At 46.0% G+C, this 70,012-nt stretch overlaps 3 protein-coding genes across 4 annotated transcripts; all 3 read left to right on the top strand.

Moving 5' to 3' along the window:
- Nucleotides 1-4,159: 4,159 nt before the first annotated feature.
- Nucleotides 4,160-14,098, top strand: LOC122754410 (keratin, type I cytoskeletal 42). Of its 2 annotated transcripts, none has more exons than XM_044002803.1 (8): nt 4,160-4,630; nt 6,665-6,747; nt 7,134-7,290; nt 8,317-8,478; nt 9,819-9,944; nt 10,264-10,484; nt 11,752-11,763; nt 13,990-14,098. In XM_044002803.1, exons 1-8 carry the CDS (start codon nt 4,160-4,162, stop codon nt 14,096-14,098), a joined length of 1,341 nt encoding a protein of 446 aa, XP_043858738.1. The 2 variants fall into 2 exon arrangements, with proteins under 2 accessions (XP_043858738.1, XP_043858737.1); XM_044002802.1 differs by lacking the exon at nt 11,752-11,763 and adding an exon at nt 13,609-13,658 and having other exon boundaries at nt 14,001-14,098.
- Nucleotides 14,099-16,969: 2,871 nt separating this feature from the next.
- KRT17 (keratin 17) lies at nt 16,970-25,310 on the top strand. Its single transcript, XM_044002782.1, has 8 exons — nt 16,970-17,481; nt 19,415-19,497; nt 20,213-20,369; nt 21,518-21,679; nt 21,953-22,078; nt 22,452-22,672; nt 23,276-23,301; nt 25,044-25,310. The coding sequence occupies exons 1-8, from the start codon at nt 17,038-17,040 to the stop codon at nt 25,136-25,138; spliced, it is 1,314 nt and encodes a 437-aa protein (XP_043858717.1). The 5' UTR covers nt 16,970-17,037; the 3' UTR covers nt 25,139-25,310.
- A 25,204-nt stretch (nt 25,311-50,514) lies between these two features.
- Nucleotides 50,515-55,081, top strand: LOC122754392 (keratin, type I cytoskeletal 16-like). Its single transcript, XM_044002783.1, has 8 exons — nt 50,515-51,066; nt 52,054-52,136; nt 52,304-52,460; nt 52,656-52,817; nt 52,926-53,051; nt 53,856-54,076; nt 54,195-54,244; nt 54,900-55,081. The coding sequence occupies exons 1-8, from the start codon at nt 50,515-50,517 to the stop codon at nt 54,959-54,961; spliced, it is 1,413 nt and encodes a 470-aa protein (XP_043858718.1). The 3' UTR covers nt 54,962-55,081.
- Nucleotides 55,082-70,012: the final 14,931 nt, after the last annotated feature.

The following is a 70,012-nucleotide window of genomic DNA, read 5'->3' on the forward strand; positions in this document are numbered from 1 at the left end:
CCATTCATTTAGTCATTTATTTATTTATTATTCTTTTTTTTTTTTTGGTGGGGCATTGAAGATTAAGTGACTTGCCCAGGGTCACACAGCTAGTAAATGTCAAGTGTCTGAGGCCAGATTTGAGCTCAGGTCCTCCTGAATCCAGGGCTGGTGCTTTATCTGCTGCCACTTAGCTGCCCGTGGGCAACTCATTTATTTGCTATCTGCCTCGGTTTCCCCAACTGTTAAAATGAGAATCATATTAGTATATCACATATAATAGCACTCACCTCCCAGAGTTATTGTAAAGATCAAATGAAGTAATATTTGTAAAGTATTTAACATAGTGCCCGACACATAGAAGGTACTTAATAAATGCTTGTTTCCTTCCTGTCTTCCTGCGGTCTCAACTGGTTTCCTCTAATTCTGTCCTCAGTGGAGTATGAGATGCTCTTCTAAGTGTGAGAAACCCAAAGACCACTGGGCAAATTTCAGATCTGGGGATCTTTGAGATATGATTATAGAGCCAGTGAATCCCAGCGTTGGAAGGGACTTGAGAGACTTTGTACAGATGAAGAAACAGGGTGAGAGAGGCTGCGATCTTAGCCAGCTCAGGTTGGGCTAGGGGTCACCTACCAGATAAGAAGAAAGAGGAGGGATAGCCACTGTGTTTTGAGGGAAGCAGCTCCCCCAGGGCAGAGCCCTGAATCACCATTCCTCTTCCCCTTGTCTGCTCCAACTCTGAGGTTTCTACTCCTGCCCAGTTGGGGTCCTGGGTTCACTGAACTATGTGATCTTCTATCTGGAGGACTTAGGGTGAGACAGTCCCAAGGAGGAGGGCAAGGGAAGCCATGTCGTACAGGGGAAGGAATGCTAAATTTGGAAACAGAGAGCTCAAGTTAGAATCCCAGCACTGAGACCTTTGGGAAGTATTTTCATCAACACAGTTTGTCTCCCCTTGAAAGAATGTGAGCTCTTTGAGGGCAGGCATTACTTTTGTTTTTTTCTTGTGTGTGTGTGTGTGTGTGTGTGTGTGTGTGTGAGGCAATTGGGGTTAAGTGACTTTCCCAGGGTCACACAGCTAGTAAGTGTTAAGTGCCTGAGGCCGGATTTGAACTCAGGTCCTCCTGAATCCAGGGCCTGTGCTCTGTCCACTGGGCCACCTAGCTGCCCTGTTTTTGTCTTTATGTCCTGAGTGCTTAGCACAGTGCTTGGCACACAGTAAGCATTTAGTGCTTACTTGAAGCAGCTAGGTGGTGCAGTGGATAGAGCGCCAGGCCCCACTCAAGAAGACTTGAGTTCAAATCCAGACTCAGACACTTACTATCAATGTGACCCTGGGCAAGTCACTTAACTCTGTCTGCCTCAGTTTCCTAACCTGTAAAATGAGCTGGAGAGAGAAATGGCAAACCCAACTCTGGTATCTCTTTGCTAAGAAAACCCCAAATGGGGTCATGAAGAGTCGGCCACAACTAAACAACAACAAAAGCACTTGGTAAATGCTTATTCATTCATTCTCTCTCTTGGGTCTTCAGTTTCTTTGGACTAGATGCCTTCCCTTTCAGCTCACAATCCTCTGGGCCTATATCTCCTTGGACTGGGCCGGGGTTGGGGGGAGGAAGAGAGGAGCACAGTGTGAGCAAAGTTTGCAAGCTGGAGGAATAGGAGAGTGAAGGCAGAGACACAAAGGTCTCTGTTTCCACTCAGCTCCCTAACCTCTGGGTCTTCCCTAAATGGTAGAGAGCTTCCTGCTGCTCACAGCAGCTGTGCTGGGGCCTGCCTGGGGATGGAAGGAGAGGAGCTTTCCCCTACCTCTACCCTGGGGGGAGGCCTTTCTCCTACACAGTGGAGGGCCCAGAGGGAGGTCAGGGCAGAGCCTATTGGGAGAGGTAGCAGGGCTGAGTCCACCGCCTGGGGGTGGATTTGTGTGTGGTGATAGGAAAACATCTGTCCTTTTTTTTCTCTTTGGGTAGGGGACAGAACAAAATATTCTGAACCTCTAGATATTTTGTCCCATGTCCAGCTGCCTCTGTAGTGACTATCCAACCTCATTTGGGGTTTGAGGAGACTAAAGAATAGGGAGAGAGGATAGTTCGGGCTTGGTCAGGGTCAAGGACACCGGCTCTAGCTCGGGCTTTATCCAGGATTTCAGCTTTTTTTTGGTGGGAGAGAGCCGGAGGTCATTTCATCCATTCTCCTGCCTCTGAGTAGGCAGACAGGCACACAGACTCTTTCCTTTTCTCAGAAGTTCCCAGGGAATGAATGGGATGTCCCGTCCTCTTCCATGGTCACCCTCCTTCCTGTTGTCAGTGCACTCTTTCTCCAGCCACATTATTGGAGAGGGATAGGTTCTGGCCTGGAATGATGATCGCAGGTGTTTTGGGGCGCCAAGAAAGAATGAAGTAGGGTCATGCTTGAGCAGGGAGCAAAGAGCCTGGCGGGGGGCCCCAACGCTAGCATGGAAAATCCGGCCTGTGACACCTGGCCTCCTTTTACCACCAAGCAAAGGGCTGGCCAGTGGAAACAAGCCGAAGGCCTGAGAGCGGGGTGTCCTGTGCCACCCTACAACCCCACCCTGAAGCTCCTGGCAGCTTCTGGCACCTCTGAGCTCTGCCACCTAGGGCTGTGCCAGACAGGACAGCCATGGGCAAGCTGCACCCCGCCCTGGAGGGGGCGGACAGGCCACCCTGATGCTTCTATGCCTGGGAACTTTCAGCCCCAAACAAGCCAGGGAAGCCACCCAGGCCTGCTTGCTTCTCCTGGCAGCTGATAAATCATTAGCACCAGGGAGATTAAGCTCTAAATCCTTCCCTGTATCCTGTTCTTTCCTAGAGCAACGATAGTCTGATTTCACCCTGTAGCCTGCATTATCCTTCCTGCTGCTCAGATCAGGGCAGGGAGCTGTGGGGATCTTGGCTAAGGATGAGAAAACTGTCTTTGAATCCAGATGGTCTTTGGCACTTTTCTTTTTTCTTTTTTTTTGTGTGGGGCAATTGGGGTTAAGTGACTTGCCCAGGGTCACACAGCTAGTTAGTGTTAAGTGTCTGAGGCCGGATTTGAACTCAGGTCCTCCTGAATCCAGGGTCAGTGCTCTATCCACTGCACCATCTAGCTGCCCCTCTTTGGCACTTTTCAACCTTGGCCCCAGACTCCCCTGGGAAGCCTTCCCTGATGAGCTTCCATTCAAATTTTGTTTTTCATTTCCCAGAGGCTGGGGGATGATCTGATCCCTGCCCAGGGGCCTTGTCTTTGGGAACCTGTTCTCTATGGACTCAGCTTCCACCATATTTGCAGGACAAGAGATTTAGACCTGGAAGGGCGTTGAGTCCAGTTCCCCTCCTCTTACAGATGAGGCAAGCAAGGTTTAGAGAAATTAAGAGATGGCCCAGGGTCATACATTTATCAAAGGCAGTATTCGAACTCCAGTCCTCTGGACTCCAAGTCTAGCATTTCATCCATTACACCTTGGTTTATCATATGCAGTTGTCTAAATGTTCTTAAATGTTTCCTGTCTCGCCATCCAACTGGGCAGGGGCAGGCTCCTTTAGGGGGAGCCTGTGGGGCCCTGGTCTGAAGTCTTGAGGAGAAATCTTGCACTTTGGGGAGAACAGGAGTGAAGGGAGTGACCAATGGTTTAGCAACAAGGGGCAGAGTGTCCGGCTGGTTCTGGGAGGAAGGTGCCTATGTCATGGTTGGAGTTGAGGGGAGGTGGTGATGCCTCCTCCCTCCACCATTATCAGGGCTGTTTTCCCCTTCAAATCACACGGGCTCCCTGAGCTCATCCCTTGCTTAATTGAAGGCTGTGAGTTCCAGGAAACTTCTTAGTCCCCCTTGTTTTCCTGCTGCCCAGGGCTAGTCAGCCAAGATGATTATGACCTCCTTTGTCTCTGGAGGAGACAATAAAAAAATAAAATCTCTGCTATGTCCCTGGCCTGGGGCAGCTGGGGAGGGAGAGAGGGCCGAGCCCTTCCAGGGGGGACAGAAATTGCTTGTCCTTCTGGGAGCCCTAAGGCTCCACACAGGAATGAGTGAGGAGACAAATTATACTGTTGAGATTTTGGCTCTGACTTCAAGAGTGAGGGAGAGCCTGGTCCCACCCCTGGCCTGAGTATAAAGAGGGTGCCCTGGGGTCCTACTGTCCAGAGAAAGACTGAACTGAACTGGACGCTGAATTGTCAACATGGCTACCACTACCACCGTCAGACAATACTCTACTTCTGGGTCCATGAAAGGCGTCTGTGGATTGGGTGGTGGTTCGTCCCGGGTGTCTTCGGTCCGGGTTGGGGGTGCCTGCCTTGCCCCGAGCCTCCTGGGGGCCGGCAGCTGTGGGAACATGTCGGTCACCTCATCCCGCTTCACCTCCAGCTTGGGGAGCAGCTATGGCGGTGGCTATGGTGGCTATAGCTGCGGCCTGGGAGGGGGTTTTGGTACCAGCTATGGTATGGGGGATGCGCTGCTGGGAGGGAGCGAGAAGGAGACCATGCAGAACCTCAACGACCGCCTGGCCAACTACCTGGACAAGGTGCGCGCCCTAGAGGAGGCCAACACTGACCTGGAGCTGAAGATCCGGGACTGGTACAAGAAGCAGGGCCCGGGGCCGGCCAGGGACTACAGTCCTTACTTCAAGACCATTGAGGACCTGAGGAACAAGGTAGGGACTGGAGGAACAAGGGGGAATCACATGCCACTGGATGATGTGGGCGGGGGGGGGGGGGGCCCAACTACTCTTTGTCCCCCTTCATTGACCTCAGCTTCCTTTTCCCAATGGGTCTTTCTCATTCCTATCTTTTTGAAATGCCCACCTGCCTGCCTTAGAAGCTTCCCTCCTCCCCTCTCCAGGGAGCCCGCTTGGCTTAACCGCACCCTGAATTGATCCCTCCTTTATTCTGTTTTTTTTTTTTTTTAAGCACCTACATGCCCAGGTATTATTCCATTCTTTTGCTCTTGTTTGTACCTGGTTTTTAAAAAGTGTTTCTTCTGTCTCTGTCTGGGGTGTGGATGAGCTGTCTGTCCCAACAACAGGAGATCTCCCAGAGGAAGAGACCCCTCTGCTTCTGGGTCTGATGGGGAGGCCCTATCCCCGCCCTCGAGGCTGCTGGTCTAGGGGAGCCTCGTTACTTCCCTCAGGGAGCTCTCGGTCTGATGAGCAGAAAGGATACAGGCGCCGGTCCCTTCTCCTGTGTCCCAGGAGCACAGACATATGAGATAACATAGGAGGGTAGCAAAGGAGCTGGTAAATCACACTGAAAGCCCCACTGGAGCTAGGCTTTGAGTGAGGGGAGAGGACGGAATGGTAACCTCTGGCTGCACTCACCCTGTTTCTTGTGCCAGGGAAGGCCCAGCCTGGCTCTCCTGTTCACCCTGCTGAGGGTCCTGGCTCTGCTCTTGCTTCCCACTCACAAGCAGGGCTGAGAATCTCCCTTCTGGAAATGGAGCGGGCCCAAGACGCCAGATCAGATAACTTAATTAGTCTATTCAAGGGGGAAAACCTCAAGGGGATCCCCGGCTGTCTAGAATCTAAGTCGGAGCAAAAGGGGCCCCTGTTTAAGGTGTGTGTAGATGGGGGGAAGCTGGTAGATCCTTGGACTCACTCCACCAAATAACAGACATGTAACAACAACAACACTAAAAAAAAAAAAATTCCTTCTTTGTGTAGGGCTGGATTCTCCCAGGGGCTCTTGTATTTGTTAACTCTTTACCCAGCATTTCTAGGAAGGAGCTTGGGCCAGGGCAAGATCCTCAGATTATAGATGGGGACCCCGAAATGCAGAGTAGTTCATCCTCATAGTATTGCCATAGCCCTGTGGCAATGAAAGGGGCCTCAGATGTTATCTAAGCCAATGATTAAAATTGAACAATGGAGGGGCAGCTAGGTGGTGCAGTGTATAAAGCCCTGGCCCTGGATTCAGGAGTACCTGAGTTCAAATCCAGCCTCAGACACTTGACACTTACTAGCTGTGTGACCCTCGGCAAGTCACTTAACACTCATTGCCCCACAAACAAAAAATTGAACAATGATGGTAATAATAATAGTTAGCATTTATATAGCACTTGAAGGTTTGTGAAACACTTTCCGTATGTTCTCATGCCACCCTCACAACAGCCCTGGAAGGTAGGTGCTATTATTTTCTCCATTTTATAGATGAAGAAACCGAGGCTGAGCAAGGTTGAAGTGACTTGTCTGGGATCCCACATAGTGAGTGGCTGAGGTAGGAGTTTAACTGAGGTGTTGCTGACTCCAGGCCTAGCACTCTATTCACTATGCCATTTTCCTGCCAACCCTCTTATGTTACGGATGAGGAAACTGAGGCTGAGAGAAGGGGGTCTGACTCTAGAGTCAATGCTCTTTCCATCGTATTGTGCCAGTTCAGTGGCTTAGAACTGAAGGAACCCAATGTCCTCATTTCATAGATAAGTCTGTGAAAGGTAAAGCGATTTGATTCTAGAAAAGCCCAGGCTAGAATCTAGAACTTTGTTCTTTCTTCCTTTGGTACTTCCTATAAAAAGTCAGGTGGCCAGAAAGCCACAGGTGGGGTACTGTGAACTGAGACTTCTCTCTCCAGGAAGGGATTTGGGAGATGGCGAGGGGTGGTGGGAAGGGTCTCTCCACTGGACTGAGAAGCTGCAGAGAGGCCGCCCAGGTCTGCCTGCTCATCCTACGGCCCCATTCCTGTCTCCTCCCCAGATCCTGGCTGCCACCATTGACAATGCCAGCTTGGTCCTGCAGATCGACAATGCCCGTCTGGCCGCGGATGACTTCCGTACCAAGTGAGTCAGGATCCTTTCGACAGGGAGAGGATGAAATGAAAGAGAAGTCTTCTTGCTAGAGGACAGTTTACAGGGATCTATCAACCTGATGGGGTCTTCAGTGACCTTCTCTAAAAAATGAAGGGACTAGGGGCAGCTAGGTGGCGCAATGGATAGAGCACTGGCCCTGGAGTCAGGAGTACCTGAGTTCAAATCCGACCTCAGACACTTAACACACACTTACTAGCTGTGTGACCCTGGGCAAGTCACTTAACCCCAATTGCCTCACTTAAAAAAAAAAAAAAAAAGAAGGGACTAGAGTAGACTCTCTGTAAGCCCCTTTCTTTAGATTCTGTAATGCCACAAGCCCATAGTGTTGCATGGCTCACCTTCTCTAACCCTCCCAGGTATGAGACTGAACTGAACCTGCGTCTGAGTGTGGAGGCCGACATCAATGGCCTACGCAGGGTGCTGGATGAGTTGACCCTGGCCAGGGCTGACCTGGAGATGCAGATTGAGAACCTGAAGGAGGAGCTGGCCTATCTGAAGAAGAACCATGAGGAGGTGATATGGGGAGGGACAAGGAGAAACTATAGGGGAGGGGAAGGGGACTGCCCAATGGAAGGTGGGAGTATCTTGGCAGAACTGGAGAATCTGAGTGGGATGGTTTCTTGGTGGGCTGGAGGGTGGTCCTCCAGGGCCTTCTTAGTCTTGCCATCCTGTGTTCCTTATGCATAATTCAGTCAGAGAAAGAACTCCAGAGAATTACTGTGAATAGGCCTGGATTCTTCATCCTATGCCCTTACCTCTCCAGGTGTTCTAGCTTGGGTCCCAGCCCCATTACCTACTACCTACTCACTGGTGATAGCAGTGGATCCTCAGCAGTAAGGGAGATGCCTCTGTTCTTCCCCTAAGTCCATCCCTTAGAGTCCCAGGGCATAGATTTCTTGGGCATAATTAGGAAGGTTAGCTTGAAAAATGGGCAAGGTTGGACCTCAGACAAATTGTGACATTTATACCTGTACTTGCTATGCTTGTGTCCTTCCCTCACTGTGCCAAGAACCCCAAAGCAGGCTTTTCTTCACTGGGCAGCAGATCAACCTCCAGTTTTTCCTAATCCTCTACCATCTCTGTTTCCCACTTTCCTCATTAAAAGTCACCACCTCCACTCCAGGTGATACCTGGTGTCTGGTGTCCAGTTCCCTTAAGGCCTTGCTCTCTGCCAGGCAACATCTAAGTTGATACATTGAGGCATCTGGTAATGGTTAAACATTAATAGCAGATAATCCCCAAAGCATTTACACTTTGGCTTTGAAGCTCATTGTGTATCTCCCCCAGCACCCCTGCCCCCGGGGAGATTAACCTTCCTGTTGGTGCTCGGCTCAAACTAATATGGAAGTGAGACGGTTTTTCTTGAGCATATGACTGAAATAGGATGGAGAAGGGATGAGTCTTGAAACTAAGGGACTAGGGATGGGCTATGGGAGTATTGCCAGTGAATGTCTCTGCCCCAGATAGTGCTGAGCTAGCAATGGTCCTTCCACGTGTCTCTAGTGAGGTGATTGATGCTTCCATTCTTCTCTCTGCCAGGAGATGAATGCTCTTCGTGGTCAGGTTGGTGGGGATGTCAGCGTGGAGATGGATGCAGCCCCTGGGGTGGACCTGAGCCGCATCTTATCTGAGATGCGAGACCAGTATGAGAAGATGGCGGAGAAGAACCGCAAGGATGCTGAAGACTGGTTTTTCACCAAGGTGTGTCATTCATTCATTCATTCATCCATCCATCCCTCTATCCATCCATCCATCCATCCATCTATCCATCCATCCATCTATCCATCCATCCATCCATCCATCCATCCATCCCTTCATTCATTCATTCATTCATTCATTCATTCATTCATTCATTCATCCATCCATCCATCCATCTATCCATCCATCCATCCATCCATCCATCCCTTCATCCATCCATCCCTTCATCCATCCATCCCTTCATCCATCCATCCATTCATTCATCCATCCATCCATCCATCTATCCATCCATCCATCCATCCATCCATCCATCCCTCCATCCATCCATCCATTCATTCATTCATTCTTCATTCTTCATTCACTCCTTCATTCACTCCTTCATTCATTCTTTCATTTGACAAATACTGACTACCATTTGCAAAAGTCTGAAAGAGATGCAGAGATGAACAAGACACCTTCCCTGCCCTAAAACAGTTTACTTTCTAATAAAGGATGATGTACACACGCTAACAATACAAGTCAGAATTTTCAGGAATATAAGGTAACTAAGCAAAGTGTCATGAATGTTTAATATCCACCCATCCTCAAAAGCCCAGTTCAAATACCTCTTCCAGGAAGTCTTCCCTGATCCTTTCTGTTGGTAAAGGTCCTCCCCCTCAGACCTCATGCAGTACTTTGTTCTGCACATTTCTAGTATGCATATGTATTTTTGTTTACATATTATGGTTATGTCTAGGTGGTGGCGTGGATAGATTGCTGGGCCTGGAGTCAGGAAGATTCATCTTCCTGGGTTCAAATTTGTCCTCAGACTTTTACTAGCGGTGTGACCCTGGGCAAGTCACTTAACCCTGTTTGCCTCAGTTTCCTCATCTGTAAAATGAACCAGAGAATTAAAGGGCAAACCACTCTAGTACCTGCCAAGAAAACCCCAAATGGGGTCACGGAGAGTCAGACATGACAGAAAAATGACAACCACGACAGAACCCACTACAGTAGTAAGGAGGCTTGTTGTGAATGCACGGTACTCTCTCTCTCTCTTTTTTTGTGTGTGAGGCAATTGGGGTTAAGTGACTTGCTCAGGGTCACACAGCTAGTAATTGTTAAATGTCTGAGGCTGAATTTGAACTCAGGTCCTCCTGACTCCAGGGCCAGTGTTCTATCCACTGCGCCACCTAGCTGCCCCGCATGGTATTTTCTAAAAGGGATAGGAGAACCTGGAGATGGGAAGTTTTCTAGGGTGGCCAGTGGCTGGGGAGAGGTCGAAGTTTTGTCCCATCTCCCTCCCCCTCCAGCCTGTCCCCCACGGGGGATGACCTCTTAAATAAAGGGGACATTCATTTCAGACAGAGGAGCTGAACCGCGAAGTGGCCACCAACACCGAAGCCCTGCAGAGCAGCAAGACAGAGATCACAGAGCTGAGGCGCACTGTCCAGAACCTGGAGATTGAGCTGCAGTCTCAGCTCAGCATGGTGGGTATTTCCTCTTGGCTCCTTGGTCCCCACTTCTTCTCCTTCCAAGGCCGGCTTGGGGTTGTGGCAAAAGCATCATTGTCAGAGGACTTGGATAGAAACCCTAGTTCTGCTTTTGCTAACTGCATAGCCTGGGGGGAATCACTTCTCTTTTCTGGGCCTCAGTTTCATTACCTGTAAAATGGGTTGGCCGGATGCTCGATTGACCTTTGAGGCCCCTTCCCGCTCTCAGTCTATGTTCTTGTGATCGTGTGACCCATGAGCTGTTTGAGCCCATGCCGGGTGCTGGACCAGTGGACTTCCACTCTCCCCCTTGCAGAAAGCTTCCCTGGAGGGCACCCTGGCAGAGACTGAGGCTCGCTATGGGGCCCAGCTGTCCCAGCTTCAAGGGTTGATTAGCAGCATCGAGCAGCAGCTGTGTGAGCTACGCTGTGATATGGAGCGTCAGAACCAGGAGTATAAGATCCTCCTGGACGTGAAGACCCGGCTGGAGCAGGAGATCGCCACCTACCGCCGCCTGCTGGAAGGAGAGGATGCCCAGTGAGTGGCTGCTCTGCCCTCAGTGGGGAGGGCAGATGGCTCTGGGGGAGAGTGGGAGAGCTGGGCCGGATTCCGGGACAGGCCAGAGTGTAGGTGAGGGCAGGGTGGGGCTTTCCGATCATTCATGGTGGATAGACAGATGGATGGAAATATGGGTTCCTGACTCTGTGTGACTGGAGAAGTGGTTCCAAATGGAAGAAGACCACTGGTTTACACTGACCCCTGGGCTGTTCTTCAACTGACCTAGCAAATTCTTACTTCAGAAACCCTGGCTCCCAATGATAAGAATGGTAGAATTGGGTATAAGTTCTTAATATGTGTGTGTGTTTAAATTGCATATTATTTAGATATAATTTACTTGTCCCTATATATATTTTTTACTTTTTTTTTACTTGTCTCTATATATTAACCCCATTTGCCTCAGTTTCCTCATCTGTAAAATGAACTGGAGAAGGAAATTGCAAACCACTTCAATATCTTTGCCTAGAAATCCCCCCATGGGGTCATGAAGAGTCATGGACATGACTGAAATAACTTGAACAGTGTAAACTAAAATACCTTAGCCCACCAGAAATGTATAGAACAAAGTATGTGAGGTCTGAGGTGGAGGAACATATTTACCAACTTGGTGGGGGCAGGGACTAGGAAAGGCTAAATGAAGGAGGCATTTCACCCCTCCATCTCCATGGCAGGAATTCCTGCCAGCATCTTAGTTACCTATGTTGGCTTTCTACTGCTCCATTCCCCTGGGACCCCAATGGGTTCATTCTCTAGTAAAGTTTCTCTGCAGTTTGGTCATTATCTGGTTGGGCCATCTGCAAGTTAAAAGGTGGTAGGATGGGCAGCTAGGTGGCACAGTGGATAGAGCACCATCCCTGGAGTCAGGAGGACCTGAGTTCAAATCTGGCCTCAGACACTTAAAACTTACTAGCTGTGTGACCTTGGGCAAGTCACTTAACCCCAATTGCCTCACTAAAAAAACCAAAAAAAAGTATGCTGTGTTCGTTATTTCTTGGGGGCAGCTAGATGGCGCAGTGGTTAAAGCACCGGCCCTGGATTCAGGAGTACCTGAGTTCAAATCCGGCCTCAGACACTTGACACTTACTAGCTGTGTGACTCTGGGCAAGTCACTTAACCCCCATTGCCTAAAAAAAAAAAAAAAAAAAAAAAGGTGGTAGGATCATTGGTAGGTCTCAGCCTGTGTGAAGAAATCCTGGTGTGGAAACTCTCTCTGCCAGTGCAAACTGGTGACATGTCTAATGAATAGTCTTCAGGAGTTATGGGGGGGGGCACTGGAAAGTTAAATAATTTGCCTATGGCCACACAGCTAGTATCGGGGCATGACTTGAATCCAGGTCTCCTTGACCGCAAGGCTGGCCCTATACCCACTATGACATGCTGCCCATAGGCCAAGGACCATAGGGTATTAAAATATAAAGGGCCCTTAATGGATCACCTGTTCCCTCATTTTAAAGATGAAGAAAATAAGTGCCAGGTTAGTTAAGTGTATTGTCCAAGGTCATACAGGTATCATATATTACTCTGTTATAGGATCACAGGCTAGATAGGAAGGTTAGAAGGTTAGACTCAATGACCCTTGAGGTCCCTTGTACCTCTAATCTATGGTGCTTTAATCTTTAGTTTTGGAGGAACTTTGAGAGGTCTTCTGGGTCAAGCCCCAGGGCCCAAGCAGGTGTCATTTTTTTGGGGGGGGGCAGGCAATGGGGGTTAAGTGACTTGCCTAGGGTCACACAGCTAGTAGGTGAGCATTAAATGAGATCATTTTTGTGGAGTGTCTGAGGCCAGATTTGAACTCAGGTACTCCTGAATCCAGGGCTGGTGCTTTAACCACTTTGCCATCTAGCTGCTCCCCCAAGCAGGTGTCATTTTAAACATGTAGGTCTGGTGGCCCATTGTTCTGTTCCTGACAATATCTAGGAACGGAGGCTCTAGGATCCATTTTGATCACCTATTCCTGGGCTTTTCCCCCCTCGTGTTAGGGAAGTACTTCCTGCTATCCAGCCACAATCTCTCGTGCTTTGAAACAGCCCATTTAATTGTGTTTGGTCTCTCCCAGGGCACAGAGAATAACTTACTTAGCTCTTTCCTCATAAAACCCTTTATGGACTTGGGGCCTGCCCTCCCCTGTCCTAATTTGTCCTTTCTGCTCTCTCTCTTTCTCTCTCTCTCTCTCTCTCTCTCTCTCTCTCTCTCTGTCACTATCTCCTCTCCTCTCCTCTCCTCTCCTCTCCTCTCCTCTCCTCTCCTCTCCTCTCCTCTCCTCTCCTCTCCTCTCCTCTCCTCTCCTCTCCTCTCCTCTCCTCTCCTCTCCTCTCCTCTCCTCTCCTCTCCTCTCCTCTCCTCTCCTCTCCTCTCCTCTCCTCTCCTCTCCTCTCCTCTCCTCTCCTCTCCTCTCCTCTCCTCTCCTCTCCTCTCCTCTCTCCTTTCCTTTCTCCTCCTCCTCCTCCTCTTCCTTCTCCCTCCTTCTTCTCACATTCTGGCTCTGATCCTTTTCCTCCCTCCTGTCCCCTACCTTCCCCAGTTTTATTTTTCTCCTTTAATGTAACAAACCTCAACTACACTGAGTACTTCCATATAGATTATGAATCAGAAAGAGGGCAGCAGGTGAAGCCATGAGTTTCTAATAATAGAGTAATTAACATTTCCATAGCACTTTAAGGCTTACAAAATGCTCCACAAAAATGATCTCATTTAATGCTCACAACAACCCTGTGAGGTAGAGGTATTATTATCCCTATTTAACAGATGAGAAAACTGAGGTTTAGCGATACGTAGCTGTTAATATCTGAGGCCAGATTTGGTTTTAGGGGTTTTGGACTCTATACCTGGTGCTCTACCCATTGCACCACTCAGCTGCTGTTATATAGTGCTTGATACTGGGTCGCCTTCATTTTCTCACCTTGGGAACTGTTCTCCCCTCCTCCCCCCCCCCATTAATTCTTCTCTTCACAGAATCCCTCTATACATCAGGGAGGTGGGAGGGCCAGAAGGGAAGGACCTTGGAGCCTGAGAAGGACATCAGGGTATGGTACCCAAGAAGACTTTTCTGGGCCCCCAAAATGGAGTCACTGTTTTAACTGGTCCCCTCTTCTCACCCTTGCAGCTTGGCTTCTCAATACTCCTCTTCTCTGAGCTCCCAGTCCAGCCGAGATGGTAAGTGAACACCCTGACCCGTTGTACATTTGGACAGCTGGTTGGCATTGCAGTTAGAAAAGAGGGGGTGCTTCCCTCGGTGACGGGGTGGGGAATGGTTTTGATTGGGAAGATGTAGAGGGTGGGGTGGTATGAAGCCTAGAGGCCCCTCTGCTGGGGTGGTCTGGAGATCTTTGGGGGGCAGATGGGGTGAGAGTGATTACAAGTGAAAAGGGGGTGGGGCTGCCTGCTGGGGCAGGTTTGGGCAGAGACAGGGATTCCCTGCCAGGGCTTTCCTCATTTTGTTTCCTTCCTTTCCTTACCCTGTACCCCCACCCTCTCGATCCCCTACTTTGCCTGCAGCTGTGATAACCAGCCGCCAAGTGCGCACCATCATGGAGGAGGTGCAGGATGGGAAAGTAGTCTCTTCAAGGGAGCAGGTCCACCGTTCCACTCACTAAGCCTGCAGCAGGCACCTTGCTGGGCAACATGGAGGAAAGGGGGCATTTCCTCTATCCCTGGGGCAGGGAGGCCCTGCCGGGGTCTTGGTATCTGAGCTAACATTTTCTTGGGTTGACTTCCCGTTGTCCCATTCTCCTGGCACCCTCCTGGGTTCATACTCTATTAAAGCTTTTCTGCAGCTCAATCCTTGTCATTGTCTGGTTTAGTTATCAGCGGAGGACCCCCCGGCCTCTCCTGCCTCCTATTTGAAGGCAGAGGGAGATGAGATCAGAAGTGTGGGGGGTGAGGCTTCTTGTCATAGGTGTCTGGCTTGGGTATCGACTTGTCACCCACACAACCCACTAAGCCTGTGTCTATTGTTACCTGCCAGCCTGAATCCCCATCAGAGACTGAGGTGGGAGGAGCCCCACCTCCCTGCCTGGGAACTGTGACCTCTCTCTCTGGTGCCCAGGCACCCCTGGAAAACACAGGCCACCATGGAAAGGCTCCTGCTACAGACAGGGGGTGGTCCTTGGGGATACCACCCCCCATTACAGCTCCACTTTCTAAACTGTGCCTGACTCAGCTGAGGGAAGGAGCCGAAGGGCATTGCCACCTAAGACCAACCGGCTCTTCCCCTCCTCACCGGCTGTATGTGTGTGTGTGTGTGTGTGTGTGTGTGTGTGTGTGTGTGTGTGTGTGTGCCCGCACGCGTGTGCGCCTGCGTGGGGTGGGGGGCGGCTTGTTTGTTCTTCCTCTCTGGCAGTCCCTGGGCCACTGAGGAATCTCGTCTGGCTGAGAAAAGGGGACTGTCTGGGCCTGCCTGGAGAGATGGGAAAGCAGCTGGCAGCCCCAGACACGACCACATTCCGCCCAGCCTGCCTGCCCAGGACCCTGGGACCCAGGGCTGGGCCTGGGAACCTAAAGAAGGGGGTGGGGGAGGACTCGAGGGAGCCCCACTCCTCTCCCTTCTTAGGTCTGGAATGGAGGTCTTGATGTATGGACCCCCTCGGCGGGTTGGTGAATCCTATGGACCCCTTCTCAGACTAATGCTTTCAAATGAACAAAATAGACTATATAATCTTACAAAGGAATTCCATTCTATTGAAACACAACTATCAAAATACCAAAAGTTCCAAGCACACAGACTTCAGGTGAAGAAACCCTGATTTATAGGAAACAGTGTCTGATCTCTTGGCATTGGTATGATGTTTGATGGCGAAACTAGGGGGAGATGAGCTCAGAAGGGAGGGTGGGGCCTAGCTGAAATGTTCCTTTGGATTCAAGCTGATTCATCGTCTTTAGGGTCAAGGGCAGACCCCACCCCCTGGTCCTTTGAGGCATTCCCAAGAACACAGTTGAGGGGGGAGAACTTTGGTGCTAAGGAACTTCATCACTCAGATCGGGGATCCTAGGATCTAGCCGGCCCTTGTGTGATCTGGGCAGAGGAAGGAGCAACTTCTTGCCCATCAGAACTTTCCTTTTTTCCCCTTCCTTTGGTTCTGGCCTCATCTCTCTCCCTCCTCCCCAGTATGGATAATAAACTGTCTTGTTAGCACCCAGGTGGGCTTGGCCCATCCTTGTTGGGAATGGGCCTGTTGTAAGGACTGGTACTCTGGCCCGGGACTGTTTAATTTTGACCTTTGGGTGCCCAGTGCCTGGCATAGTGTTTGGTAGAGAGTAGGTGCTTAATGGGTGTTAGTTGGTTGATGCCAAGCGATGATGAGGGATGGATTTGGTACCTTCTCTGAAAAGTCAAGAATTAGACTTGAATGGGTATGGGTGATGGAGGGACTTGGGACCAGGGGTGGAATACTGGCAGAAGGGGACATGGCCACCAGAGATTTGCCCTAGGAGATGCTGGCATCTGGCTCATAGCCTGGTATGATGAATAGAGTAGTGCCCCAGGGTGCTGATGGGAAGGGGGTGCTTCCTCTGTGCAGGTACCACTGCCCAGGAACTTTGTTCTGTGGTCCCTAGCTCTGACCTGCCTTTCCTTCCTGCTCCCTGGTCTCTATGGGGGTGTTGTGTCATCTTCTGTGCCCTCTTCCCTGCCCCTGGCAAGCCTGGTCCTAGCTATGGCTCTGAAGGGGTAGGGGTGGGCAAGGCTGGATGGGGGGATTGTTTAAGGTAAGCCTTCTTCAGGCTGTCACCTGGTGGTTGGGGGCAGTCAGGGCTGCCTGACTGAAGCACAGGAAGAGGATGGGGCTGGAGAGATCCCTGCTGTAGGCTCAGGGATCCCTACCCACAGCTGGGCTCCTGAGATATTTGGGAAGAGACTGGGCCAGCTCAGAGGTGAGCCTTCCCGGCTCTTGGCTCACGCTGTGGGGCTGCTTCTTTCGGTAGCTGAATGCTCCCTCTTCCTTCCCTATAAGGCAAACCCATCCCAGGGCAGCTCACCGGCAGATCTAGGTCACCTGAGATCCAGGGCCTGGAGTGACACAGCCGGGCCTTCCTGCCCCCTCTCCTTCTTCCTCCTGGGCCACTGCTGCTGCCTGGGAGAGCACTCACTACTCATGACTCCTGTGGATCTCCTCTCGCTTCCTCATTAGGTCATGGGAAAGCGTAGCCCCAGGGCCCGGTCCAGCCTGAATCACAGGTGACGACGTCTGAGCACACACACGCTTACGATCACCGCTCACACACACATGCACACACGCGCACACACGAACGAACGCCCAGTTGGAGGATCTGAAGGAGTGAAGCAAACCCCCCGGATACTCATGGGGGGAACGCAAGCCACCTGGGCGTTGGCAGGAGGCCAAGCGGTGATGAAAGCCAAGGAGAATGGAAACAAAAAAAGCAAGGGCTTTGGTAATCACTACGCCCACTGGCCTGGGTATAAAGGCTGGGGGAGAGCAGAGCAGAGCAGCCACAGCTCCGCACACCTCTCAGTCCAGTCCAGCTCCTCCTCCTCGTGTGACTGAAAACTCAGCGGGCTTGCTCTCTGCCCCTTACCATGGCCACTACTACCATCCGCCAGTACACCACCTCCAGCTCCATCAAGGGCTCCTCGGGCCTGGGAGGGAGCTCCTCCAGGGCTTCCTGCCGGGCCCCGGGCAGCACCTTTGGTTCTGTCTCCTCCTCCAGGCTGGTCTCAGGAGGCTACGGAGGCGGCTACGGAGGAAGCTGCTACTCGGGCAATTACAACTATAGCAGTGGGATTGGGGGCAGCTATGGGGGTGGCTTCGGGACTGTGGACAGTCTCCTGGCTGGGGGGGAAAAGGCCACCATGCAGAACCTCAATGACCGCCTGGCCTCCTACCTGGACAAGGTGCGTGCCCTGGAAGAGGCCAACACTGATCTGGAGCTGAAGATCCGGGACTGGTACCAGAAGCAGGCACCTGGGCCTGCCAAGGACTATAGTGGCTACCATCAGACCATTGAGGACCTGAAGAACAAGGTACCACCCCCAGAACACACACATACACAGACACACACACACATCTATGTCTCATAAAATCCTAGGAACTAGAAGGACCATCTATTCTCATCCTTTTTTTTTTTTTTTTTGGTGGGGCAATGAGGGTTAAGTGACTTGCCCAGGGTCACACAGCTAGTAAGTGTCAAATGTCTGAGGCCGGATTTGAACTCAGGTCCTCCTGAATCCAGGGCCGGTGCTTTATCCACTGCATCACCTAGCTGCCCCCATCCTCTTCTTTTTTTAAAGGGAGAAACTGAGACCCACAGAGGTGGTCAGTAACCTGTCCAAAGTTACACAGTTTAGTTAATGGCAAATACCCAGGTCTCTGAGTTTGATATTCTTTCTATTATATATTATCAGAACTCAGAGAATGGTCATAGGGAGATATCAAGGGTTTCCTAGATGAGAGAGCAAAGAGAAGCAGTGTTCGGTAGAAAGAGAACTGGATAAGGAGCTAGAATTCCTGGGTTTGGATCCTGCTGTGGGCCACTTAACTATCTATGTGACCTTGGTCTTAATGTTGCTGTGCCTTTGTTTCATCATCTGGAAAATGATGGGGTTGGATGGATAATCTCTAAGGGCTCCCTTCAAGGTCTAAATCTATAACCCTCTTGAAGCATCATGATTGGTCTTTTGGGAGGGATGGGAAAGCTTACCACCTGTGCCATAGAGGTGTCCTCAACTCAGGTGTCTTCTTGAGGCTGGATGCAGTGGGAGACCAATGGCCTCCTCTCCTTGTCAAGGGTAAAGGCAACACCCAGGCTTGCCCCATACCCTGGTCCTCTTCTGACCCTCCCAATCTCTTGGGACTAGGGGAGAGAGTTGGCAAAGTTGGGCTAATGCAACTCGGTTGAGGGCCAAGAGCACAAGGCACCTGCTGTGCTAGGAGGAGGTGGATGCTTCCATCTAAGGAAATATCCAGGCCAAGGAGGACTCCAAGGGTGGTGGTGAAGGTTTCACTGAGTGCTCTGCAGGCATCTCTAGTACGGAGAACTCAGGGGTTCTCTCCTCCAGAGGCTGGGGCTTTTTTTTTTTTTTTTTGAGCATTCCTGAAAAGGGGAAAACCCCAAGGGAGGATGTTCAGGTTGAGGCAGCCCTGGGAAGCTGGATGCTTATTCACCAAGCTCCTCTGAGTTTGAATTTGATGTCTTCCTCAGTGGTTTCTTTGGGCCTTAGTTTCCCTACCCCTGAGGGGGTTGGGCCAGTGTGGCAGAAAGAGGTTGTGGAAAGCACACTTTGTGTTTGAGTTTGAAGACCTGAGTTCAAATTCTAGCTTCAACAGTTTACTCTCTGTGTGCCCTTGGGCAAGTCACTTATCTTTTCCAAGCCTCGGTTTCCTCCTCTGTAAAACCAGGGGCTTGGATTGGATGACCTTCAAGGTCTTTTCCAGTTCTAAATCTATGCTCCTATGATTTCTAAGGGACCCGGTCTCTAAGCTCTTCTCTGACATTGCTAATCCATCCTATGCCCAAGACCAAGTTTGGGGGTGTGCTGTCCCTGGTTCAGGCCCCTCAGATTTCCTTCCCCCCTAGCCTGCAGCCTCCTCTCCACATAGGTCAGGGAATAGGTGGGTGGGGGTCTGCATTGGGAGAAGGGGGACAAGTTTCAGCTCATTCGACTCCTACTCAGCTCCTGTCTGCTCCCTGAAGCAGCTTCAGAGCAATTATCTTGGTGGGATGGAGGAGGAGCACTTAAGGAGGGAGGAGGCCCCCATATCCGGTGCCCCCAGGCAGGAAAACCTGTCTCATAAACCTGGCATCAGGTATGGCAGTTAAGGCCAGAGGGGGTGGTCTATTTCTCTAGGGCCCATGAGGGATGGTCTGTGAGGGGAGGATAGTCTAGTCATCTGGGATCCAGTCTGTCTCTGCCACCTTCCCCCAACTCAGTTTGGCCCTCTGTCTGCCTCCCTCAGATCCTCGCAGCCACTGTGGACAACGCCAACATCCTTCTGCAGATTGACAATGCCCGCCTGGCTGCTGATGACTTCCGAACCAAGTGAGTTGTGGGCTGGGTTGGGGAACCCTCTGTCATTTGTATCTCTTACTTCTATATGTGCATGTTGAAGTGGGGCCTCCCTAGGCCCTCACCATCAGGCAAATTCATTGGGAGGGGCTGGGGCAGCTGAACTGTTCTAGTGGCCCGGTATTGGTCATTTTTCTGAGTTTTTGGCAGGGTCTTTGGGACAGGGAGAGGCACCCTAGAGGACTTAATGGGGTCTTCAGAACTGCCTGGAAGGCCTCAGGCAGAGGAAAAGGGAGGGAAAAGGGAGAGAGAGAAAAGAAAGGTGGAATGAGGAGAAGGTGGCATTGTAGAGGGAAAAGACCATTGGATGTGGAATCAGAAAATCTGCTTTGTTACTTCATATTTGTGTAGCCCTAGGCAAGTTGTTAACTACTCTGAGTCTCAGTTTTCCCATCTGTAAAATGACTCAATAATCTCTAATAGTCCTTCCACTTCTAAATCCTATTATCTCATAAGAGGAGAGAGAAGACAGAAGGGTGGGTAAGGGAATAGTGCTTTGACCCCCCCCCCCCCAATTGCCTCAGTTACCTCGAGTCCATTGGTGACATCACTTCTGCTTCAGTTCCTATAGTCATCCTCCAGGACTAACCATTCCTGCTGGGGCCCTTGTTTCCTGGAAAGGACCAGGCAGGGTCTCTTCCTAGAGATACTGTGCCTTTCTTCCTGACCTCTCTGGTTCCTGTTGCAGGTATGAGACTGAGCTGGCCCTGCGCACCAGCGTGGAGGCTGATATCAATGGCCTGCGCAGGGTGCTGGATGAGTTGACCCTGTCCAGGGCTGACCTGGAGATGCAGATTGAAAACCTGAAGGAGGAGCTGGCCTACCTCAGGAAGAACCATGAGGAGGTGAGTCTAAAGAAGGGGCAAGGGCAAACAGAAAGAATGTGAATTACACATCCTGCAGGCTTAGGGATGAGAGAGAGGGGGCTGAGCGGAAAGCTGAGAAAGGCACAGTCAGGGTTCAATGTCAGTCACACTGTCAGTCAAGTTGAAGGATCCAAGGTCTGGTGAGGGCCAAATCCTGTAAAGACCAGGGAGGGAGATCTGGTCCTTGGAGAGTTTCTGCCCTGAGGGGTGGAGACACAGTCCCTGTCCTCAGAAGGTGCCCAGTCTGATGGGGGGAGACTGGACACAGCTTAGAGGAGACTGAGGAGAAAGAACAAAAAATGAAGTACAAGCTGAGGTCCAAAGGACTAAAGGGAAAGAAAGAGAAGGAATCTCCCAAGGAAAGTGGAAGAAACTCAACCTTGGGAGGCCCCCTCCTGTGGAGGGAGCTGAGCTGAGATTTAAAGACCATACATCCTCTGCCAAGCAGCCAGTAGGGGCCCGCTTTAGGGAGCCATGGGTCAGAGATACCCCCAAGCCGAGAGTCCTAGCATGAGGCAGTGTGGGATAATGGAAAGTGAGGGCCTTGGAGGCTAGAGGACCCGAGTTCAAAGCAGACTTCAGATTTTACTAGCTGTGTGACCCTGGGCAAGTCACTTACCCTCTTTGGGACTCCAGTTTCTTATTTGTAAAATGAGAGGGTTGGACCCAGTGTGACCCTTGAACTCCCAATGTAAGGCAGCTAAGCGGTATGTATAGTGGGTAGAATGATGGGCTTGGATCCAGCAAGACCTGAGTTCATTTCCAGCTCTTCAGAAACTTAGTAGCTTTTAAAGTCACTTAACCTTAATTTCCTTAGCTATTAAATGAGGATAATGATAGAATCAATCTCACAGGGTTATTGTGAAGGTCAACTGAGATAACATATAAAGTGCTTTTCAAACCTTAGAGAGCTATATAAATGCTGTTATTATTATTATTATCATTATCCCTGGAATAATGTTGGAATTGAAATCCAAGGATCTAGGTTCAAATCTTTAATCTACTTAGTACTTGTGTGACATTGGCCAAATAACTTAGGCCTCAGTTTCCTAATTTGTAAAATGAGGGGATTGGATCATATAGTCTTTGAAGAGTCCCTTCCATGTGTTCCCTATGATTGTCCACAGGAAATGAATGCCCTGAAAGGCCAGGTGGGTGGAGAGATCAATGTGGAGATGGATGCAGCACCTGGGGTGGACCTGAGCAGAACCCTGGCTGAGATGCGTGACCAATACGAGAAGATGGCAGAGAAGAACCGCAAGGATGCAGAGGACTGGTTCTTTAGCAAGGTGGGTACCAAACTGGGGCTCTTTCCAGGGGCCTATATGGGTTAAGGAAGGGGAATTGATCTTGATTGTTTTTCTTTAGGGAGGGAGAGGAGCTCAGAGCCCTGACATGCTCTGCTGGTAGCCTGGCTTTGTGGGATTTGAGTCTGGCCTGTTTTATGGAGGGTTGCCAACCTTGTTGGGTATGGCTAGGTGGATCAGGGGCCTTGAACTCAGACTACAGTGAGTGGGCTCATGCTGACTCCCCCCAAATCTGTTTCTCTTATTCCTCTCTAGACTGAAGAGCTGAACCGAGAAGTAGCCACCAACACTGAACTCCTACAGAGTGGCAAGAGCGAGATCTCTGAGCTCCGCCGCAGCGTCCAGGCTCTGGAGATTGAACTGCAGTCCCAGCTCAGCATGGTAGGTATCCTGTACTTGGTGCCCCATGGTAGGTGCCCCCACCCCCGGCTTGTAGACTAGACCTAGATGGTGCAGAGGATGGAGGGATTGGCTTGGAGCCAGGAAGATCTGAATTCAAATCCCCTCTCAGACACTTACTAGCTGTGATATAGTGGGAAAAAAAAAAGGATATAGACCTGGGTTCCAATCCCATCTTAGATACTAGCTGTGTGACCTCTCTGGGACTCAGTTTCCTTATCTGTAAAATGAGTAGGCTGGACTTGATGCCCACTAAGATCCCTTCCAGCTCTAAGTCTATGATCCTATGAGTTCTGAGCTACATGGAAGGATGGGGAACAAGTCGATGATTCCCTGTTCCTCTCTCCTCCTACAGAAAGCCTCCCTGGAGGGCAGCCTGGCTGAGACAGAGAGCCGCTATTGCGTCCAGCTGTCCCAGATCCAGGGGCTCATCAGCAGCGTCGAGGAGCAGCTGGCTCAGCTCCGCTGTGAGATGGAACAGCAGAACCAAGAATACAAGATCCTCCTGGACGTGAAGACCCGCCTGGAGCAGGAGATTGCAACCTACCGCCGCCTGCTGGAGGGAGAGGATGCCCAGTGAGTGACCAGGCAGTGAGGTGGCCTGAGGGATTGGGGGGGGGCGGTGAAAGGCTGATGGTGAGAGCCATGACTAGGGATGAGGGCAGGGCCCTGGGCATCACCATCCATCAGAGACTCTGAGCCTTGACATAAAGAAAAATAAATACCTCTGTGACAGGGAGAGTAGAATTTTCTGGTGTTAAAAACATGTGTATTTGGGGCAGTTAGATGGTGTAGTGGTAAAGCACTGGCTCTGGATTCAGGAGTACCTGAGTTCAAATCTGGTCTCAGACACTTGACACTTACTAGCTGTGTGACCCTGGGCAAGTCACTTAACCCTCATTGCCCTATAAAAAAACAAAACAAAACAACCCCCCCAAACCCCCCACGTGTATTTGTCAAAAACAGTGTAAAAAAAAAAGTCAAATGTACCTCACTGGGCCCTATCTTGTCAGCTTGTCTCCATGATGGCTGTCCATTTTGTCTCCCTGCCTGTGACCCCTGTGGAAATGGTGACATATGTATTGTGGAGGGGGGGACAGGTTCCTCTGATTTTAAGGCATCTCAAAAGCCTAAATCCCAGGTAGCTATGTCTAATATATTCTTTCTCTTCTCCCACAGCCTGTCTCAGTACAAACCCAAAGAATGTAAGTACAGTAGCAGTTGGAGAGGAGGGGAGGGAAGCCCTTTGGGCAACAGGGCCCATCTCTAGAGGTTCAGTGGGGTATCTGTACAGTTATATCCAGGCAGCATTAGGAACCATGACAAGACCACGGTGGCGGGGTGAGAAAGCAGGGGGTGATTAGTCATTCATCACTTACTGCCACTGAGGCAGCCGTCAGAGGCCTGTGACACATGCTGTGCAGGGATTAAAGGAAGGACAACAGGGAGATCTGAGGCTGGTCCTTTGGGACTTGTCAGTCCAATATGTCAGACAAAATCCTCATTCTTAAGGGGCTCCCAGACTATTTGGTGGGTGGGTATGGGCAATGTGGCAGCCCCTGTCTTGGAGAAGCTTGAGTTTTAGTTGGAAAGACAGGGGGAACACACAAGAGGATAATTTAAGAGCATCAATTCAGCAATGAGAGGCAATGTGGAAGTCAGGCAGACCTGAGTTCAAGTCTCTCCTCTGACATTTACTGGCTGTCTATCTTGGGCAAGTTACTTAATTTCTCAATGATCTAGCCAAGTCTTTAAGACAGTGATATGTGTTGGTAGAGCTTCCACTTTTGGGAGTTCCCTATAGTAATGAAAACAGGTCCAGGAGCAGTTAGGTGACTCAGGGGATAGAGCACTGGCCCTGGAGTCAGGAGGACCTGAGTTCAAATCCAGCCTCAGACTAGCTGTGTGGCCTTGGGCAAGTCACTTAACTTTGCCTCCAAAAAAAGAAAAGGAAGGAAGGAAGGAAGGAAGGAAGGAAGGAAGGAAGGAAGGAAGGAAGGAAGGAAGGAAGGAAGGAAGGAAGGAAGGAAGGAAGGAAGGAAGGAAGGAAGGAAGGAAAGAAAGGAAGGAAAGGAAGAATGAAAAAAGCAAACAGGTCTAGCTCCCATCTATCTCTATCCCTTAACCTAATGTGACAGTATCTTAAGTGGTATTACTGTCTGTTGAATCAGCTCAGGGCATGCAGAATAAAGGTGAGGGTGTGGAAGGCTTAATCAGTCATTCCCTATGGGGAAATGACCACAAGAAGGGTATACAGGCAACAAGGGAAGTGATCTGGGTTGGAGATGGAGGAGCCAACTTAGTCTTGTTAAGAGGAGCAGGGAGGAGGGAAGGACTGATGAGCCCGGTAGCAGCTGGTAGAAGAATCTTGAATGTCAAGCTGAGGTGTTAATTTTACAGGCTGGGAAACTGGGTGGGAAGGGTCAGACAGTAACAGTCAACAAACATCTATTAAGTGCTGACTGTGTGCCAGGACCTAAGCTTGGGATACAGACACAGGCAAAGAAAAGCTCCCATTTTAGTGCGAGGGACCACACACCCCCCCCACCCCCCCCCACACAGACACACCCCCCCCCCACACACCCCCACCCCCCCACACACACCCACACACCCACACCCACACACCCACACACCCACACACAGACACCCACACACCCACACACCCACCCACACACCCACACCCACACACACAGACACACCCACACCCACACACCCACCCCCCACACCCACACCCACACACACACACACAGACACACACACACACAGACATACACACACAACTATGTATATACGTTAGAACAGCCTACGAGAGCCGTCCAAGGTCTCCCAGCCCACGTGGGAATGGGCATGCTTTGGCCACCTGCTCTCTACCACAGCTAAGAAGGTAGGTTCTGACCTGGTTTTGACTGAGTCACTGAATGTCATCATCTCTTGGCTTCTCCTGCAGCTGTGACCACTCGCCAGGTGCGCACCATTGTGGAAGAGGTGCAGGATGGCAAGGTCATCTCTTCCCGGGAGCAGGTCCACCAATCAACCCGCTAAGGGAGACCCCGTGGCCCAAGGGAGAAGCCAGAGGAAAACGGCTTTTTAGTGACCTCCCTTGGGGTCCTGCTTTTTTGTCTCTCCCTGCTCCAGCCCCTTCCCCTGACCCCAACCCATTCCCCCTGTACTCCCGCTTCCCACTCTTCCCAACTAATAAAGCTTGTTGACACAGAGATGCTAAATGGAGTCCTGTCTCGCTTGCCCTAGGAGGTGGAATCTCTGTGGGACCTCCAGGAATGGGTCAGGGAGAGAGGGAGAACCTTCCCTGTTTGTCTGGAACTGTGTCGGAAGGAATAGTGGGGGCCTAATAGCATTCTGCCTAATGTACTTGCATCATGCCCTTAGGGGCCAGTGGGACCCCAAGGCTTCAATTCTCCACAAACATAAATTGTATCAGTCTCATTAGGCCTCTCCTATAGGACAAGTCCTGAAACAGCACTATAGTCTGCTCCCTGGGCCTCAGTTTCCTTATCTGTAAAATGAAGAGTTTGGACTAGATGACTGCTGAGATGACCCCCTCTTCCTCTTCCCCTTCCCAATTCTGAATCTCTGCTTCTATAAGCCAACATCCATTGGTTAGGGACCTAGAGAGCTATTATTCAGGTTTCTTTGTTATTCCTTCTCTTTTTCTGCTCTTGTGTACATACCTTAGCCATCCTTCCACCTGACAACGTATAGGAGGAAGTACCAGGATCAGAGACTAAATCTGACACTCCCTTTTTTTTTTTTTTTAAAGTGAGGCAATTGGGGTTAAGTGACTTGCCCAGGGTCACACAGCTAGTAAGTGTTAAGTGTATGAGGCCAGAGTTGAACTCAGGTACTCCTGACTCCAGGGCCAGTGCTCTATCCACTGCGCAGTGATATCCACCTAGCTGCCCCTGACACTCCCTTTTTCAGGGCTTCTTAACCTGTTTTGGAGGTTATGGGCCCCTTTGGCATAATATTTTGTTGCTTTCATTCATAATTGAAGGCTATGCTAAATTTCAGTTAGACGTTAGTGAAGATAAAGATGTCATTTTTTTCCCCATTCAAGTTCACAGACACCTTGGGGGAGGGGTGTTTGGAGCTCAGGTTAAGATCTCCTGCTCTAGGGGAAATGCAGAAAAGAGAAGGCTGGGCCCTGCTCCCCCCTTCCCCTCCTCCTCTTTCCCTCCTTCTTAGGTCCATGGTTCCAATCTGAATCTTAGGGTGAATGAGGTGGAGATGGAGGAGAGAGGGCCCCTTAGTACTCGCCCCAACCCTTTCCCTTACAACGATGGAGAATGACTTTGGGTGATTCACTTAAACCTCCAGGGTCTCAGTTTCTTCATTTGTAAAATGAAAGCTATGGACAAGTTGATCCTCTCTTAGCTCTAAATACCAAAACCTGGTCTGGGGCTCAGAGAGAAGGTTCCAGAAACTAGGAGAAGTGCTAAAGATGGGGGTGGAGTTTGCTTCAGGCTCTAGAGACAATTCCAAAAAATGGGAAGAAAACAGAGAGGTCTCACCAGAGTGTGATAAGTGAAGGAATCCCCCACAGACTCATAAACTCAGAATTTGAGGCAATCATTTAGGCTAAACTCCCTCCTGGGAGAGAGGAGGTGGTGGTGGGGGGAGCCTTTGCCACCCCCTAACCCTAACCCCTCCTTCTTATTCGCAAAGGCAGAGGGCAGAGAACTCAGGAGGACTCTAGGGGAATATGACCTACTGGTCACTAGAGGGAGCAGTAGCGGTGTGGCCCCTGGGGGCACTGTACCTGGATGCCTGGCATTCTGGGAGCACACACAGGTTGGCTTTGTGAAAGGGATCAATTACTTTTGAAATACGCACCATCATCTTGGTGCAACAGGCTCAGAGCAGAAAGGATGTTAGCTTTGGGCGAGGGTGTCGAAAGTGCCTTCTCTGGGGGATTGGTATGTGGGAGATTCCAGCAGGCTCCCCTCCCTCCACCGCCCCAGGGAGTGGAGGAGGGTGGAGACGGAAGCGGGGTTTGTCCCACAGCCGGGGAGGAGAGTCTAAGGAGCAGACACAGACGGATTTTCTTTTTAGGAAAATACCTCTCTGGGGCGGTGGCTGTGATTGTTGGCTGCAGTCTTTGCCTCAAGTGAGACTCACAGATAAGGTTGCTGGTGGGCTGGTGGTATAGATGGAGAAAGGTGTTGTTTGGCCTCCACTTGTTTCCGGTGAAAGTTGGGGATCACAGGATTGAGAGAGGGAAGGAGTTGTAAGGGTCTTCTAATCACAGAGATTGCAGAGGTAATTTGATCTAGTTCAAACATCTTCCTGTTCCCCTCCCTGACACCATTTCATAGATGGAGAAACTGAGTTCTACTTGCCCAAGGCCACCCAGGCAGTAAGTATCAGAGGTGGGATTTGAAGCCGGGTCCTGCGACTCCATGGCCAGTGCTCATTTCTATAGCACCAAGAGGGAAATAATAATTGGGCCTGCTAGGTGGCGCCATAGTGCACATAGCATCAGACCTGGAGTCAAGAAGACTCATCTACCTGAGTGTAGGCACATCTTAGCTATGTGACCCTGGGCAAGTCACTTCACCCTGTCTGCCTGTTTCCTCATCTATAAAACAGGCTGGAGAAGGAAGTGGCAAACCACTCCAGTATCTCTGCCAAGAATACCCCAAATGGGGACACGGAGAGTCCATATGTAACTCAACAACAATGACATGAAGAGGACTTCTGGAAGATGGAACATCTCTACAGCCCAGACCTCTGACAAGTGGCACCTTCCTAGGCAGAAGGGAGAAGGAAAGGCTCCCAGCACAAACCACCCAAATCCCTGGACCCGATCCCAGAGCTATTTTCTTTAACTTTTAAGACCCTCCCCCAACATCTCTTCTCCAACCTCAGAGTGGTGGCAGCATCTCCTGAGAACCTCAGCTGCCAGCTCCTTCCTGACCTTGTTGGAGCTTGGAATCTTTCCTCTTCCTCAGTCTTGGCCAAAAACAACTTGTCCCCCTATTCCTTTCCCCTCCCCTTCCCTTCCCATCCACGAGAAACAAGACAGTTTTAATAATTGAGATACTAGAATACAAAATGGGGTCACTTAAGTCAGTGGTCACAGAAGATGTGGAGTGTTTGGAAGAATGGATTGGTCCTATCTGTGCCTCCTCCTGCTGTCTCTCCTTCCATTTTGCAAAAGGGAAGGGCGGAATGGTAATATCTCAGTATGAAAGGGAGAACTATGAGTTATTAAGGCCTAAGTAAGGAAATTAGCCCCATTTTATGGACCAAAGGGAGGGCCTACAATGACCCAGGTGACTATGACACTGCCTTATGGCCTAACATTCCAGAATTATGCCTTGATTAATTTTATGGAAGGCATCCAGCCTCAGCACTATAGCCTGGGAAAAAAAATATTCTTAATTAGCAATCTTGGTGCTTGGGACAAACCACAAAGAAAGAGGCCCTTGAAGCAATTTCGTAATTCACAATATGTAAATAAGAAATAATTAAGACAAATTTAGTGAAGTGGGGTGGGTAGATCGGTGCTCCTTGGTTGGACCAACCGTATGCATTACATTTCTGTGCCTTTTACATTTGGGAACTCTGAGAGACAAAACCTCTATTGCTCACCCTTTTACTTCCCCAGATCCTGGGATAGCTGAGACCTCAGCTAAGTGGGAGGAGTCTCCCTCAATCACGCTTTTCCTTCCAAGAATAGGGTATTGGAAGGGACCCTTGAAGACTCAGATTAGTGAGCCGAAAAGGGAAGAAGAATTAGGAAGGAATGAGGGAGTGGGATAAAGGGCCAGATATTTTTCTTCTTTTGTTCTATGTTGTGTTCAGACCCTGAGGATTTACCTAGGGGCCAGAGCAATGGAGGGAGAGGGAGAGAATATACTCGGGTAGGAGAGGATCTTTGCAACTGATTCCAAAGCATTCTTATTTGATTGCTTGTGGGTGGGAGGCAAGTTTCCCAATCATAAGAACCAGTCCTATGTTTTCATTGCCCAACCCTACCCAGTAACCCAAAGGGTGATCTCATTTATCCTCCTAACATTCCTAAGGGAGCAGGGAAATAACTGGGAAGAGTCTCCCCATTGTATAGATTAAGACACTGAGACCAAGAGAAATGCCTTGACTCACCCAGTGTCACTGGGCATGTCAAGGGTGGAGTAAGAGAACAGGAGAGGGGGATGAATCAACCTAGAAACTGGGGGCTTTGTTTGACTTGTGGCTGATGGTATGGATCAAAGCCCAGGGTCTCCCCCCTTCCCTCTATGGGCTAGGGTGACAGAAAGGAGCTTGTGACAGGTGAGGGTGGATAGAGGGGGTGGGTAGTGGTTTTGGTGAGAGTTAGGTGGAGAAAACCAGTGCTTTGTTGGAAGGTTCTAGAGCTCATTGTTGTGTTTGTGCCAGAACGAACTCTTGCCCCAGATCTAGTCACTCCCTGTGGTGAAAATCACTATTAAAAAAATGACTGTTAATTAGAGTGTGAGTTTGGGTGGGGGCTCTGTTAGAGGAAGCAATGATACAATATAAGTGTAGGAGCTTAGGTAAATGGGGGACAATACTAGGATTGTTTGCTGCTGGTTGACAGACATATTTAACCTGGAAATACACAACTGTACCAATGAAAAGGGGATATAGTAGAGACGCTTTGAGAAGGTTGGTCTGGGTACACTCTGCTCTCAGAAGGGAACCTCTGGCTCTCACCATATGTGCATTGAAGTCCTCAGCTACCAAGGCTATTTCTGAATGGGATGGTGGGGTTCAGTCAGCCTCAGAGAAGTAGAAAAACCTTGGGATGCTAAAGTGATGGGGGCCAAAGAGAGAGAAAGCAATGTGTTCCTAGGATCATAATTTACTTATTTATTCATCTATTCATTCATCTATCTATTCATTCATGTATTTATTAATCCATTTATTCATTTATTTATTTTTAATAAAGCCTCAAAAGGCATAGACCATATGCCCTATTTTTAAAAAAAATTATTTAAATTTTTTCTCAATTACATATAAAGATATTTTTTGAGTTCCAAACTTTTCTCCCACCTTCCCTTCCCTCCCCATTCCTGAAGCCAGCAAGTGATTGGATACAGGTTATACATATTAAACATATCTCCATGTTAATCAGAACAAAAGGAAAAAAAATTCAAGAAAGAATAAACAAGAACAAAAAAAAAGCAACAGCAGAAGTGAAAATAGTATGCTTCAGTCTGTATTCAGCCTCCATAGTTCTTTTTCTGAATGTGGAGAGCATTTTCTACTATAAGTTTTTTAGCAACATCTTGGATCATTGTATTGCTGAGAAGAGCTAAGTCTATCACAGCTGATCATCACACAATGTTGTTGATACTGTTCTCTTGGTTCTGCTCATTTCACTCAGCATCAATTTATATAAGCCTTTCCAGGTTTTGCTGAAATCCATCTGCTTATCATTTCTTATAGCACAATAGTATTCCATTACATTCATATATCACAACTTGTTCAGCCATTCCCCAATTGATGGGCATCTCCTCAATTTCCAATTCTTTGCAAAAAGAGCAGCTAGACATATTTTTGTACACGTGGGTCCTTTTCCCTTTTTTATGATATCTTTGGGATATAGACCTAGTAGTGGTATTGCTGGGTCAAAGGGCATGCACACTTTTAAAGCCTTTTGGGCATGGTTCCAAATTGCTCTCCAGAATGGTTGGATAAGTTCACAGCTCCACCAACAGTGCATTAGTGTTCCAATTTTCCCACATCTTCTCCAACATTTATTATTTTCCTTTTTTTGTCACATTAGCCAATTAGGATCATATATTTAGAGATGGAAGGGGGACACGGAGCCCATTCCCTTCATTTTACAGTTGAGAAAACTGAGGCTGAAAGATGTTAAGTGACTTGTCCAAGGTCACACAGCTAGTTAGTATCTTAGGCAGTAACTGAACTCGGGTCTTCTAGACTTCAAGTTCAGCATTCTACCCACAGTGCCACTAAAATAAATGAGTCTTCTAGAAAAACCTTCAGTAAAAATGGGGAGAAGGGAACAGAATGTAGACAGATCCAGGTGGAGGCACAGCTGATGAGCTGAGTAAAGTTTAGTCAGAGCAGTCTTTTGGGCATGACCCAGGGAACACCAGCTGAGAAGGTAGGTTAAAGGGGTTTCAGGAGCAAAGGCAGACCTTAAGACAAGGGTTGGGGGGGGGCAGGTAGGTGGGGCAGTGGATAGAGCACTGGCCCTGGAGTCAGGAGTACCTGAGTTCAAATCCAGCCTCAGACACTTAACACTTACTAGCTGTGTGACCCTGGGCAAGTCACTTAACCCCAATTGCCTCACTAAAAAAAAAAAAAAGACAAGGGTTGGGGAGCTGGGACCTGGACCAAAAGGGACTCCGCCCCCTCAGGGCCTTAGGAATCATGGCATCATAGGATTAAGAGCTGAGAGGCATCTCAGAGACCATCTGGTTTCTGGGGTTCTTAACCTCTTTTGTACAATGTCTCCTTTGGGCTCTTTGGTGAAATCTATGGGCTCCTTCACAGAATTGTGTTTTTAAATGCATAAAATAAAGTACATAGGATTGCAAAGAAAACAAAAAGTTAATGAAAACAAAGATGGGATTTTTTTTTCTCATTGAAGATCTATCCAACACCCCCTTGGCCGTCTGTGGACTCCAGGTTAAGAACCCTTGGTCTCAGGGCAGCTACTTGGTGCAATGGATGGAGCACTATGTTTGGAATCAAGAAGACTCATGTTACTGAGTTCAAATCTGGCCTCAGATACTTATTAGCTGTGTGACCCTGAGCAAGTCACTTAACCTTGTGTGCCTCAGCTCCTCATCTGTAAAAAGGAGCTGGAGAAGTAGGTTGGGAAACCATTCCAGGACCATTGCCAAGAAAACCTCAAATAGGGTCATGAAGAGTCAAACTGAAATAACTCAACAAAAGTAGAAGTATTTGTAGAGGCAGTGAGGTGATGCAGAGGATAGAGCACTTGCTCTGGAGTCAGAAGGACCTGAGTTAAAATCTGCCCTCAGATACTTAGTGGTTGTGTGACTCTGGGCAAGTCACTTAACTCTGCGAAGAAGAAGAAGAAGAAGAAGAAGAAGAAGAAGAAGAAGAAGAAGAAGAAGAAGAAGAAGAAGAAGAAGAAGAAGAAGAAGAAGAAGAAGAAGAAGAAGAAGAAGAAGAAGAAGAAGAAGAAGAAGAAGAAGAACTTGGTCACTCTTAGGGGGCTGAGAGAGGAAAGCCAGCTAGGGAGCAAGAGTAGGAGAGACATGAGAAAACCAGAGACTCCAAGATTTAGGTGCAGACGAGACGGGGGAGTGAAGGGGTGACTTCATTTAATGCTCAACTACTAGGGAATGAGACCTTGGCTGTGTGGTTTACCTCAGCTGGACATAATTTGTACCCTGAGATTCCTTCCCCTCCAGGCAAGTTTAGTTGTGCCCTACTATGGGGTAGAGCACAAGAACTGGGGTAGGGACTGGAGCACCGCTGAGGCAGAGGTGGCAGGAGAGAAAGGCAGTGAACTTTCCTGAGGGCAGACTTTTGCAGGAGAAAAAGCAGATTTTTGCAGGAGAAATTTTTCTCTCTCTCCCACCCCCGCCGCCCCCCTCCCACTTTGTCTCTTGAATGGTGATATTGGAGCCTGGGGCAGTAAGAACTCCACTGAGAAGCCTTCTTTTCTGGGGGGCTGTCCTAGAAGATGGTGATGGTGGTTGCTTGTTTCATTATATTTCTTGCTACTGGCCTCTCCATTTCCATATACTCCTTTTCTTTCTTTCTTTCTTTCTTTCTTTCTTTCTTTCTTTCTTTCTTTCTTTCTTTCTTTCTTTCTTTCTTTCTTTCTTTCTTTCTTTCTTTCTTTCTTTCTTTCTTTCTTTCTTTCTTTCTTTCTTTTTTCCTTCCTTCCTTCCTTTCTTTCTTTTTCTTTTTTTTTGCAGGGCAATGAGGGTTAAGTGATTTGCACAGGGTCACACAGCTAGTACATGTTAAGTGTCTGAGGCTGGATTTGAACTCAGGTCCTCCTGAATCCAGGGCTTTATCCACTGCGCCAACTAGCTGCCTCCCATACTCCTTTTCTTTCAACTTAAGATACTACTGTAATGGATAAGTAAGTCAGGTAATTGTCATTTATTAAGCACCCACTATGTGCCAGGCACTGTTCAATGGGCTGGGAAATGCAAAAATAGGGTCTCTTCCCTCAAAGAACTCACATTCTCATGGAGTTACATTTTGTAAGGGGCAACAGCAGAGACACTGAGATATAAAGGGACAACCAACACCTTAGTAGCTGACATTGTCATATGACCCAAGCACACAAGGACCCATGACCTGCTGTGGGCTCTGCGACCTGCCTCCTGGTGTTCTGTGATCTGTCAGTGTACTCTGTGCAGGGCTGGGGAGCAAGGGTGGTCAGCACAAAGCTGGCCACAGAGGCTACTGTGACTGGCTTCAGGAGGGACAGAGGGCTGTAAGCAGACAGTCAGCCCCTCCATCCTGAGTCTCCCAATAGGCCAAGTGTGACATTGAATCCAATCGAGGGAGAAGGCACAGTTCTACTTCTGAGGAGCTTCCAGAGTGAGAGGGAAGAGCCAATCTTTGTCCTCAGATATCTCGTAGTCTAATGGGGAAGAAACTTCTCTTGTCCTCTGAAAGCACTAAGGCTGATGGGAGGGACATGGTTCAGGGTTGGGGGCAAGTTGGGATGGAGGGGAGATACAGTCCCTGAATCCCTAGCCCTGCTTTCTTTTTGGGTGACCTTGGGTAACCTCTTTGGGTCTCAAGTTTCCTCATCTATAAAATGAAAGGGTAGGATTAGTAGACCTCTGAGGTGTTTTCTCATTCTACATATAGGATTCTATACTCCCTTTTCAAACTATCTCATGAATAGCTGTATGATTTACGTTCAGAATATACAAATTTAACCTACTCAGAAATCTTCCCTACTTTATTAAAAAACACCCCTTCATTGGTAGGCTTTTGGGATAAAAATTCATTATTTGGTAAAAACAAATTGTTGGGAAAACTGGAAAGCATTCTGGCAGAAACTGGGCATAGGCCAATATCTTACACTATTTACCAAGATAAGGTCAAAATGGATACATGACCTAGATATAAAAGGAGATATCACAAGAAAATCAGAATGTGAAACATATTACCTCTCAGTGTTATGGATAGAACAATTTTTGAATAAACAAGAGATATAGAGCATTGTGAGGTATAAAATGGATAATTTTGATTATATCAAATTAAAAAAAAGTTTTTGTACAAATAAAGCCAATTGTAGCCAAGATTAGAAGGAAAGAAGAACATTGGGAAAATTTTTTATAGACAGTTTCTCAGATAAAGGTCTCATTTCTCAAATATTTAGATAACTTTGTCAAATTTATAAGAATATGAGTCATTTCCCAATTGATAAATGGTCAAAGGATATGAACAAGCAGTTTTTTGGTGAAGAAATCAAAACTATATATATAATTCATATTAAATGCTCTAAATCATTATTGATCACAGAAATGCAAATTAAAACAACTTTGAGATGTCAGATTGTCTAAAATGATAGAAGGGGAAAGCCACAAATGTTGGAAAGGGATGTGGAAAAATTGGGACATTAATTCATTATTTAAAAAAAAATTTTTTTTGACATTAATTCATTATTGGTGAAACTGTGAACTGATCCAACCATTTTGGAGAGCAATCTGGAATTATGCCCAAAGAATTATAAAACTGTGTATATGTTTTGATCCAGCAGTACCATTGTTAGGTCTGTTTGCAAAGATGATCAGGAAAAAAGGAAAAGAACTTATATGTCCTAAAATATTTACAGCAGTTCTCTTTGTGGTGGCAAAGAACTGGAAACTGAAGGGATGCCCTTCAATTGGGGAATGGCTAAACAAGTCATGGTATATGATTGTGATAGAATGATTGTGATGACTGTGCTGTAAGAAATGATGAGCTGGTTGATTTTAGGAAAAATATGGAAAGACTTGAATGAAATAATGAAGAGTATAATGAGTAGAACCAAGAGAACACGGCACACAGTAACAGAAATATCATTCAAAGAAAAACTTTGAATGACTAATTCATTTTGAGTATTATAAATACTTAATCTACTACAAAGGACCTGTGAAGGAAGATACTATCTGCATCCAGAGAAAGAACCAATAAATAGAAGTATGTATGGTATGGTTTTACATATGTGTGTGTGTATATATATATATATATACACACACACATACATATATATTTGTGTGTGTGTGTCTAACGGTAGCCTTCTCTAGGGCTAGGGAGGGAGGGAGAAAAAAATAAAATAAAAAGTGCATACCAGGGAACAAAATACATTTAGAAGGAAGCACAGAAAAGCAGGGTAGTTTTGAAAACAATGTATATTACATAGTTTTTTTTTTTAAAAAGGTAAACAATGTGAAATGGAAATTCATGATTTTATATTGAATCCTCTTTTTATGTTGTGCTGTGTACATGGAAATGTTCTTTTTTGTCTTTTTGTTTAGCCATTCCCCCAAATCAATTCAAAATGAATAATAATAATAATAAAACCCCCCAACCTTCATTGGCTCCCTATTGCTTATAGAGTAAGGCTCAAATTCCTTTCCTTGGCATGCAAGGCCCTCTATAATGCAGTACCCACCCTATCTCTTCAGCTTTATCTCATATTTCTCCTGGTCCTATACTCTCTGCTCTAACCAAATTAACAACTCAAAGTTCCTTCTATCCAGGTTGTATTTTCCCACTTCAAATCTTTGCTCATGTTTGCCCCTGCCTGGAATGTCTTTTACCTCATTTCTACCTGCTGAAACTCTATTCATCCTTCAAACCACAGCTCAAAAGAGCCACTTAACCCTCTGAAAAAGTTTCTGATTCATTCAGCCCTAATTGATTCCCTCCCTTAACTGACTAATGACACTTACCATGGGGGGCAGCTAGGTGGAGCATTGGATAGAACAGTGGGCTTGAAAAAAGGAAAACTCATCTTTCTGAGTTCAAACCTAGCTTCAGACATTAGCTATATGACCCTGGGCCACTTAACCCTGTTTGCCTCAGTTTCCTCATTTGTAAAATGAGCTGGAGAAGGAAATGGCAAACCACTCCAGTATCTTTGCCAAGAAAGCCCCAAATGGGGCCATGAAGAGTTGGACTTGACTGAAGGACTCAACAACAACAACAATTAGTAGAGAGATAGTGTGGTATGGTGGAAAGATCACTAGATGTGGGTGCAGGAAAACCCTAGGTATGAATCTACCCCTTAATGGTTGCTGGCCGTAGGGTTGTGTACATGTCATTTAACTGCTCTGCGCCTCAATTATACTTCTACTACCCACTGCATCTAGTTTCTCATGAAGCTCCGATGAAATGATGTGCTCATATTTATAGGGCATTCTGCCATCCTTGAAGTGCTAGCTTTTATTAGTTATTTATGTATATTCCTCTTCATAAAAGCCCTACTCCAATGCCTTTACTTTGGTGGGGATTTAAACCTAGATTCTCACCCCTTCCGAATGACGCCGAGATCTTAGTACTTGATTTTTTAAAAAAAGATTTAAATAAAAATAAATAAAATAAATAAAAAGTATATGTAAGTAAATATAAAAAGTAAGTAATATAATAACTATAAAATAAAAATAAAAAAGGTTTTAAAAAGTGTTATTAATACTTTTTTGTTTTTATGTCCCAAGTATTTGGGAAACACTACTTTATCAATGAGCCTTCCCTTGTGACAAAGAAAAACATTTAAGCAAAACAGAGACTGCATGGGTCAGAATATGGAACACTTAGTGCCTGCAGTCTCTGGCCTCTGTGCTATAAGGAGGGAGCTGTCTCTCCTCTGAGGCCAATTACCCAGCAGGAGTCCTCTGTTCTTTAAAAACAAGGAGTACAAGCTGTGGCAGGCCCTGCCAGGCTGGAAAGACTGTGGTCAGTGACCTAGTCAGTGTTTGGCTCTGAATCTGTTATCAGAGGCCCAAGCCAGTTAAGTTTGGAGAGCTTCATCATAAGGAGGTTGGCCACTAGGTGCCACCCATGGATCTCATCTATCTTTGTGCTTCCCCCAGAGCCTGGCAAGAATTGCACAGAGTGGGCAGCTGATAATGCTTATGGAATGAATAAATAAAAGAGGGGGCCTGGAGGTATATATCCAGACCCTAGTACATTTCTGCTGTTGAGGGGATGGTGGAAGCTGCAGTTTCAATAGACCATACCCCTGTGATCCCCCATATGGCTTGCCCTGGTTCAGGGGATCCATACCCATCAGGGCAAACAGTTTCCTTGGTCCTGGTCTACAGAGATGGACATCCTGTTCTCAGTGTCTGGATACCCTGGCCCTGGTGTGTCCTGTCATAAGGTGTCATGGTTTCTCCCTACCCTATTACCACATAAGCCTGGGCACACATGAGCCTCAGGCCTAGCCTTTAGGGGTAAGAGGAAGGATCAGTGGGGCATACACTTTGGGTAGAACCTTGGCTTGTTTGTCCTTTTCCGGGGGTAGAGAATTGGCGCAGGGGAGCCTTGGTGACCTGATCCACTACTGTCCTGGGGATGGGAAGGGAAATACCTCTCCACTACTGAGACCTCCTTGACAACAGAAAAAGTATTTAACTGTATCTAAAATCATTGAACACAGCAAAAGTATCCCTAAAGTGTACTTTCTTTCTTTCTTTTTTTTTTTTTTTTTCAGTGAGGCAATTGGGGTTAAGTGACTTGCCCAGGGTCACACAGCTAGTAAGTATTAAGTGTCTGAGGCCGGATTTGAACTCAGGTACTCCTGACTCCAGGGCCGGTGCTCTATCCACTGCGCCACCTAGCTGCCCCTTAAAGTGTACTTTCTAAGAAACAAGGTGTCCTTGTTGGCCTGGTTAGCTCCATGTCATGGGGTCACACCACACTGAGACATTGAGTGACCCCTTTCCTTTTCTTCTCCTCCTCTCTCTGTCTCTGTCTCTCCCCTTTTCCCTTCCCTTCCCTTCCCTTCCCTTCCCTTCCCTTCCCTTCCCTTCCCTTCCCTTCCCTTCCCTTCCCTTCCCTTCCCTTCCCTTCCCTTCCCTTCCCTTCCCTTCCCTTCCCTTCCCTTCCCTTCCCTTCCCTTCCCTTCCCTTCCCTTCCCTTCCCTTCCCTTCCCTTCCCTTCCCTTCCCTTCCCTTCCCTTCCCTTCCCTTCCCTTCTCTCCCCTTCCTTTCCCTCCCTTCCCCTTCTCTTCTCTCTCTTTTCTTCTTTTTTCTCTCTTCCCTTTTCTCTCTCTTCTCTTTTCATCTCTCTCTCTCTTTCCTTTTCCTTTCCCCTTCCCTCTTACACTTTCAATTCAATTCAACATGTAGTAAGCCTGTATAATTTGCAAGGCCTCTCTGTCTCTTTCTTCCTCTCCTTCCTTCCTTCTCACTTTCTGGTGAGAAAACGTATAACCTGGTCCTCCTCTATCTTTCCATCCTCATTGTACATTCCTTCTCCATCTATACCCTATAATCCAGCCAAACTGTCCACCACACAGGTCACTTCATTTCCTTCCTTCATATCTTTGCACTGGCCATCCCCCATGCCTGAAACAAACTCCCTCCTCACCTCCTCATGGGATGCCTCTCTTCTTTCAAGAGCCAACTCAAGCATCATCTGCTACTTGAGGCCTTTTCTGACTGCCTCCATGCCCCAAATGCTAGTGCCCTGTCTCCTGAACTACCTAGTATTTAATGATTTTATATATATATATATATATATATATATATATATATATATAATCATCTATCTCATCTATCTCATCTATCTCATCTATCTATATCTATCTATCTATCTATCTATGTATCTATCTATCTATCTATCTATCTATGCAATTGGGGCTAAGTAACTTACTCAGGGTCACACAGCTAGTAAGTGTCAAGTGTCTGAGGTGGGATTTGAACTCAGGTCTTCCTGACTCCACTGCGCCACCTAGCTGCCATGGTGTATATATTTTCTTTATCCATTTTATTTATGGACGTGTCTCCTCCTTTAAAATGTAACTCCTTGAGAACAGGGATTGTTTCATTTCTTGTATTTCTGTCCCAAGTACCTGACACTTAGAAGGTACTTACTAAATGACTAATTAGTTGATTACAAAGCCCTAGAACACTTCAGGCTAGGCCAGTTCCCTTTCAGCCCCCTTTCTTTTCTTTCTTAAAAACACACAGGGGCAGCTAGGTGGCACAGTGGATAAAGCACGGGCCTTGGATTCAAGAGGACCTGAGTTCAAATCCGGCCTCAGACACTTGATGCTTGCTAGCTGTGTGACCCTGGGCAAGTCACTTAACCTTCATTGCCCCACAAACAATCAAACAAACCACACTTTCTTAATCTTATTTTTATTGATAACTTTTTTATATCACTCACCTTCATTTGCAAATATGTCAAATTTCATATCAAAGACTAAACAAGCAAAAAGCAGTTCAACACAACCAATCAGCACATCAGGTCGGGGTGACTGTGTGCAGGGTTCCAGGCCTTTGCCACCCCACTTCTTTCTGCAAAGAGCAGGGATATGTGAATTTCCTCATCTCTTCTTTGCAGCCAGGCTTGGTCACTGTGAAGGCAGGGTTCGGTTTTGCTTTATTGTTCCTTCTACTCACGATGTTGTACTCACCATCAGTACATTGTTTTCCCGATTTTGCCTTCTCTTTATTAGTTCCTATCTCCCCATGTTTCTCTGAATTTTCCTATTGTGCTGTAATATTGCATTACATTCATACACTACTACCATTTGGTTTGCCATCCCTCAATAAATGCAACCTGCCTAGCCTAATTCCATTTTGGCTTTTGGCATTGCTTTTGTCCTCCCTGGCTGCCTGGAAGGGGATGGATCAGATTCTCCTACACCTTCTGGGATCTGAAATGAATGCACAGCCCACTAGAGACTTCTGAAGGCTCTGAATGACAATAACAACAGGGAAACAGACAGGAGTCGAAATGATAAGCACAGGAAAGTTGTAAGTCCCCAAAGTATTCACTTAAAGTGATTCCTGGGGTGCATTGGAAGGCCACTGGGGCTAAGCCTTGATTTCTTTTTTTTTTCTTTTTCTTTTTTCCAGGGCAATGAGGGTTAAGTGACTTGCCCAGGGTCACACAGCTAGTAAGTGTCAAGTGTCTCAGGCCTATTTTTGAAATCAGATCTTCCTGAGTGAATTATCCACTGTGCCACCTAACTGCCCCCAGCCTTGATTTCTCAACTCCCATCCATATTACCACCCCTGTCTACCTTATTATAAGTCTAGCTCTAAACCTATTTAATCCTGGAATTGGTGTTTCATTCCCATGAAGAAAGCTCCATTCTAGTCATCCTCCCTTTTCTCTTTTATCAAAGGGAAGAGGAAACTACAATATGAATTAAGTATATATTTGGGTACACAAAAGACTTAGGCACTTCCTTCTCTTTCTCTCTCCTTCCCCTTCCTCTCTCTCCCTCCTCCTCCTCCTCCTTCTCCTTCTCTTCCTCCTCTTTCCTCCCTCCTTCCCTTCCCCCTCCCCTCCCCCTTCCCCTCTCCTCTCCTTTCCTCCTTCCCCCTCCCCCTCCCACTTTCCCTCTCCCTCCCTTCTCCCCCCTACCCTCCTTCCCTTCCTTCTTACTTCCTTCCCTCCCTTCCTTCCTTCTTTCCACTTCTACTTTTTTTTTTCTACCACAAACATTTAATAAGCACCTACTATAAGCAATGCACAGCACCAGGCACTTTGTTGTTGTTCAGTCATTTTTCAGTCATGGTCGACTGACCCCTTTTGGGGTTTTCTTGGCAAAAATACTAGAGTGGTTTTGCCATTTCCTTCTTCAGCTCACTTTACAAATGAGAAAACTGAGACTGAGGGAAGTTAAGTGACTTGCCCAGGGTTATACAGCTAGTAAGTGTCTGAGGCCAGATTTGAACTTTGGTCTTCCTGACTTCAGGCCTGGCTCTTTGTCTAGGAGCCATCCAGCTAGGTGCTTACACAAAGATAAATAAGGCATAGTCTCTGCTCTCAAGGATCTGCATTCCAGGAGGAGAAGTATAATTCTAATACCAAATAAAATAATGCATACAAGAGGGACAATCAATCAAGGAACTAGGGGAGTTCTAAGGAGAGATCCCTGAGGACTGTGGGGATAAAGAAAGGCTTCGTGGAAAAGGCCAGCATTTGAGCAAGGTCTTGATGAATAGGTAAGATTTGACAGGTAGAGATGAGGAGGGCAGGGCAGTGCTTTCCACACATGGGAATGGAGGTGATACAACTAGGTGGCACAGCAAATAGCATATGGGACTTGGACCTAGGAAGCCCTGAGTTCAAATTCTGCCTTAGACACAACTAGCTGTGTGACCATGACAAGTCATCTCTTCCAGCATCAGTTTTCTCATCAGTAAAATGGGAATAACAGTACCTACCTCATAGGGTTGTTGTGAAACTCAATTGAGATGGCAGATATAAAGTGCTTTGCAATTCTTAAAGCATGATATGAATGCCATCTTCATCATCAATCATTGAACAAAGGCAAAGAGAGGTGAAGCATAGGACGGGATGAGTAACTTGGTTTCATCCAGATGGTGAGAGCCTTGAATATCAATGGACTTTGGAATTTATTTTCAGGATCAAAGGACTGAGAGCTGGAAGGGACTTGGGGGTCATCTACTTCAACCTTATCTAGTCAACAAGTGAAGAAACTGAGGCCCAGAGAGATTTGCTTAAATTCACACCAACAGTAAGGATCAGAGCTGGGACCTCTGACTCAGAATTCAGGAATCTTTACACAACAAACACTAGTAGAGAGAACTCTGTTCAGATCATATCTGGAGGATTGTGTTCAGTCCTGGGCCATATCATAGGAAGGTCATTGATAAACTGGGAGATAACCGAAATGCCAAAGAGTTTCATATGAGGATTAACTGAAGCTACTGGGAGATGTTTAGCCTGAAGAGCAGAAGGCTACAAGGTGAGCTTTGAGTTTTTCAAACATAAACTTTTCTGGCATTTAAAGCCTTTTGCTACCTGACTTTAGGCAGCTAGGTGGTGCAGTGATAGGGCCTGGAGTCAGAAGAGATTCATCTTCCTGAGTCCAAATCCAGCCTCAGACTTTTATTAACTGTGTGACCCTGGGCAAGTCACTTAACCCTGTTTGCTTCTGATATGGGGAAACCGATAGGAGAAAGCACGTGGGTTCTTAGGATTCCTCTGTAAAGAATTACACTCTCGCACAAGACCTAATCAGGAATAAGAGAACAGGTTTATTGGGGTACAAGAGAAACCGGCCAGGAGGAAGGTTTTGCCAGAACAAAACGCTTTTCCCCCCCACTGACTTGTGGGGTGCCATTTTATAGGGTTTAGATGGGGGGGTGGGTAAGAGTCTCTTATTGGGTGAGGGGCTGGTGGTCTTCCCGCGTTGCACTGTGGTAGGAAGAGTCCCTCGTGAGAGATCTGGTGGTGGGTGTCAACTTTGTCCTGATGGGTCTAAGCAGTCTGCTGATGGGCGGTTCCAGGTGGTCTTCTCCTGGATTACCTCATCCAGATGCTTAGGAGGACTGGAATGTGGGGTGATGGTCCTGGAGCATGCTCAGTTCAATCTGTGCCGCTTATCTCCGTTAGGTGAGTGTGTGTGTCCTTGATTGTGTTCAAGGAGAGGCCTACTTGATTTCAAGGGAAAACCCCTGAGGTTTCAAGGAAAAGGTTCCTTGAACCCCCCAGAGAATTGTTGGGGTGACCGGGGCCCATAATCCTCCCATGACACTTCAGTTTCCTCATCTTTAATATGAACTGGAGAAGGAAATGACAAGCCATTCCAGTATCTTTGCCAAAGAAACCTTAAATACTTGCTTACGATTGATGGAGCAGTAAGAGGCTGAATGATTGGCTCAGGATTATAGAGCCATTATGCATCAGAGGCAGAACTCCAACCCAGGTCACAGTGGTGAATTGCACAGTGGATGGGATGCTAGACTTGGAGTCAGGAAGACCTGAGTTCAAATCTTGCCCTCAGACATTTACTAACTGTGTAACCCTGGGCAAGTAACGTTATCTCTGTCTGCTTCAACTATAGAATGGGGATAATAAGGGCATGTACTTCCTAGGATTATTGTGAAGATCAAATGAGATAATATTTGTAAAGCACCTAGCACAGTGCTTGGCACATAGCAGGTACTGAGGAATGCTGAGGTCAGATCTCTATCTACTGTGACACAGAGTTGTTGTTCAGTCATGTCCGACTCTTTGTGATGTCATGGACCAGGAATGTCAAGCCCTTATATGTTCCATTATCTCTTGAAATCCCTCCAAGTTCATGTTTATAGTTTTCGTGACACTATCTATCCATCTTGTCCTCTGCCATCCCCTTTTCCCTTCAACCTTTTTCAACATCAGAGTCTTTTCCCATGAGTTCTGGCTTCTTGTTATGTAGCTAAGGTATTTCAGCTTCAGCTTCAGTATTTGAACTTATTATTTTATATATAAACAGGTTTTCTCTTCCGTATAGAGTGAAAGCTTCCTGAGGGTAGGGACTGCTTCTCTTTTGTCTTTGTATCCCCAGTTCCTAGCACAGTGTCTGCCGCATAGTAGGTGCTGAATAAATGTTTGTTGATTGATTGATATGATAGCTATTTTCAAGTACTTGAAGGTGTCTCCGGGGGAGGAGAGCTTATTCCTGTTCTGCTTGGCTTCAGTGGCAGAAAAAGCAAAAAGGTAAACTTAGGCTTGAGAGGGAAGATCTTACCAACAATCAGAAGGCTCCAAAAGAGGAGCAGACTGCTTCTGGAGGTGGTGGAGGTTCATTCTCACTTGAGGTCTTCAAATGAAGGCTGGATGATTACTTGCTGGGTACAGTGTAGAGAGGACTCTTGTTCATGTATGTATGGGAATTTTTTTTTTCTGGAGGCAGTTGGGTTTAAGTGACTTGCCCAGGGTCACACAGCTAGTAAGTGTCTGAGGTTGGATTTGAATTCAGGTCCTCCTGACTACAGGGCTGATGATCTATCTACAGCACCACCTAGCTGTCCCTGAAATTGCGTAATTCTGATTTTTTTAGGCATTTGTAACGGCTGTCCTGAATCCATATCATGCTCCTGGAGGAATAGACCTCAAGACACAGGGTAGCTATGAGGGGCCAGTTTTGAGAAGCCCAGAATAATACATTCTCTAGTCAAGGCTACCCCTGGTGGGGTCTGCACCGGTCCTCAGGGGAGTGGAGGTCTGGGACTATTGGATCCCATTGTGTAATGCTTATTCTGATCCCAAATACCTATTCAGGGTAAACAAATAGCAAGACCAGGATGCAAGGGGAAAAGAAGTCCCCCTAGGGAGCAGCTAGGTGGTGCCATGGGTAAAGCACTGGCCCTGGATTCAGGAGGACCTGAGTTCAAATCCAGCCTCAGACACTTAACACTTACTAGCTGTGTGACCCTGGGCAAGTCACTTAACCCTCATTGCCCAGCCAAAAAAAAAAAAGAAAAGAAAAGAAAAGAAAAGAAAAGAAAAGAAAAAAAAGAAAAGAAAAAAAAGAAAAGAAAAGAAGTCCCCCCCCCCCCAAAGCAGCCTAGGGGAATACATGTGGGAAGGGCAGAGATGTAGTACATAATGCTAATATGGATTTGTTACATTGTAACTAGGGTGGGGTTACTAGAGCTTTGTCCCAGGAAGCTGCATTTATAAGGCAGAGAATTCAGGGGTTGATGGTATCTGCAGTCTTTCTAGAAACCCGGGTGCTTAGCATCTGATTATCGAGAATAATTAGTTAAAATGGGAAGCTGTTAAATGGTGGACTGGAGTGAGCTTCTCCCTTTCCCTCAAATCAATTAATCATTCAATTAATCAATACACATTTATTAAGTTCCAACTGGGGAGCGCCAAAAGGGAAACAGATGTACCTCCAGAAGCTTACATTCTATTGTCCCTTTTGCTCTGTGAGTGATTTCCCTGTTGCTGGGGGAGGAGAGAGGGCCCTTGTCTCTTCTTCATGGGTGGTGTTTCATCTCCCCACACCTCCAAACCAAGGTGCATTGGGTACATTTGTGAGTTGGGCCCATAGTTTGTGCTATTTTCTCTGGCTATTAAAGTTCTGTGTTGGGGCAGTTAGATGGCTCAGTGGATAGAGCACCGGCTGTGGAATCAGAAGGACCTGAGTTAAATTTTGGCCTCAGACACTTGACACTTACTAGCTGTGTGACCCTGGGCAAGTCACTTAACCCTAATTGCCTCACCAAAAAAAAAAAAAAAAGTTCTGTGTTATGGCTTTGAGCTATATATCAGCGTAAAGGCCTTTGTAGCAATAACTGGTGGGGTCATTCTTGTCACCCCCCCCACTAGTTCCACCCTTAATTACTCTTCAGTTACAGGACGGGAGCTCCATAAGGTGGGGGGGGCATTGGGGGTAATCACTTTGATTCACAAAGGATGGCATTGCCCATAGAGACTTGTGGGCCTGAAGGAGCCCCTGCTGCCCCTCTCCTTCCTCATCAAGACATAAGACACAGTGGCAGGTGTGGCTTGGCGGGGCAGGGGAGTAATTGTACATTTCATGCCTCCCTTTCAGCAGCTTCTGGGAACAGCCAGTGATTTATCTTTTTCCTGTCTATGGAGTTAATATCCTCTCTTCTCATTGACTCACTGGGTGGTGAACAGCCCCAGTGAGGGAATCAATGACCAAGGCTTCCCTCCCATCAGAACTAAAAAGCCTTCTTCCCAGCCCTGCATCCTTCTCTTGGCCCTAGGACCAAGATCAGAAGTCTGTACCTCCCAATTCACTTCAATTCAGTTAAATGCCACAAACATTGATGAAGCTCTATGGTGGAGAAGGCACCATGTTAAGCCATGGAGATAAAAAGATGAACAACCAAATGGCCCTTTCCATGAAGGGGTTTATCACATAGTAGGGGGATACAACAGATACCCAAATAAATACAATACGTAGTAGATTGTGATAGGAAAAAAGAGGAGAGGCAAGAAAGAACCTGTTGGAATTAGGGTGACAGCAATTTTCAAAAGGGGGGTTGCAGCATGAGGGAAGGCTTCATGGAAGAAGTCCCACCTGAGCTGTAGCTTGAGGGAAGAAGATTTGAACAGGCAAAGAAAAGAAGGTCGCCTGTTTCAGACACTGTATGTTGGGCAGCTTGTGAAAATGCATGAAGCGGGTGGGACAACAGAGGGCAATTCAGCTGAGGTTGAATATATACCTAAGAAGAGGGAAGGAAAGCTCTGGAGGGGACCCTATTGTCCAAAAATTAGGGTATCACTGTCTGGGGCTCATTGACATGCCAAGATCAAAGTGGCTGGGGCATAAGGTGGGGGAGAGGAGGCGGGAGAGGGAAGGAGGAAGAAACAGGAGGGAGGGAGGGAGAAAGGGATTGCAGAGGATGGAGAAAGAGGGCTGGGGAGAGTGAGCAGAACCTGTAAAGGATGAATGAATGAAGCATTAATTATGTGCTTACTATGTGCAAAGCACTGTGCTAAGTATCATAACAGACACAAAACAGAAAATGAAGATAGTCCCTTTTCTCAAGAAACTCACCTTTTTTTTTTGGGGGGGGGGGTGAAGCAATTGGGGTTAAGTGACTTGCCCAGAGTCACACAGCTAGTAAGTGTCAAATGTCTGAGGCCGGATTTGAACTCAGGTCCTCCTGATTCCAGGGCCAGTGCTCTATTCGCTGCACCACCTAGCTGTCCCAGAAACTCACATTCTAATGGAGGGAAACAAGACTTGTGGAAAGTTTCAGCTATAAGTCAGATGGGAAAAATCCTTAGGGTGTGCAGTGGCCAAGCAAATGTTAATGCCCCTACTTTAAGGTCATCGCCACCAATAAAACTCGATTAGACTCTGGTGATAAGAACTTTCTTTTAGGAGCCTTCAGTAGCTGTGGCTATAGTTCCTGCCCGAGCACTGAAGCACTGGAGTAAGTTCCAGTAAGTCTAAATGTGAGTAAGTCTAAGTGTGAGTACCATGGGCTGTGGGTGGGTGTGTCTGGAGGGGAGCGCCCCGATTACTCCTCCTTTTCCAGGTAGGTACAAGTAGTTTTAGCTGGTCGTAACAAAGCCCTGGATCCCCAAAATGCTGAGAAGAGGGAATTTCTAACTGCGCCGTTCTTGGCTGCATTCCTGTGCTGAGCTCAGGCACAATCTTTCTCTTAGCCCTGCCCTCCTGCTCAGACCCCCAGCGAACACACCAAAGTGTGATTATTTGGTCAGTTTATGTACCTTATCTTTTTTTTTTTTTTTTTGGTGAGGCAATTGGGGTTAAGTGACTTGCCCAGAGTCACACAGCTAGTAAGTGTCAAATATCTGAGACCGGATTTGAACTCAGGTACTCCTGACTCCAGGGCCAGTGCTCTATCCACTGCGCCACCTAGCTGCCCCTTGCACCTTAGCTTTTGCCGGAAGCATCTTCACCTGGACCCCATCACCCTCCCTTCTCTCAGGGCTGTCAGTTAACAACTCGATGAGAGTGAATAGCCTTCTGGGTGTCTCAGGGTTCCGTACTAAGTGACTGGGAGTGGAAGGGGGTAGATAGAAGAGATGCTTGATCTTTGAATTTATAATCCCATTTTACATAGGAGTCTCCTCCAGAGGAAGTGACTTGCTAAGGCCACAGAATGAATTAATGACAGCGCTAGAATTAGAACCCGGGTTTCTTGAGTTCCAGTCCAGTGCGTTTCCCACTAAATTACAGCAATCGTAGCTGTAGAAGGAAGAGAGGAAGGAATCGGACATTTATTAAGTGCTTACTATGTTTTAGGCATTATGCTAAACATTGGCTATATTAAATAAAAAGAAAAAACAATTGTAAAGTTACAGTCCCTGACCCCAAGGAGTTTACATTTTAATAAGGGAAGAGAATATACAATAGGGAGCATTGGGTACTTAAGCTGACTCTGTAATGGATTAGAAACCTCACAAAACTTTTTTTTTTTTTAGGGGAGGGGTTTTTGACATTTTTATGTCTTTGACCCCTTGGGCAGTCTGGTGATACATATGGACCCCTTCTCAGAATTTTTTTTTTTAAATTTAGTGAGGCAATTGGGGTTAAGTGACTTGCCAGTTGGGGTTGAGTGTCACACAGCTGGTAAGTGTTAATTGTCTGAGGCTGCATTTGAATTCAGGTCCTCCTGAATCCAGGGCCAGTGCTCTATCCACTGCACCACCTAGCTGCCCCAGAAAAATGTTTTTAAATGCATAAGATAAAATACGTAGTATTACAAATGAAACCAATTATATCAAAATATTTTTAAAGATTCAAATTCATGGACCTCCTAAAATCCAGGTTAAGAACCACTCTTTTTTTTTCTTCTTTTTTGCGGGGCAGTGAGGGTTAAGTGATCTGCCCAGGGTCACACACAGCTAGGAAGTGTCAAGTGTCTAAGGCTGGATTTGAACTCAGGTCCTCCTGAATCCAGGGCCAATGCTCTATCCACTGCACCACCTAGCTGCCCCCAAGAATCCTTCTTTTAGAGTTATAAGATCATTTAGTCTCTTTCTAGCTATAGGGAACTTGAGCAAAGGAGACATCAGATTGGTCTAGGGTTAATCCAAGAGGGCTTCTTGGTGGAGTGTGGTTTTTGAACCCAGAATGGCAGGCTCTGGGGGATGTGGATATAGATGGGTGAAGAGTGGGAGGGGGTTAATCCATGACGGCTTCTGGTAGTTTTTGAATACAGAATAGTAGGGTCTGGGGAGTGTATGGGTAAGGATAGGCAAAGAAATGGAGGATATAGGGCAGCTAGATGGCGCAGTGGATAGAGCACCGGCCCTGGATTCAGGAGTACCTGAGTTCAAATCCGGCCTCAGACACTTAACACTTACTAGCTGTGTGACCCTGGGCAAGTCACTTAACCCCAATTGCCCCGCAAAAAAAAAAAAAAAAAAAAAAAAGAGAAATGGAGGATACATGGGGGGAGGTTTGGGAACAGGGGATGGGGGCCTGTGTGAGGCTATAGAGATGGGAGTCAGTAGAACAGAAATACTATTATCTTTTTTTCTGGTTGCTGTATGAAACTTTAATACATTAGACAAGTACCAAAAAACAACAACAAAAAGCTACAATTGCAATCATTATTTCAGACAAGATAATTTAAAAAGTCTGCATTTCAAGAAGAATGAACAGAGGAACAAAGATTTAAAGGACATGAAATAATCTCATTACCAAAGATGTATGTATCAAATGGCAAAACATAGCAATTCAATAAAAAATACTAAAAATTGCAAAACAAAACCCCCCTACAGCTAGCAATGCAATTTTGGGAAATACCAATGATCCCTTTTATTTTATGTTATTTTTTTTGGGGGGGGGTTTGCAGGCAATGAGGGTTAAGTGACTTGCCCAGGGTCACACAGATAGTAAGTGTCTGAGGCCGGATCCGAACTCAGGTACTCCTGAATCCAGGGCCAGTGATTTAACCACTGCTCCATCTAGCTGCCCCCCCCATGATCCCTTTTAAAAGCTATATAAATTAACAGTGATATAAACAAAAATGAAATCACAGAGCTGAACAGACTGTTCGAAAATTAGAAGTACAATTTTTTGGGGGGGGCGGGGCAATGGGGGTTAAGTGACTTGCCCAGGGTCACACAGCTAGTATGTGTCAAATGTCTAAGGCCGAATTTGAACTCAGGTCCTCCTGAATCCAGGGCCGGTGCTCCATCCACTGCACCACCTAGCTGCCCCCGAAGTACAATTTTTTTTTGTTTTTCATTCCTGTCCAAGTCTGTGACCCCATTTGTGATTTTCTTGGCAAAGATACTGGAGTGGTTTACCAAGGAATACTATTATCTTGACTAGAATGGAGACTCCGTGATGGGCAACGGTAACAGTGCTGGTGACATGGGGCAAGGTGGCTGGTGAATAGGTTTTCATGGCCAGGATCCAGGGAGGGGGGATTCACTGCTGGGCCTCAGTGGAGGAATGGCACAGGGGGAACAGAAACAGCAGAGAGATGGCCCTAGGATGGAGCTGGATGAAGTTGTCAATTCTTCCCCATGGGCTCACATCAGCTCAAGTTGAAACTGAAGGGCCCGGGAAATGAGCCCTAATGGGAGCTGACTCATAGCCAGAGGACGCCATCTGCTACAATGGAGTCTGGGGAGGAGATGGCAGTTTCCCTGTTTCTGGGCCTGAGGCCTCGGAAAACTAGAGTTGTGAGCCTGAGTCAGGGCAGACTCTGCATTTATGTTTCTTTCTCTGTGTCTTAATGCTGCCCTTAGCAGGTGAGAGTTCTTGAGTGGGAAGCACAGGCAAACCTGGGAGTAGACCCAGGAGGTGAATAATCCGGGAGCTGGGAGTTGGCTGGGACCTGAGGGGTGTTGAAATCCTCAAGAGAACGGGGAGTCAGCAAGAGGCCCGGGTGCCACCCTCCCCAGCTGGGTATATAAAGGCTGTAGCGACCAAAGGCAGCATCATTCATCCTTTTCCATCCTCTCTGAGCACTTCTCTGAGCTCTCTCTGTCTTTCCAAACACTCCACTCTCTCTCTTGATACCATGACTTCCTGCAGCAGACAGTTCACCTCTTCCAGCTCCATGAAGGGCTCTTGTGGGCTTGGAGGTGGCTCCAGCCGGGTCTCCATCCTGGGTGGAGGCTCCTGCAGAGCTCCTAGTGCCTATGGGGGTTCAGGCTTTGGGGGTATGTCAGTGACAAGCTCCCGCTTCTCCTCTGGAGGGGCCTGTGGCCTGGGAGGAGGCTATGGTGGTGGCTTCAGCAGTGGCAGCAGCTTTGGTGGAGCCCTGGGCAGTGGCTTTGGTGGAGGTTATGGAGGTGGGGCTGGTTTTGGTGGTGGCTATGGTGGTAGCTTTGGTGGTGGCTATGGGGGTGGCTTTGGTGGTGGTATGGATGGCCTCCTGGCTGGTGGAGAGAAGGTGACCATGCAGAACCTCAATGACCGGCTGGCCAGCTACCTGGACAAAGTGAGGGCCCTGGAGGAGGCCAACACTGACCTGGAGGTGAAGATCCGGGACTGGTACCAGAAGCAGAGGCCAACTGAGGACAAGGACTATAGCCCCTACTACAGGACCATTGAGGACCTCAAGAACAAGGTAGGCCTCACCTGGTACTCCTACCTGTCTCTCATCTAATCTCATCTCTGGGATCTGGAGCAGAACTGAACATAAACAGACAAAAAAAGAGATCATAAGAGATTACAGGCTCATAAATTTGGAGGTAGAAGAGAACTCAGTAGCTGGTTGGGCCAACCCCCTCATTCTTTTTTTTTTTGGTGAGGCAATTGGGGTCAAGTGACTTGCCCAGGGTCACACAGCTAGTAAGTGTCTGAGGCCGGATCCGAACTCAGGTACTCCTGAATCCAGGCCCGGTGCTTATCCACTGGGCCATCTAGCTGCCCCCCCCCTCATTCTTCATATGAGGAAATGAAGGCCCAGAAATATGAAGTAACTTTTCCTAGGTAGTAAAGTAGCAGAATTGAGGTTTGAACTCAGGTCTTATACTGTATCCAATTCTTGTCCCATTGTGTTGTCTTCATACTTCCGAGTAGGGGATAACGAATAACCCAGCCCCTATCAGCCCTAGGGAGTTGTACCTTTTCTCAGTGGGAGCGAAGGATCATAGACTTGGAGCTGAAAGGGACCATCTAGTGGAAGCCCCTCATTTTACAAATGAAAAATTGAGAAGTTAAGTGATTTTCCCAGCTGGGGTCATATAGCTAATACCTGAGTTGGAATCTGAACCTAGATCTTCTTGGCTCCAAGTTCAGCACACTATATACATGCTGCTTTTCATCCTTCTTAAATGCTCAGGTGCAAGCCAGGAAGGTGGGAAGGGGAGGAGGTGTGTTCATCTAGTCTCTCAGAACATTCCTTGTATTCTGAAATAGCCTATCCTTGAGCATGGCAAGAAGTGAGCATTTCTTGACCCGGAGGAGATTATTTTCAGTGTGTAGCTGAGGCTTTTCCCTTCTGGCCTCACTAAAATAGGTCTTTCCTGAGCTTAGGGATGGGTGGTCAGCAGAGGGGACTGGTGGACCTTAAGGCTGACCAGGCTCTGATGGGTTATTTTCCTCTACCTAGATCTTAGTAGCTACAACTGAGAATGCCCAGATTGTGCTGCAGATTGATAATGCTAGGCTGGCTGCTGATGACTTCAGAAACAAGTGAGTAGAAGCTCCAAGTCTTGGACGCCGGCATATCTGGGAGGACACAGGTTGGGTGGTAGGAGATGTCTGCTCCTGCCATTTCTAAAACACAGGGAAGGACAGAGGACAGAAGGATCTGGACTGCTCCTGAGTGGCCACTTACCTCTCCCCTCTTTCCTTTCCAGATATGAGCATGAGTTGGCCCTGAGACAGACCGTGGAGGCTGACATCAATGGCCTGCGCAGGGTACTGGATGAGTTGACCCTGGCCAGGACTGACCTGGAAATGCAGATTGAGAGCCTGAAGGAGGAACTGGCCTACCTGAAGAAGAACCATGAGGAGGTGAGGCCTCTGACCCACGGACAAGGTTGGGGAGTAGGGGAACTCAGAGAAAATCTTTCTTTTAGGTGAACCAGCTTCAGTGTGTGTGGTGGGAGTAGTGAGGAGAGGGAGAAGGTTCAGTTAACATCCAAAAAGGGGGGTCTGGCCTCCCCCATAACATAGTACACAGTCGACAGAATCTCTCTTCATCAACAGGAGATGAGGGCTCTGCGGGGTCAGACCGGTGGTGATGTCTCTGTGGAGATGGATGCTGCCCCTGGTATCAACCTGAGCCAAGTGCTGTCTGACATGCGTGACCAGTATGAGCAAATGGCCGAGAAGAACCGCAGAGATGCTGAGGCCTGGTTCTTGAGCAAGGTGGGTGCCCATACTTTTTGAGCCCCTGGAGATGGAATGAGTTTACCTCCAGATGCCTTTTGGACTGCCCCCTCTCGAACATCCTGGCTTTTTTTTTTCCTGTTTTAGACAGAGGAGCTCAACCGGGAAGTAGTCTCCAACAGCGAACTGGTCCAGAGCGGCAAGACCGAGATCTCTGAGCTGCGGCGAAGCCTTCAGAGCCTGGAGATCGAACTGCAATCCCAGCTCAGCATGGTGGGTGAACCAGGTCTCCTAGTAACATGGGTCACTGAAGACCATTCATTCCTACTCAGCCCCTAACTTTGTAGAAGAAACTGAAGTTCAGATGGAAACAGTCTTCTTTAGGGGTAATGGGGGGGAAACTCATTTCAATTCACCTCAACTCACTAAGCATTCATCAAAGTAGCAGACTCGTGCTAGGCAATGGGGTAGAGAGACAGAAACAAAAACAATTCTTGCCCTCAAGAGGCTTATGGGAGAGATCTTATTTAAATCTATTACCCAAGCCTTGGAGGAGGTGTCTTGTTTGAGGTAGTAAATAGTAGACCCAGGATTCAAATCTAGACCCTCTGACACCAAATTCTGTACTTGATAAGTACTATTCATTCATTCATGCAACTACCCAACTATCCATTCATTCATCCTTCTACATTCTTTCCTCTTTTTCTTTCCTTTCTTTTTTTCCTTCTGTCTTTCCTTTTTTTTCTTTCTTACTATCATCACATAACTTTTCTATCTTCACCACCACCACCTTCATCAACAACAATAACATTACCTCACAGATAGTTTCTATCTATTTAATTTTGTTTTTAAAACACTGCCTAAGGAGCAGGTAGGGTAGGTATTGTTAATTCCATTTTATAGATAGGGAAAAAACCCAAGGCCTAGAGAGGTGAGGTCGTTTGCTCAAGTTGGAGGCATAACTGAGTTGGGTATAGAATCTCATCCTCCCTCTCAATGGTGCAGGCCCCCAGGGCCTTGGAGGGGTGACTCACTATTACTGAATGCCTTGTCTTTTTTCCTCTCTCCCCCTCTCAGAAAGCCTCTCTGGAAAGCAGCCTGGAAGAGACCAAGGGCCGCTATTGCGTCCAGCTGTCCCAGATCCAGGGGCTCATCAGCAGCGTCGAGGAGCAGCTGGCTCAGCTCCGCTGTGAGATGGAACAGCAGAACCAAGAATACAAGATCCTCCTGGACGTGAAGACCCGCCTGGAGCAGGAGATCGCCACCTACCGCCGCCTGCTGGAGGGAGAGGATGCCCAGTGAGTGACCAAGTCCCTCTCAGCCGGATGCCCCCTCCTTGACCAACACCCATTTTTCTGGATTTCCTTTACCCGTAAAGCCTTATTCTAACGGTTATACTTTTTCCTTTGCTTGCAGTCTTTCTTCTCAGCATACATCTAGCCAGTCCTCTCACTTCTCTCAGGAAGGTAAGGTTCTTTGGCCTTTGTCTGAACACCTGGGTCTCCCTCTTACAGTCCATAGACTCCTAGGTTATCTGAGCTGGAAGGGTCCTTAGAGGATCTAGGGGTTCTTAACCTTGAATTGTGCTGGAGGGCAGTCTGGTGAAACCTATTACACCCACCTCAGAATAAGGTTATTAAATGCATAAAATACAGAAGAAATCAAAGAAAACCAGTTATATCGAAATACAGTTATCAAAAAACATTTTTTAAAAAGCTCACGGACCTGAGGTTAAGAACTTCTGATTCTAGTCCAATCTCTTCATTTTGCAGAAGAGGAAACTGAGTCTCAGAGAGGTCAACTGACCTGCTTTTTGGTGATATGGTGACTAAAGGGCATAGCTGGAACTCAAACTGAGTTCTCTTGACTATTGGTTTACTGCTCTTTCCTTATTTTATTGAGGAGAACACCAAGGCCCATATGGGTACTGCTTCCTTTGGGGGTGGTGGGGAAAACCTCGTTTGATTTTTATGAGTCTTTGAGAAAGGCTTACTTGAAATTTTTCTCCAGTTTATTAGGTCAGAGAGAGGGGGGCCCAGCAGGACCTTTTCTCTCCCCACCCCCTATTCAATCTCTGGCTCTGTGGGCTCCTCTCACTTTTTATCTTCTCCCTCATTGTAGGACACTCTGGCCGCCAGACCGTGACCACCACCCACAGCCAAAGCCAGCGTTCCAAGCACTAACCGGTGCTACCTGTCATAGCTGGACTGCAGGCCTAGTCTCCTGTCCTTCCTCCTGGCTCAGCCAGCCACTCTTACCTCCTGATGGTGGTGAGGGGCTGGCCTCCAGGACTCATGGGCCTGGGGACTTCTACTGCTTTATTGCATTCCCACTCTCTCTCTCTCTTTTCCCCCCTGTCCCTTCCTCCCATGGTTGTCTAATAAAGCTGGCTTTCTGGTTATTGCAAACTTCAGTTTGGTTTTCATTACTGAGAATGGGAGGGAAGGATTGTGGACAAGATTCAGCTTATATCTGTCTGGTCAGCTAGGTGGCCCAGTTGAAGTCAGGAAGACTTATCTTCCTGAGTTTAAATCTTCCTAGCTGTGTGGCCCTGGGCAAGTCCCTTAACCCTGTTTGCCTCACTTCCTCATCTGTAAAATGAGTTGGAGAAGGAAATGGCTAACCACTCTAATATCTTTTCCAAGAAAATCCCAAATGGGGTCATGAAGAGTTGGACATGACTGAACAACAATAATTTGGTCACTCAGTTGCTTATTGGTGGGAAGAAGTTGTATGGGTGACCCAAATGGGTAGGACTGTCCCTGGGAGAGGATGGTAGTTCATGTCTGTGGTAAAATAACTACCTGGGAGGGAAAATCACAAAGGGGGGAGTGACTCTAATGGGAGATCGGAAGGTGACATGGTCTCTGCTCTGATGATGTTGATGATGGTAATTGTGTGTGTGTGAGATGGATTGATATTTATACCAGATGGGAGCCTCTCCCTGAAACAAATCTCAGGGTCCCCCAAAGCAGGGATCTCAGGGAACTTCATCTTACCCTAATGGTCATATCTTTGAGATCAAGGGTTAAATAGTGAGTGTTAGAGCCAGAAAGGACTTTTGAGCGCATCTAGACCCATGTCTGCTTTATTCTTTTGAAACAGGTGAGAGTGAGGCCTAGACAAGGTGCAGGATGACAGAATTTAGCTGTGGAAGGGACCTTAGCAACCAGTTCAATTCTCTCACAGGAAACTGAGGCCCAGAGACAGGAGGTGACTTGTCAAAGGTCACACAATGTGTTAGAAATGAGGGTGAGGTCTTCTGGGACTGACTCAGGCTTGCACATTCCATGGGCCAGACCGGAGTCAGGGAGAGGACTTTTCTCAGGTGACAGCAAGACTGATCAGTTAGTGACTCAGTCGCAACTCACTCCTCATTCTTTCCCGACTAGCTCCTTTGCACAGAAAACTGTATTCAGTGCTTGCAAAATACAAAGGAAAGAAGAAATACAGCCCCCACCCTCTGGGTGCTCCCAGTCTGGTGAGAAAGACACATTATCCACCTCAAGGGAGAGCCTAGTCTAATGAGAAAGACATTCATTCATTTATTTGCTCATTCATTCATGTGTTCATTTAATAAATGTTAAATAAGTGCCCACTGGATGTAGACAACTATCTTAGGTGCTAGGGGAGATGCAAAGTTTGGCTAAGACCTTGTACCTGCCTTCAAGGAACTTACAATCTAGTGAGAGGTAGAGAGGCAGGCATAGATAACTATAAAACAAAAGAAAGCTAAAGTGGAACATCAGGATATTGAGCATATTGTGAAGATTAGTATCCACATTGGCAAGTATTAGATAAAAGGAAATACACAAATACCATTAGGAATGCAGGGAAGGCCATTCAGAGGGAGAGAGCAACTGATAAATTTATTATAGATATCTGAATGTTAAAAGTCCTTAAACTTATTTAATTTATTTAAATTTATTAAACTTATTTAAACCTTTAGGTTTACTTGGAGCAGCTAGGTGACACAGTGGATAGAGTGCAGGGCCTAGAGTTAAGAACACTCATCTTCATGGGTTCAAATCCAGCCTCAGACACTTACTAGCTGTGTGACCCTGGGCAAATCATTTCACCCTGTTTGCCTCAGATTTCTCAACTGTAAAAAGAGCTGGAGAAGGAAATGACAAACCCCTCCAGTATCTTTGCCAAGAAAACCTCAAATAGGGGCACAAAGACTCAAACACAACTGAAAACTGACTGAACAACAACAAATAAGTTTAATTAATTCTTCTATTGTTTTAAAGTGAAGGTCACAATAAATTATTGTCTAAAATCCACTTTCTGGCTGAGGTATGTTAAAGAGAAAGGAGCTAGAAGTGGGTTGTCTAAGATCACTCTGGTAGTAGCAGGAATTATTTGAGGGATGTATTTTCTTTTTCTTCTTTTTTTTTTTGGTGAGGCAATTGGGGTTAAGTGACTTGCCCAGGGTCACACAGCTAGTAAGTGTTAAGTGTCTGAGGCCAGATTTGAACTCAGGTCCTCCTGACTCCAGGGTCAGTACTCTATCCACTGCGTCACCTAGCTGCCCCTTCTTCTTGTTCTACTTCTTCCTTCCTTCCTTCCTTCCTTCCTTCCTTCCTTCCTTCCTTCCTTCCTTCCTTCCTTCCTTCCTTCCTTCCTTCCTTCCTTCCTTCCTTCCTTCCTTCCTTCCTTCCTTCTCTTCTTTCTTCTCTCCTCTTTCCTCTTCCTTCTCCTTTTCCCTCTTCTTTTTCTTTTGAGGTGATGGAAAAATGGTAAATGTATTAGATGGTTCTTCATACAGCATCTTCCCTTTGGGCAGAGGGTAGGGTTATTGCTCTCTCCCTTGTCACCCAGAAAACAGAGGGAATTCTATCAAGTTTATTGTAGAGCTGCCCAAACACACAGGAGTAACTAGAACACACCAAGGGTTGTGGAGGGGTGATAAATGTAGGATCCCTGAAGGAATGGAGGATCTCACCAGAAATAAGATAGACATGTTTAAATTTATCTATGTAAGTCCCAAGTGTGGAAGTTCTGGGTGGCAAGTTACAAATATGTAGTGAAGGGGAGACCTTCCCAAGGAACTGGGCACTTATGCCTTTGGCTACAGGAGGAGGGATGCATAGTTACATATGCTCCAATTCAATCCTCATTACACATTATAAAAGTAAAAGGCTTTTGTTAAAATGAAATACACCTGAACAGAAAAAAAAAATGCTAAATGAAAGTGATGAAAGCTGATTATCCAAAATATCTTTTAAAACATGCAAATGTTTTTAATCACAAATTTTTATCTAAAATTTATATAAGTAAAAAATTAAATATGTTTTCAATAATCAGATTATAATCAGCAAGTGGTCCAAAGGTACAGACCCTCTAGAAGAGGTGGCGGAGCGTAATTATATCTGAAGAGAAAGGCGTGATGAAAGACAGTTTGGGTGCAAACCAAAAAAGGGAGAAACACGTAGAGAAAGATTTTTGACTCAACACAAGGAAAAATTTCCTAATAATGAAAGCTATATAGAAATTGACTAGACTGCCTTGGGGGTTAGCGAGCTCCCTGTAGCTGCTTGTATTAAATGGAGAGGTTTTTTTATTCAGGTATTGCTTGGACTAGAAAAGCACTGAAGTCCCTTCCAATTTAAGGATTCCATGATTTTGGATCATGTTCCCAAAGAGATTACCTTGGAATGTGGGTGAGACATAGGAACCTCTTTGATCAGGGAGACCTTCTGATTGGCTGAGAGTGAGCCTTATAAGGTTTGTAGAATTAGTGAATGAACTTGATGCAAAACACCCAGCTAGGCCAATTCTAAATTGGCTTGGGGTGTTTCTGGTGTGCAAAATACCCTTTTATTTTGGGGGCCTGGGAGGGAACCAAATACTGCAGGCATAAGAAAGGATTGTGGATCACACTAAATCTGAAGATACAAAGTTATATGGAATATTTTAAATTTAGTTGTCATCCAGTCTGAGATTGGAGAGTGTTTAATATTTTTTTTTTTTTGGTGGGGCAATGAGGGTTAAGTGACTTGCCCAAGGTCACACAGCTAGTAAGTGTCAAGTGTCTGAGACCGGATTTGAACTCAGGTACTCCTGAATGCAAGGCCAGTGCTTTATCTACTGCGCCATCTAGTTGCCCCAATAAGAAATTTAAAAAGTATATATATATATATATATATATATATATATATATATATTTTGGTTTGTTTTGTGAGGCAATGAGAGTTAAGTGATTTGCCCAGGGTCACACAGCTAGTAAGTGTCAAGCGTCTGAGACCGGATTTGAACTCAGGTCCTCCTGAATCCAGGGCCAGTCCTTTATCCACAGCACCACCTAGCTGCCCCCAAGAGTGTTTAATCAATCAATCAATCTATCTATCTAATCCGATCTTATCTATCTATCTAATCTTATCTATCTGTCTGTCTATCTAGACATGTCTCTCTCTCTAAACTTTACCCTTGGATTTTTAGTGTAAGGGAAGGAATTTCTCTGCCCTTTCTTCTCCCTTGCAGCAGCTATGGTGGCTACATAAACATGCCAGTGAGAGGATGTGCTTTTCCAAAGGAGCTTGAGATTGCATTCAAGTCTCTAGATGTTTCATCTGTTTCGTATTTATTTCTCTGAATGGTGACTGAACATTGATCTTGAGATGGATGTTTGTAGCTTTGGTGGCTACTTCCTGACCTTAGGAGATCCAAAGTCATTGAGAAATCCATGTACTGCTTGGCCAGTGGGAAGTGCTTTCTGTAGCTTGAAGAAGATGACCACTGCTAGGACTGTAAGTTACATGAGCTTGGCTGGCCAGACTATATGAGCCTTGTGTTGCTGTTCAGACAACAAACACATATCTCAGGTGAATGTGAAACAACTGTTCATTGGTCCCATAAGTATACTGGAAGTCTTTCTTATCTCCCAGGAGAGTATAATAGGAGAGATAGGTTATTCTTCAGGGCAGCTGGGTGGTGTAGTAGATAGAGTGCTAGGCCTGTAATCAGGAAGACTCATCTTCCTGAGTTCAAATCTGGCCTCAGACACATAAACTGTGTGACCCTAAGCAAGTCACTTTACCCTATTCGTCTCTGTTCCTCATCTATAAAATGAGCTGGAGAAGGAAACGGCAGAACACTCCAGTATCTCTGCCAAGAGAACCCCATATTGGGTCATGAAGAAGCAGATGTGACTAAACAACAAACAGGTTATTCTTCATATTTTAGATATTCATCAGTATGCTATTGTGAATCTTTTGTATTTAAGTATTTATTTTGTGGTAGAGGAAATAAATAACTACCCTGTATGTGATATTTACTATTTTGTATATTTAATAACTTTTCTAGAAAGGACATCTGTTAACTATTTTTGGAGAGACCTAGTCATTAGCTATAACTAAGATCTATTTAAAAGACAGCTAGATGGCTTAGTAGATACAGCACTGGGCCTGGAGTCAGGAAGACCTGAGTTCAAATCCTGTCTCAGACACTTACTAACTGGGCAAGTCATTTACCCACTTAATTGTATGGTCCATGGGATCATGAAGAGTTGGACATAACTGAACAACAACAACAAAATTCTATTTGAGAGATTCTCCCTGGGACTTCAGGCTAAGAGAAAGGAATAGGATAAAAAATGATTTTTCTCTTTGGGAGTCAGACTTGCCACCCACGCTCCCCTAGGACAGAACCCAATCCATATAATTCCAGAGCTAGGACCCTGAATAGAACATTCTCCTCAACCCCTCCCCTTCTGCCACAAATGATACAGGCATAGAGGACATGCCAAAGCATGGAGGTGGGAGATTGCATGTCACATATGGGTAACAGCATTTGGCCAAGTTGGTTAGAGTGTAGAATACATGAGGGGGAGTAATGTATCATCAGCTAATGCTAACCTTTGAACCAGATTCTGAAGGACTTAAACACCAAACAGGGAAATTTTTATTTTATCTCAAAGGCAACAGGTGATTATTTGTTACATGTTTTTCCCCACCTCTTTTAAATTGTGGGGTGTGTGTGTGTGTAAGAGATGGGGTTAGTAGTAATTCCTCCCCCCCAAAAAAAAAGAAGAAAGAAAGGCCATTGAAATATTTTATACAGAGGGGTATGGAATGGAGTTCAGAAGGAAGTCCAATCAAACAGGACAGTTTTGAAAGTAATGGCTTATGTGACAAAAAAAGAAATTGATAAATGTTGGAAGGGATTGGGAAAATTGGGACACTAATGCACTGTTGGTGGAGTTGTGAACTCACCTACTCATTCTGGAGAACAATTTGAAACTATTCCCAAAGGGCTATCAAACTGCACATCCAGCAATACTACTGCTAGATCTGTATCCCAAAGAGATAAAAAAGGGGAAAAGGACCTATTTGTACAAAAATATTTATAGCAGCTCTTTTTATGGTGGCTAGGAAATTGGAAATCAGGGGGATGCCTATCAACTAGGGAATGGCTAAATGAGCTGTGGTATATGATTGTGGTTGAATATTATTGTGTTATAAGAAATGACAAGCAGGTAGATTTCAGAAAAATTTGGAATATGAACTGATATGAAATGAAGTAAACAGAACCAGGAGAACTTTGTACAATATTGTATGATGAAGTATGAATGACTTAGCTATTCTCAGCAATACAATGATCCAAGATAATCCCAAAGGATTTACGATGATCAGCCTCAAGAAAAAGAACTAATGTCTGAATATAGACTGAAGCATACTATTTTTCATTTTCTTTTTTTTTGTTTGAATCTCTTTATACAAATAAATAATATGGAAATGTTTGAAATGATTGCTCATGTATAACCAATATCAGATTACTTACCATCTCAGGGAGAGGGGAGGGGAGGGGAGAGGAGGGAGGGAAAGATAGAATTTGGAACTCAAAAATTTAAAAAATGTTTAAAAATTATGTAAAATTACATGTAAAAACATGTAATTGGGGGAAAATAAAATATTACTAAAAAGAAAGTAATGACTTGAATTTATTATATCCTTAAAAGCAAGCAGCATGTGGGGCAGCTAGATGGCATAGTGGATAAAGCACTAGCCCTGGATTCAGGAGGACCTGAGTTCAAATCCGGGCTCAGACACTTGACACTTACTAGCTGTGTGATCCTGGGCAAGTCACTTAACCCTCATTGCCCTGCAAAAAACAAAAACAAAAAAACAACCAAGTGGCATGAAAAAGAGATTCATGGTTTCATGTATAATCTAATTTTTTTGGTTTATTATATATATATATATAAATAAATATATAAAAATATAAATAAATAAATATATATATATACATATATGCACACACATGTATGTATATATATATATGTATATATATATATATATTTGTTAAGTTTGGAACAAAAGTACTTTTTTTTTTTGTGGGGCAATTGGGGTTAAGTGACTTGCCCAGGGTCATATAGCTAGTAAGTGTTAAGTGTCTGAGGCCAGATTTGAACTCAGGTCCTCCTGAATCCAGGGCCGGTGCTCTATCCACTGCGCCACCTAGCTGCCCCAACAAAAGTACTTTTAGAAAGTGGTATGCAAATATGAAAAAATACAGTAGGGAATCACTGAAGCTTCTTGAGCAGAGGAGTGACTAGGTTGGAACTATGTTTTGGGATCATCAACTTAGTGGTTACATGGAAGTTGGATTGGAGAATAGAGAGACTGGATAAGGGAAGACTAATTAGAGACTAATTAATTAGGCTCTTCCAATGCAATTGAGCCATTTAAAACTGAGACCCTTTCTAAGGTGTGGAATATTTCTTTTAGATCTGAAAGGCTCTCCCCTTTATTTTAACGTCTGTCTTTTATCCCTTCCAACCTTCAGCCCTACTGAAGTACAAGTGGGGCCCAGCATCTCCTTCTATCTGTCATCACTGGTATATTGTTCAGAATTTTCTGTGGTGCCTCCTTAATGGTGTCATGGGGTGAGGGTGAAGGGGAGAGAAGATTGCAAAACACAATATTGTTGAGGTACTAAAGATTTAGGAGCCAACCTGGAGGGGAGAAAAGCAGCTGGTCCCCTTGGGGGAGAGGTTTGGAATTTTAATACCTTGTTTATCTTTCTACTTCTTGAAGTAAAGGGACCTAAACTGTAATGTGAATGCATTCTTCCTTTGGATCACATGAATTGGAAGAGATAAGCATCTTAATGGGAGGTGAAACTCAAGCTGGGTTATTTCTCAGTAACTCAATTAGGGACATAATGAACAGAACTTGATAGATTTTGGAAATATTATACTCTAACAATTCTTTTAAATTAAAAAAAAAAAAGAAGGGATTCTTAAACTTTCTTATGCCCTGGACCCGTTGGGAAGTTTGGAGAAACTTATAGACCCCTTTTCAGAATAATGTTTTTAAATGCATAAAATAACATGCATAGGATCAAAAAAGAAACCAATTAATTATATTGAAGTATAGTTCTCAAAAGGGGCAGCTAGGTGGTGCTTCAGTGGATAGAGCACAGGGTCTGAAGTCAAGTTGACTCATTTTCCAGAGTTCAAATCCGGCCTCAGACCCTTCCTACCTGTGTGACCCAATTTCCTTAACCATGTCTACCTTGGTTTCCTCATCTGTAAAATGGGCTAGAGAAGGAAATGGCAAATCAGGCCAGTATCTTTGCCAAGAAAACCTCAAATGGGGTCACAAAGAATTGGACGCAACTGAACAACAACAACAACAATGACAAAGTTATTGAAATATATTTTTTTGGGGCAGGGCAATGGGGGTTAAGTGACTTGCCCAGGGTCACACAGCTAGTAAGTGTCAAGTGTCTGAGGCTAGATTTGAACTCAGGTCCTCCTGACTCCAGGACTGGTACTCTATCCACTGCGCCACCTAGCTGCCCCTTATTGAAATATTTTAAATACAAATTCACAATCCTGCAGTTAAGAAGCCCAGGTCTAGAAGAACCCACACCAAGGTAAGACTGTGTGGGGGGACATAGCAGTTAGGACAACTATCTAACCTTTGAGACGTGTGTGTGTGTGTGTGTGTGTGTGTGAACTCTATTTTTTCTACCTCCTTTGCCATTTCTCTAGCTTCTAACACTTCCCTTCCCTCAAAAACAGCCTTTCACTTTTTATGTACATACTTCCACATGTATATGTGGTCTCCCTGGGTAGAATGTGAGCTCTTCAAGGGCAGGTACCATTTCATTTTTGCGCATAGCACAGTGCCCAGCCCAGAGCAAGAGCTGAATAAAGGTATAAACTTATTGATTGAATGATTGATTATAATTTCTACTTCTATAAAAAGAGAGTTTGGGCTAGAAATTCTCCATATTCCTTTTTGACAATAGATAGCTCCCGTGACAGGCCAAAGGTTGGATCTTTCATGGAGTATATGGAGCCAGAAGACTGAAGCCTGATAATTGTGGATGTGAAAAGTGAAAAGAGAGAAGCTGCTAGAGAAAGATGTGGAGGAGAGAGAAGTAGTAGTGATGCTGCCTTGGCTCAGAGGGCAGGGGTAGCCACCTTTCTCTGTCACTGTTTTGTCACAGCCACATGGGTCTGGGACTTGGAAGAGACATAAGACATAGTATCTACTCAACACATATGGTCAAGGAAGATGAACTAAAAGTTCTCAAAATCAGAACTGCCGATGGTTACAGGTATAAGGGGCTGGGGGTGGGGTGGAGGGGAGTGTTTTTGGTGCTAAGACGGCTTTGTCTCCCAATGCCACCTCAGCCTGGGGTGGCGGAATAGAGACAAGACTTAATTGAGTTCCTCATAGCTTTGGTCCTACTAAGGGCAGTGTGAAGCTCCTGGCTTTAGCTGGATTGGAGTTGTGGGGCCAGGCTTCCTCAGGGTGAAATGCAGCCCAGATTCCTAGACTCCTGGATTCTTATGGCTTGAGCCCTTAGCCTACATTGGAGACTCCAGTCCCTGCACCTAGAATGGAAAAGAACAAAAGATCAGGAATCAGACCTGTTTCTCTTAGGCCATGTGACCTAGGGCATAGGAGAAGGCCTCACTTGCTAACTCAGGCCCTTTTGAAGATAGGCTACTTAACCAATGGAAAAAGATACCTTTTAGCAATGTGGTGGGTTAACCAGAACCAATTCCAGTGTGTCTATGCATATTCCATTCCTTATGATTCTCTCCATTAGCAACTCCTAAGCATTCTCCATCTTCACATCTGCACATGCATCAGACCCCCATTATACAAGCATATGAAAGAATTCTCCAAATCATTAATAAAAAGAAAAATGAGAACCAAAGTGACTCTGAGGTTTTATTTCACACCCTACAAATTGGCAATGGTGACAGAAACGTCAACAATCAGTGTTGACATTATGTGTTGATCAACTGTGATAGACTAGATTCTTCTCACCAATCCAATGGTACAAGAAAGTTCCAAAGGACTCATGATGGAAAAGGCTCTCCAAATCCAGGAAAAAAAGGGAACTGTGGAATATGGATGCTGATTGGACCAAACTATTTCTTTCGTTTTTGGTGCTATTGTTTTTCTGTTTTGAGGTTTTTCCTCTTTGCTCTGATTCTTCTCTTATAACATGACTAATGCAGAAATATGTTTAATGTTATTATGTATATATAATTTATATCAGATTGCCTGCTGTCTAGGGGAGGGGGGAGGGAGGGGAAGGAGGGAGAAAAATTTGAAATTGGAAATCTTATATAAACAAATGTTGAAAACTATTTACATGTAACTAGAAAATAATAAAATACTTTTATTAAAAAAAAAACCAATCAGTGTTGAAGGGACTGTGCTAAGATGGGCTCACCGATGCATTGTTGGTGGGGTTGTGGATTGACCTAACCACTGGTAACCAGCTTTTTTCCTTTTGGCTATTTATGTCCAAACTATAAAGAACTGGGTTTTCTTTTGTGAACTTTAGGGGGAAGTGGTATATACAGTAACAGATGTTGTCTTTAATAACTAATATGTTGTTCACAGGTGTCTATGGTGTCTCCTTCATGCTGGAAGAATGAGAGGGTAGGGAAAAAGAGAAGTATCATTGCAGTGATGACATAACAGTGTGTAGTTAAGTATCAGGAACTCTGCAGATGTTAAAACACTATATAAACCTTAGCAGCTATCATGATTATTATTATATAGAATAGTCATGATATAATATATACTATGTTATTAGATAGAATAGTAATTATAGAATAGACAACATATGCTATTATATAGAGTAATTATAGAATATATAACGCATGTTTTATATAGAATAGATGTTATATATAACAGTATATCTGTCATAATTATAGAATATATAATATATGTCAAATGTAATAGTTATGGAATATGGAATAGATTATTATTTATAATAGGATATGATATATTATATGACACAGATAGTGATGGAATATGCTATCATATGTAATATTTGTTGAATATATGTTATTACATATAATAATTATAGGCTATATTAGTATATATAATAATTATTATAAAACATATGCTATATACAATGTGATGATGATCATTATAGATTAGCTGGGAGTGGGGTACTTACTGAGGAGCCAGGTCAGGTCATCTGGAAACATTAAAGGAGTAAGTGTTCATAGAAACTAAGATTTGTCTGGGAATGTGCAAGGTCAAAAATCATAAAATCATAGAGTCTCAGAGTTGGAAGTTTCCTCATCTGTAACATAGGTATAAATAATAGCCCCTGCTTCACAGAGTTCTTGTGAAGATCAAATGAAAAACATGTAAAATGCTTTGTAAGTTTGAAAGTGCTCTGGGGGTGGGGACAGCTAGGTGGCACAGTGGATAAATCACCTGCCCTGGATTCAGGAGGACCTGAGTTCAAATCTGGTCTCAGACACTTGACACTTACTAGCTGTGTGACCCTGGGCAAGTCACTTAATTCTCAATGCCCTGACAAAAAAAAAGTGCTATGGAAATGCTATCCTATGCTATGCTATATGGAACTGTTTCCACTAACAGGAGAAGCCTGAAGGCGAGTTATTGGCGCCTTAAAACCAGTCGCTTTGGGTAGGTGGGGCTCGTTAGCCTTGGCAGGCAACCCAGCTAGGGGAAGGAAACCCTTATTTTAAACCTCCACTGCCTTGCGGCTATACCTATATATGGGAAAGGCTTTGGGAGTTAACTCCGAGGAAAAATCAGGAGTCGGAGTCCCTTAGGCAGTTGGATGTTGGACATCACATCCCTCTGGCAACTCCTGCGGTGGCACTGGTGCCAAACTGTATTGGCTCTTCCTCTCCTTTGGATCCACCAATGTCGCAGAGAGGGAAAACCTGCTGCATGGGCAACAGCTTGTTTTCCATATTGATCTGCCCAGACCAGCGCCCTGGAGAGGACACTCCAGCTACTCCTCATGGGGTAGATACAACACGGGATGCGGCAGTTACCGGTTATAAGTCACTCAGGAGCTGTGGCTCCCGTATCTGACTGCACAGCCACACTTGTGGCCTGTGGCTCTTCAAGGCGCTGATCCATGGTTGTCTGTGACTGGTGGAAGCCTACTACTACTACTACTACTACTACTACTACTACTACTACTATTATTGTAAGGCAGCTCATTCCCCCTTTGGATAGTTCTATTTTTTACCTCCCTCCTGACATCAAACCTTGATTTGTCCCTGCAATTTGCACCTGCTGTTCCTGGTTCTGTCTTTTGTGACCAAGCAGAACAAGCCTTTTCCCTCTTATGTGAGATGTCCTTTAAAATACTCTAAGGCAGGGGGCGGCTAGGTGGCGCAGTGGATTAAGCACCGGCCCTGGATTCAGGAGGACCTGAGTTCAAATCCGACCTCAGACACTTGACACTTACTAGCTGTGTGACCCTGGGCAAGTCACTTAACCCCCATTGCCCTGCAAAAAAAAAAATACTCTAAGGCAGCTTTTGAGCCCCTGTAGACATCTGTTCCTAATCACCATGTTCCTCCTATACCTAAGCAGCCCCCATTCCTTTAACCAATCCTCATAAGGCACTGGGTGCGGGGATGAAGACCCATAGAGGCTGCTAGGTGGTGTCAATAGTGCACAGGGCACTGGGTCTGGAGTCAGGAGAGAACTGAGTTCAAATCTAGCCTCAGACACTTGGGGTAGCTAGATGGCGAAGTGAATAGAGCACTGGTCCTGGAGTCAAGAGGAGAACCTGAATTAAAATCTCACCTAAGACACTTACTAGCTGTGTGACCCTGGGCAAGTCACTTAAGCCTCCAAGAACAAAGTACAAACAACAACAAGCCTCACACTTACTAGCTATTATTGTTGGTCATCTGGTGATCTCTTTCATTGTGTATGAGTTGGATTTAAATAAGGCAGAGCTGACAATCTTCTTCTTCTTCTTCTTCTCCTCCTCCTCCTCCTCTTCCTCCTCTTCTTCTTCTTCTTCTTCTTCTTCTTCTTCTTCTTCTTCTTCTTCTTCTTCTTCTTCTTCTTCTTCTTCTTCATTTCCCAGTCAAAGATGGCTGCTTAGCCTCCTGGAGAAGCTTAGCACTAGCCAGGTATACTGTTCTGTTAATTTTGAGCACTGTGAATTTCTTGCCTTACCATTCTATAATATTAACTCATCTTGTTTTTAAAGCTCACCAAATGCTTTCCTTATAATAACCCCAGGGGAGGCAGGGTAAATGTTATTATTCCCATCTATTTCAGATTGGGGGCATTGAGGCTCAGAGAAATTAAGTGATTTTCCCACAGTCACACAACCATTCGCCATAGCAGAATAGATTCAAGCCCAACATCTAGCAGGCTTTCTACTACATTAGGCTGCTGCATACATGTTGTATCATGTTGCTGTGAAGGTGATGTAAACTTTATGCCTCCCCTGGTTATTACTGAATCCTTGCTTAAACCTCAGTGGTGCTTGGTTCTGAAAAGAGAAGGGAGATCAGTGCCCAGCTAAACAGCAGCAGTGATAGTCTAAGGGCATGGTAACAGACAATAATGCAATGGGATTTTATATTTCCAGGGTCACTCAGATCACTCAAGGAACCATAGGAAATGTTCTTCAGGTCAGATTACACAGAATGATGGAGGCACCTGGGTAGCCACAGGCTTGGTTCCTGTTTTAATTTTCCCCTTCTTCTCCCTTTTCCAGGTGGCACAGGGGAGAGGGTCCTGGACTCTGAGTTTGAATGTATCCTCAGATACTGTGTGACCCTAGGCAAGTCACTTAACTTCTATGTCTCTCTTTATCTGTAAAATGAGGGGGTTAGACTTGGTTGCTTCTAAGGTCCCTCCCATTTCCAATCCCTAACCTTATGATTCTTTTCTCCTCCTCCTACCACATATCTCTTCTTTTACTATTTCTCCTTCTCTATTTCCCTTTCCCTCCTTTCCCCCTTTCCTTTTACCTTCCCATATCTTTTTATTCTTCCCCTTACTACTTTCCTTTTCCTTTTCTTCATTCTTTCCCAACATTTCTTCTTCCTTCCTCTTTCTTCTTCCTTTTCACCTTTTCTCTTCCTTTATTTTCCTTTCCATTCTTTCCCCTTTCCTCCTTTCTTTTGTCTCTCTTCTTCCCTTCTCCCTTGCCTTTTTCCTTATTTATCCTTCTCTACTTTTCCCTCAAGGTCACCAAGGCTGATGGGGTGGACTGTGGAAATCAGGAGGAGGTATGTGCAAGCATGGGAACGCATTTTAATACCTTCTCTTTCTCCTGGACCCCGCCTGCTCCTTCTTCCCAGCCATATACATACTTGAGGTCTTACGTAGCTCATCCCTTGTTACTTCCTGATAGAGCTTCTGCAATTTAACCAATCTCATCTGCTGACTGTGTCCTGCACACCTCACCACCTTGGTGAATTCACACACAACACACCCCTTCATCTCCACATACTCATGGTCCTCTTCAATGTCAAAACCTGACATGGAACACACCTTTTCCCACAAGTGTTTGCTGAGGAAACTCCACCCCACTCTGAGAACTCTTTGACTGTCCCCTCTGCGCTCATCATCAGTTTTCATTGGGTTCCTTGGCAGTTGATTTTCTGTCTTTCTGTCTGTTTTTTATGTCCCCACTAGACTGGGATCTCCCTGAGGGCAGGGACTGTGTCTCCCCCATCAGACTGAGGGCTCTAGGAGGACAAAAACTGTTTCCCCTATCATAGTGGGGACCAATGAGAAGGGAAAGGGGGAGGAAACAAATATTTATTGAGTCTAAAAACAAAGAGTCTATTGGGGCAACTAGGTGGCACAGTGGATAAAACAGTGGCCCTGGATTCAGGAGGACCTGAGTTCAAATCCAGCCTCAGACACTTGACACTAGCTGTGTGACCCTGAGCAAGTCACTTAACCCTCATTTCCTTGCAAAAAAAATAAAGAGTCCATTAT

This window comes from Dromiciops gliroides, chromosome 4 (genome assembly GCF_019393635.1).
Source record: "Dromiciops gliroides isolate mDroGli1 chromosome 4, mDroGli1.pri, whole genome shotgun sequence".
NCBI lineage: Eukaryota > Metazoa > Chordata > Mammalia > Microbiotheria > Microbiotheriidae > Dromiciops > Dromiciops gliroides.

What these genes read in the sequence shown, in the direction of transcription:
- LOC122754392 (XM_044002783.1), top strand. Translation starts at nt 50,515, where the DNA reads ATGACTTCCTGCAGCAGACAGTTCACCTCTTCCAGCTCCATGAAGGGC. An exon ending in TGCAATCCCAGCTCAGCATG is followed by an intron (nt 53,052 to 53,855) that starts GTGGGTGAACCA and finishes TCCCCCTCTCAG; the next exon opens with AAAGCCTCTCTGGAAAGCAG. An exon ending in CTGGAGGGAGAGGATGCCCA is followed by an intron (nt 54,077 to 54,194) that starts GTGAGTGACCAA and finishes CTTTGCTTGCAG; the next exon opens with TCTTTCTTCTCAGCATACAT.
- LOC122754410 (XM_044002802.1), top strand. Translation starts at nt 4,160, where the DNA reads ATGGCTACCACTACCACCGTCAGACAATACTCTACTTCTGGGTCCATG. An exon ending in AAGACTGGTTTTTCACCAAG is followed by an intron (nt 8,479 to 9,818) that starts GTGTGTCATTCA and finishes CATTCATTTCAG; the next exon opens with ACAGAGGAGCTGAACCGCGA. An exon ending in CTGGAAGGAGAGGATGCCCA is followed by an intron (nt 10,485 to 13,608) that starts GTGAGTGGCTGC and finishes TCACCCTTGCAG; the next exon opens with CTTGGCTTCTCAATACTCCT.
- KRT17 (XM_044002782.1), top strand. Translation starts at nt 17,038, where the DNA reads ATGGCCACTACTACCATCCGCCAGTACACCACCTCCAGCTCCATCAAG. An exon ending in AGGACTGGTTCTTTAGCAAG is followed by an intron (nt 21,680 to 21,952) that starts GTGGGTACCAAA and finishes ATTCCTCTCTAG; the next exon opens with ACTGAAGAGCTGAACCGAGA. An exon ending in TCAGTACAAACCCAAAGAAT is followed by an intron (nt 23,302 to 25,043) that starts GTAAGTACAGTA and finishes CTTCTCCTGCAG; the next exon opens with CTGTGACCACTCGCCAGGTG.